The following is a 60,948-nucleotide window of genomic DNA, read 5'->3' on the forward strand; positions in this document are numbered from 1 at the left end:
CCATTGATTTTCAGAATTCTGCTGCTGTTTCCTTCACTTGGGAAGACTCTGCAAATTCTGGAGCAGAGATTTCATAGTGTCTACCTTCTCTAAAGTGTGTACAGTGATTATGCTGGGACAGATCTAGGAATGCAATAATTCCTGATGTTTAATGTACTGAACGCCATATTTTTGGGCTAGTGTTGACTTGTAAACCTCCATTTAGGACCCAAAACGTGAGATAAAGAAAGTGATGAAGTACTTAGGTAAGAATCTACCTGAAGATGTTCTGGAGGACATCAAGCAGCGTACATCCTTCAAAGCCATGAAAGAAAACCAGATGGCCAACTACAGCACCATCCCTTCCAATGTCATGGATCAATCCATCTCACCCTTCATGAGGAAAGGTATGGATAATCACTGCCTAATGAGGACATCATAGTAACATTCAAAGGACATTGTCTGTAGAAGGCAGGTCATAGTCATTAAATCTTGTATTTGCTTTGTTCCAGGGACCTGTGGAGACTGGAAGAGTCATCTCACGGTAGCTCAGAATGAATTGTTTGATGAGTATTATAAGAAGGAGATGTCTGACACTGACCTGACCTTCCGCTTCTAGGACTACGACATAACTTTCACATCCCTATACTCCCATTAGAACTTTATATATCCCAATTTTTGGGGGAATTAATATACCGTGTTGGCCAAAAGTATTGGCACCCCTGCAATTCTGTCAGATAATACTCATTTTCTTCCAGAAAATGATTGCAAGCACAAACTCTTTGGTATTAATATCTTCATTTATTTTGCTTGCAATGAAAAAACAAGAGAGAATGAAAAAATAGTCAAATCATTGATCATTTTACACAAAACTCCAAAAATGGGCCAGACAAAATTATTGGCCCCTTCAGCCTGATACTTGGTAGCACAACCTTTAGACAAAATAACTGCGAACAACCGCTTCCAGTAACCATCAATTAGTTTCTTACAATGCTCTGCTGGAATTTTAGACCATTCTTCTTTGGCAAACTTCTCCAGGTCCCTGAGATGTGAAGGGTGGCCTTCTCCAAACTGCCATCAAGAGATCTCTCCACAGGTGTTCTATGGGATTCAGGTCTGGACTCATTGCTGCCACTTTACAAGTCTCCAGTGCTTTCTCTCAAACCATTTTCTAGTGCTTTTTGAAGTGTGTTTTGGGTCATTGTCCTGCTGGAAGACCCATGACCTCTGAGGGAGACCCAGCTTTATCACACTGGGCCCTATATTATGCTGCAAAATTTGTTGGTAGTCTTCAGACTTCATAATGCCATGCACACGGTCAAGCAGTCCAGTGCCAGAGGCAGCAAAGCAACTCCAAAACATCAGGGAACCTCCGCCATGTTTGACTGTAGGGACCGTGTTCGTTTCTTTGAAAGCCTCTTTTTTTTTTCCTGTAAACTCTATGTTGATGCCTTTTCCCAAAAAGCTCTACTTTTGTCTCATCTGACCAGAGAACATTTTTCCAAAACGTTTATGGCTTTCTCAGGTAAGTTTTGGCAAACTCCAGCCTGGCTTTTTTATGTCTCTGGGTAAGAAGTGGGGTCTTCCTGGGTCTCCTACCATACAGTCCCTTTTCATTCAGACGCCGACGGATAGTACGGGGTGACACTGTTGTACCCTCGGACTGCAGTGCAGCTTGAACTTGTTTGGATGTTTTGAAGAAAACAAGAGAAGACTGCTTTCCCGTCCAGACTTTAAATAAAATTTAACTTTTAATCCATGACTTTAAAATACAGCATCAAACAGGTAAGTCAAGAAAGGTCAGAAAGTTTGTGAAAATATAAAAATCGCTAACGCGTTTCAGGATATAGTCATCCCTTAGTCATAGCCATTTCTAATGTGCTCCATTAGAAATGGCTATGACTAAGGGATGATTATATCCTGAAACACGTTAGCAATTTTTATATTTTCACAAACTTTCTGACCTTTCTTCACTTACCTGTTTGATGCTGTATTTTAAAGTCATGGATTAAAAGTTAAATTTTATTTAAAGTCTGGACGGGAAAGTAGTCTTCTCTTGTTTTCTTCAACACATTGTTGTGGCCTCTTCAAGTCCGGAGGTGTAGGATGTTGCACCCTGAAGACTCAACAAGATTAGGTGAGCTGCATCCAAGTTTTGCTACTTTTTTCTTTGGTTATTGTATGGATGTTAGTCGAGGTTCTTTATCCACCATCCGCACAATTTTGCGTTGAAATCTCTCGTCAATTTTTCTTTTCCGTCCACATCTAGGGAGGTTAGCCACAGTGCCATGGGCTTTAAACTTCTTGATGACACTGCACACGGTAGACACAGGAACATTCAGGTCTTTGGAGATGGACTTGTAGTCTTGAGATTGCTCATGCTTTTCACAATATTGCTTCTTAAGTCCTCAGACAGTTCTTTGGTCTTCTTTCTTTTCTCCATGCTCAATGTGGTCACACAAGGACACAGGACAGAGGTGGAGTCAACTTTAATCCATTTCAACTGGCTGCAAGTGTGATTTAGTTATTGCCACCACCTGTTAGGTGCCTCAGGTAAGTAACAGGTGCTGTCTATTACACAAATTAGAGAAGGATCACATGATTTTTCAAACAGTAATACTTTTGTCCACCCCCTTTTTTATGTTTGCTGTGGAATTATATCCAATTTGGCTTTTTGACAATTCTTTTTGTGGTTTCCCATTGAAGACAAATTAAATGAAGATAATACCAAAGAATTTGTGATTGCAATAATTTTCTGGAAGTAAATGAGTATTATCTGACAGAATTGCAGGGGTGCCAACACTTTTGGCCAACACTGTACAGTATGTATGGACTGTGTGGAAGTCAAAGTGAAAAGATGCCCTTGAATCCTCCTTGTTATATTTTTGTAGGGATATCCAGAGATACAGTCAGATACAACCCTTATTATCTAATCCTAATCATGTCTGTATGTTTTGTAAAGTCATCAAACAATTAAAATGCATATCCTACATAAATAACATCACTGACAATAATAAAAATCCATCAGAATTCATAAATACTGCACGCTTCAAAAAGTTTATCAGACGGCTCATAAGAATTCTTATATTTGTGACATCCCTCTGTTCCAGTTATTACTTATTATAGTTATACCTTCTATTGTGACATCTTTACCTTCCATTTACTGCTTATAAAGTATCCTACAATTGTCACATCACTATATAACAATTGTGAATTATATCTCACACCTGTGACATCACTATCCTTCCATTATAGATTATATTATACCCCTGTGACATCACTATCCTTCCATTATAGATTATATCTCACATCTGTGACATCACTATCCGTCCATTATAGATTATATTTTATGCCTGTGACATCACTGTCCTCCAGATATTTATTCCTTTTGCTTACTTATATCGTGCCATCATATTCCACAGAGCTTCACAGATTTTTGTCAACACTGTTTGTACAGTATCCTACACTTGTGACATCACTGTCTTCCCAATATAAATTTTATCTTACATTTGTGACATTACTCACATTTTAAAGTCTTAGATTTTAATGTCTACTCCTGAAAAATGAAAGCTGCATTGTGATTGGTTGCCATGGGCCCCCACCGACACCAGGGCCCAGTTTGGGCAATTATACCCCATGTATTATATTACTGGATATAACACAATATAATGAGCTTGCACTATAATACAGCAGTGACATGTGACACCATGAGAATCCAGCAACCCTTCTAGTCTCCTCGTCTAATCCCTGACATCTAATACAGAGGGGTCTATTGGGATTAATGTTAACATGCAACACTTAAAGGAGAACTCCCCATGGAGATGATCCCTCTACAATTGGGATCTCCAACCTCTAAGTATCCGATACCTCTGCCTAGTATCAAAGGACTAGGGACATCCATGACAGCTAAGGGCACTGTTTCTTTTTTAAGGTGTCTTTAGGGCCATGCGATGCTCCTCTGGATAGAGGGTTTATGAAAGCTGTGTCTCTAGTTGCTCTTAATGGAAAGCAGCCTTAAAGGGGTATCCACATCTGAGATACTTATAGCATTCCCCCAGCTCCCACCTTCCAGTTGCTGTAAGTGCAGCATACGTTATGTAAATGTAAGGTCCGAAGACTGGGCAGGTGTTAACAATGGACTTAGTAGTAGCCGTGGTTGCAGTGATCCCACTAAAGAAAGAGATGGTGGATGCATTGTGCAATATCATGCATAAAATACAGACCAAACCTGCATGTATTCGCATGGAACTGCACTAACTGTTGCTGATTTTCATACAAGTACATGCAAATTTTGAAGAAGATTTTGGCATGAACATTTTAAAAGGCCATTTTTCCATACCGTGAATTTAAAATCCACAACATAGGTCAATTTCCACACGGAAAAGAATCTGCATCATGTGCATGTGGATGTACACATAATCCTGACTCGTGTGCATGTACCCTTGGACACAAACCCTTCTGCCACGCTCTGTACATGGTTCTTACTCTGAGCTGGGCAGGCTCACCAGCTCTCTACAACTCAGCATAAGTCATGTAGCCCCAGACCCCCTCTCACTGATTTCTACAGAGGAACAGTGAATTACATTAACCTTATGATACAACGGCACCATCTATTGACTAACCCTGGTACTACGCCTAAACAGATGAAAACAGCAACATTAATATAAACCACAGCGTAGCACAGATATATACATTAGCAGTACAGATATATACACAAGACGTTGTGCTACAAACTAGTTACCACTCTGCTGAGTAACATAACCACACAACTAAACATTCACGATACAACGACTTTCTCTTGTCAAACTGTCCCATTAAGAGACATTGTTAGCAATTCACTGCACAGTCCATGAGGCTCACAGAGCCATTAAATGACAAAGGGGCAGTCTATTAAGTTCAACTTAGGGACACCCATTCTCAGGATAGATGCCAGACGTGGAACCCACATCTGTTGAACTTTCAAGACATATCCTGTGGATATATTATAAATGCCCCAGATGGTAAGTCAATGGCCGAGCCTTTAGGAGGCTTTAAAAGGGTTTTTCCACAAAGAAAGTTATTCAGGGGACTGGACTTCAGCTATTTTCACCATTCATATTAAAATGAATGCATCGGTGCACATGGTGCTCGACCACTGCTTCATTTAGAACATCCCCTGTTCTCTTAACCAGTGGGGGTCCGAGTGGTTGGACCCTACCTGATCTGCAGGTTAATCCCTATCCTATTATTCCCCCATGCAAGCACTGATCAATGGCTGGACACAGCAGCCTGACTCCTCACTTATCACCTCTGCAGTTATATCACAGCATTACACATTTTAAATAGAAGTCAGTGGCGTAACTAGGAATGGCGGGGCCCCGTGGCAAACTTTTGACATGGGCTCCCCCCCGGACCGACAATGAAGACCTCGACCCACCCCCTCCTACACATTCCTGCGCACTCTATTATGCACCATAGTGGCCCCTTCACACAGTATTATCCCCCATAGTGGCTCCTGCACACAGTATTATGTCCCACTGTGGACACCCATAAACAATTATTATACTCTGGGGTCTTTTCAGACCCCAGAGTATAATAATCGGAGACCCAGGGGAATAAAAACATATAAAAACTACTGTTGCTTACTTGTCCCCCGGCTCCTACGCTGTCAACCTCCGCTGCCGTCCTTCTTCAATGACGTCGGATGTCACATGACCCGGGACACAGGCCGGGTTCATGTGACGTCACAGACGTCAGACAACTAGGAAGGAGGCCTGGCAGGATTGTGGAGAGGTAACTAACAGTGTTTTTTATGTTTCTTACCTCTCCCGGTCCAGCAATCATTATACTCGGGGGTCCGAAAAGACCCCCCCGAGTATAATGATAGTGGCTGTCACCGGGCCCCTAATGTCCCGGGCCCTGTAGCAGCTGCCTCAGCTGCTATGGCAGCAGTTACGCCACTGACAGAAGTTAATATATTTATACTGAGATTGTAAGCAATATGATTATGAGGTCCAAGGTCAGAAGTTTTATCTTTATTTCAATACTGTAAGTAGGTCAGATGAGATGAGGTGACATGGTGCATTGTCTACGGATATGGAAAGACCTGGGAATCTTGTATATAGTGATATGGACCATGCTGGTGTAACCTGGGTATCTCCTGTATATACATACAGCTGGTATACATTATACATCTTCTTGTATATAGTGATATAGACCATGCTGGTATAACCTGGGTATCTTCTGTATATAATATATATGTACAGCTGGTATAAGTTAGGAATGAATGGACGCAGCTGGCGCTGGCCGCTTAACCCCCTGCGCTTCGGATGCTCCCATTCATTCCTATGGGAGCATGCTATTCGAAACTGCCGTTTAGAATAGTATTCGCTCATCTCTATAAGTTATACATCTTGTATATAGTGATATGGATCATGCTGGTGTAACCTGGGTATCTTCTGTATATAATTATATATATACAGCTGCCCATTCACAGCCAGCCACGATCACCTTTGTTTGCAGTGGTTTCATAAATGAGAGTTCAGGACTGTACAGACTGGAACCGTATCGTCTATAATGAGAAATCCATGTCCTGTTTAGGATACGACAATGGTTAGGTTGGAGTATGGAGGCCTCATGGTGAGCACTTCAGTCCTGCCTTTGCTGTGGAGTAACACACTGCCCCCTGCTGGTGTGATAATGTGTGGAGCCATCACATAGGACAGTCAGTCTTAGTAGTGATACGAGGACACTTAACAGTCTCTCACGGCAGGAAAGACGACTGCCAATTTTCACAAGGGTTCCCCAGGAATGGACCAGATGGGAGGTATCGTCACCAATTTATGACTATACAGGATCTACAGAATCAGCTGTAACATCTGTGGGCAAGTGTGGCACAGGATATCATACAGAACCTCCATGTGCAATCATCTCATCTTTTATCCAGGCTAAAGGTGGCCAACAGGACCCTATTTATTTTTTTATTTTTTACCAATGGGTGTATAAGAGACTGGGTGTATAAGAGACTTTAATCACCGGATGTGACTATAAGGTGTCAGGCTGTAGAGTGTGAAGGCTGTATGTCGACTGGTGTCAAAAGGAACTTCACCCACTGCACAGTCAATAGGCAAAACTAGATTGCACCCGACAGTCTGCAGAATCACCATGCCACCCTCTCTCCAGAAAGTACCAGACCATGGCAGGCACAATAACTCAGCATGAAACATGGTTAACGAGATAGTCTTACATCATACGGTGCACTGAGTCATCAGCACATACACAGCAATAAACAGCAGATTAAACATCATATAAAATACAGAGCACAAGTAAATATACATAAGAGACACACAGGTCAAGCTTAGGTGACAACATGGCCAAGTCACCCACCTAGAGCCATTTTATAGAAGGGGTGGCTTCAATTAACTACAATACTTCAATAATCCTTGCTACACTTTTTGATCAATATTAATGTAATGTAATGCTTTTAGCCCGATGTCGGTGTTATGTGATGTGCCATACTGCTTAATCCTATGACAGAGCAGGGAACTAAAAAGTCCCTGCTCTGCCATAGAGGACCGCCGGTCACGCACAGGATGTTGTAGCGCAGGTGGCATGATGACATCACTGCATCGCGCCACCTGTGCCACTACTACAGGGAGACTCTCCGGCTGCTCCGCTCATCGTGGGAGTGCGGTAAGTACAAGAGTACACACATACACACTCACAACATATATACAGTTAGGGCCAGAAATATTTGGACAGTGACACAAGTTTTGTTATTTTAGCTGTTTACTAAAACATGTTCAGAAATACAATTATATATATAATATGGGCTGAAAGTGCACACTCCCAGATGCAATATGAGAGTTTCCACATCCAAATTGGAGAAAGGGTTTAGGAATCATAGCTCTGTAATGCATAGCCTCCTCTTTTTCAAGGGACCAAAAGTAATTGGACAATGGAATCTAAGGGCTGCAATTAACTCTGAAGGCGTCTCCCTCGTAAACCTGTAATCAATGAAGTAGTTAAAAGGTCTGGGGTTGATTCCAGGTGTGTGGTTTTGCATTTGGAAGCTGCTGCTGTGACCAGACAACATGCGGTCAAAGGAACTCTCAATTGAGGTGAAGCAGAACATCCTGAGGCTGAAAAAACAAGAAAAAATCCATCAGAGAGATAGCAGACATGCTTGGAGTAGCAAAATCAACAGTCGGGTACATTCTAAGAAAAAAGGAATTGACTGGTGAGCTTGGGAACTCAAAAAGGCCTGGGCGTCCACGGATGACAATAGTGGTGGATGATCGCCGCATACTTTCTTTGGTCAAGAAGAACCCGTTCACAACATCAACTGAAGTCCAGAACACTCTCAGTGAAGTAGGTGTATCTGTCTCTAAGTCAACAGTAAAGAGAAGACTCCATGAAAGTAAATACAAAGGGTTCACATCTAGATGCAAACCATTCATCAATTCCAAAAATAGACAGGCCAGAGTTAAATTTGCTGAAAAACACCTCAAGAAGCCAACTCAGTTCTGGAAAAGTTTTCTATGGACAGATGAGACAAAGATCAACCTGTACCAGAATGATGGGAAGAAAAAAGTTTGGAGAAGAAAGGGAACGGCACATGATCCAAGGCACACCACATCCTCTGTAAAACATGGTGGAGGCAACGTGATGGCATGGGCATGCATGGCTTTCAATGGCACTGGGTCACTTGTGTTTATTGATGACATAACAGCAGACAAGAGTAGCCGGATGAATTCTGAAGTGTACCGGGATATACTTTCAGCCCAGATTCAGCCAAATGCTGCCAAGTTGATCGGACGGCGCTTCATAGAACAGATGGACAATGACCCCAAGCATACAGCCAAAGCTATCCAGGAGTTCATGAGTGCAAAAAAGTGGAACATTCTGCAATGGCCAAGTCAATCACCAGATCTTAACCCAATTGAGCATGCATTTCACTTGCTCAAATCCAGACTTAAGGCGGAAAGACCCACAAACAAGCAAGACCTGAAGGCTGCGGCTGTAAAGGCCTGGCAAAGCATTAAGAAGGAGGAAACCCAGCGTTTGGTGATGTCCATGGGTTCCAGACTTAAGGCAGTGATTGCCTCCAAAGGATTCGCAACAAAATATTGAAAATAAAAATATTTTGTTTGGGTTATGTTTATTTGTCCAATTACTTTTGAGCTCCTAAAATATGGAGTGTTTGTAAAGAAATGTGTACAATTCCTACAATTTCTATCAGATATTTTTGTTCAACCCTTCAAATTAAACGTTACAATCTGCACTTGAATTGTTGTAGAGGTTTCATTTCAAAACCAATGTGGTGGCATGCAGAGCCCAACTCGCGAAAATTGTGTCACTGTCCAAATATTTCTGGCCCTAACTGTATGTGGATATTATAATGTGGTCACTTATTTTTAAGATGGCTATTAATAATAAGTGGGACTATTTATATTGGAGAACTACCCTGTTTCCCAGAAAATAAGTCACCTCCTGAAATGAAGACACAGCAGAGGTTTTGTTGAATTGCCTAATATAAGGCACCCTCCTGAAAGTAAGACATCTCCCAATAATAATCTTTCTGTGCAAAGATTGTATGAAGAAAAACATTGCACCCGACTGAACACTGCGTGCGATGTTCTGTGTGCTGCTGATGCCGCTATGATACGTCGTATCCACTGTTCCTGCTGCGGTAGGATGAGCTGGGAGATGCCGCTGTGCGTACACTAAGCATAGTATGCGGCGAGGGGTCCATTCTCCCTGCTTATCCCACAGCAGCAGGAACAATGGATACAACATACGGTATCGCGGCAGCAGCTGGCTTTCCTGTGCACACGGAGCACCACACACAGTGTTCAGCCGGCTGCAAAGTTTTTCTTCATATAGTCTTTGCGCAGCAAGCACATCTGAGCGTAGCGCAGTGGTGGCAGCAGCACACAACAATAAAATCATCAAATGACATCCCCTGAAAATAAGACATAGCATATCTTTAGGACCAAAATTTAATATAAGACACTGTCTTATTTTCGGGGAAACACAGTATTATTTATGATACTATTACTGATATGGGGCATTGTTTATAAGCAGGAAAAATCCACTAGGTGGTACAAAGGTGATTATTTGAATTGTGTGTAGGCATAAGGAAGGGTGGTTGATACTGTTTGGGATGCAAAAAGGAGGCTTCATTAAAAGGGTTACCACTAGAAATATGATGGTGTTGTTGGTATATGAGCATTTGAGGCCCCGCTTTTGATTTTGCCCAGGGCCACAGTTTGTCTTAAACTGGCCCTGAGCAAGTTGACATTTATTTCGACAATGACCCCTGACCTGACCGCCATACATTGTATGCAATACGTAAGTAAATCAGCGCAAGTGAACTTTAACAGAGCTGAGCATGGCTTCTTATTCTGACCTCAGCACGGCAGTCTTTGCTATTGCGTGTACCTTGCGCTGACCTGTGCTGTGAATGGCTGGACACTGCAGAATGTGTTATCGCTCTACACTGTAGCCTGCACTTTGTAAGGGGAGGGGGGAAAGCTCTGCACACAGTCAGCAGGAATACGGCAGATGCCAACAGAGCAAAGTTGAAGCAAGAGAACAACTTGGCGCCGAACGACTTCTGGACTGCTCCATCACAGGTGGTGGTGGTGGGGGGCTCTTTAGGGTGCAGGATGTGAGTCAGTCTGATGAGTACATGCTGGCAAATATAGTTTGCGTTTACCAGAAACACTAAGGCTGGCTTCACACCAGGCTCTCCTTATGGGGATTCTGTTCCCCTCTCTGCTTGAAAAATGCGTAGAGAAAAGCTCTGCATGAAGCGCTTTTCTCTCCATATTTTTCATCTTTTCAGGCGGAAACCACACTCCATTATCGCTATACACTGTAGTCTGTCTGTGGGTAACCACTTTTTTAAGCAGATTAGGTTTCCGTTCAGGGGGTCCCCAAACGGATCCCCCAAACAGAAACTCAAACACAGATGTGAACCTAGCCTTAGATTGACTTGTCTTGTCTGGAAGCTGAAGACAGTCCAGTAAGACTGGGAGAATTATTAGGACATTGCAGGATCTTTAAGGAAACAATCAGGAAGTCTGACTTTGCCGGCTCTCTGACTACTTTATATAGGACACAGGGACTTGGAGCAAAATATTTTGTGAGACTATAGTTAGTTTGAAAAATATGATATGTATAGTTGATGTAAGATATACATCTTCTGTATATAGTGATATGGACCATGCTGGTATGACCTGTATATAATTCTATATGTACAGCTGGTATAAGTTATACATCTTGTATATAGTGATATGGACCATGCTGGTATGACCTGGGTATCTCCTGTATATAATTATATATGTACAGCTGGTATAAGTTGTACATCTTGTATATAGTGATATGGACCATGCTGGTATCACCTGGGTACCTCCTGTATATAATTATATATGTACAGCTGGTATAAGTTATACATCTTGTATATAGTGATATGGACCATGCTGGTATGACCTGGGTATCTCCTGTATATAATTATATATGTACAGCTGGTATAAGTTGTACATCTTGTATATAGTGATATGGACCATGCTGGTATCACCTGGGTACCTCCTGTATATAATTATATATGTACAGCTGGTATAAGTTATACATCTTGTATATAGTGATATGGACCATGCTGGTATGACCTGGGTATCTCCTGTATATAATTATATATGTACAGCTGGTATAAGTTGTACATCTTGTATATAGTGATATGGACCATGCCGGTATGACCTGGGTATCTCCTGTATATAATTCTATATGTACAGCTGGTATAAGTTATACATTTTGTATATAGTGATATGGACCATGCTGGTATGACCTGGGTATCTCCTGTATATAATTATATATGTACTGCTGGTATAAGTTATACATCTTGTATATAGTGATATGGACCATGCTGGTATGACCTGGGTACCTCCTGTATATAATTATATATGTACAGCTGGTATACATTATACATCTTCTGTATATAGTGATATGGACCATGCTGGTATGACCTGTATATAATTCTATATGTACAGCTGGTATAAGTTATACATCTTGTATATAGTGATATGGACCATGCTGGTATGACCTGGGTATCTCCTGTATATAATTATATATGTACAGCTGGTATAAGTTGTACATCTTGTATATAGTGATATGGACCATGCTGGTATCACCTGGGTACCTCCTGTATATAATTATATATGTACAGCTGGTATAAGTTATACATCTTGTATATAGTGATATGGACCATGCTGGTATGACCTGGGTATCTCCTGTATATAATTATATATGTACAGCTGGTATAAGTTGTACATCTTGTATATAGTGATATGGACCATGCCGGTATGACCTGGGTATCTCCTGTATATAATTCTATATGTACAGCTGGTATAAGTTATACATCTTGTATATAGTGATATGGACCATGCTGGTATGACCTGGGTATCTCCTGTATATAATTATATATGTACTGCTGGTATAAGTTATACATCTTGTATATAGTGATATGGACCATGCTGGTATGACCTGGGTACCTCCTGTATATAATTATATATGTACAGCTGGTATACATTATACATCTTCTGTATATAGTGATATGGACCATGCTGGTATGACCTGTATATAATTCTATATGTACAGCTGGTATAAGTTATACATCTTGTATATAGTGATATGGACCATGCTGGTATGACCTGTATATAATTCTATATGTACAGCTGGTATAAGTTATACATCTTGTATATAGTGATATGGACCATGCTGGTATGACCTGGGTACCTCCTGTATATAATTATATATGTACTGCTGGTATAAGTTATACATCTTGTATATAGTGATATGGGCCATGCTGGTATAACCTGGGGATCTCCTGTATATAATTATATATGTACAGCTGGTATACATTATACATCTTCTTGTATATAGTGATATGGACCATGCTGGTATCACCTGGGTATATCCTGTGTATAATTATATATGTACAGCTGGTATACATTATACATCTTCTTGTATATAGTGATATGGACCATGCTGGTATAACATGAGGATCTTGAGTTAATAGGTCTTGGAATTTTCCATGTCTTGTCTGAAGGTAATAGTAATAAGCTTTGTCTAAACCCCGCCTGCCTCTAACACCTGGGCTATCTGATCCTGGCACAGTCACCACAAAGGATCTGAAACCTGAAGTGGCTGAACCAGTGATTCTAGAGTTCCTAATATCTTGTACGAGGTGAGAGACTCTCAGAGATTACATGATGGATTTTGTGAAATGTAAATGTAGTAAACTATTATCAGGATTATTTTCTTATGTTCTCTTTACCTCCCAACCTTTTCTGGCTCGTCTCATCTCTCCTGTTTACAGACTGGGTGATGACTCACTGCTAAGGGGGCACTTTTTTCCCAGGTCTTTCGGTTACATCAGTAATATACATGCCCATTGGCACAGGATTTACCTATCCAGTGATGAAATCTTTTAGCAATATACTGTTTGTAGTCTCGTGCTACAGTGTGTAAGGGTGCGTTCACATGATGTAAAGTGGAGTGTGATCTGGCATGTCTACGCGTGTCAGCAGATTGCGCGCTCAAAAAGATCCCATTGATTTCAATGGGAGTTACGAGCGTATACGCCGCGTTATTTTGCGCCCGCAAAATTATAGAAAACCACATACAGCAGCCATGACTGGTTATGTTAAATCTTTCTGTTTCACTCATTCATATATTGTCTATACCGTACTTTATACGCTGCGCCATGAAAACAGTTAATGGTTTATATTCAGGATGTCACATGGCCAATGTTGGCATGACTTTCATATGTACAAAGGGCACCCTGACTATAAAAGGGATAAGAGACTACAGAGAAGCAAACAATATTCTTGTGTTACAGGGTAGGACTGCAAGACTGGATTGTCCCTCCTTGTACACACAGGCAACAGAGGCAGGACCTGCAAAAGGGACGGAAAATGAAATCAGGGCACATATCCACCTCATTTTAGCCTGTGTGTACGGCCTCTAAGAATGAGAAAGTAACTAACTCATTTAAATGGTGTCCTCCCAAGGAACGAGAAGAGCAACTAACTCTCTTAAAGGGATTCCCCATAAGAACTAGGAGAGTAACTAACTGTCGTAAAGTGTTTCATCCCCTGGAACGAGGACAGTAACTACATCTCATCTAGCGAATCCTGCCCACACATGGCAGAATAATACGCACAGTGGAAACATTGTGATTTCCAAAACCGTTGCGGTTTTGGAAATTGTAACATGTCATTTGGGCCTACAGAACCTTCAGCGCTTTCTCTATAGGTATAATGGAAGCAGAAAGTTTGGTGAAAAGCGCTGCGGGTAAAACCGTGGCGGCAACGCATTGCAGTGCTTTTTTGCTACATGGGGACTTAGCCTTAAAGGGTTTTCCACCAAAGAACAGAAACTAACTCTCCTAAAAAGAGTTTTTCCCCAAAACCTGCTCCTATGAAGACACATCTTCTCCATCCAAAAGGGTTGGGGCTTTGACAACTTGTCTCAGTATTTTTCCCCATTAATAGATTTCAGTAGAGAATATTCTAAATGTCTGAATGTTTCAGGGTCACTAGAAACATTATTTTAATTTTTCTTAGAAATTTCAAATTTTATGAAGAGATCCTTTTTATATGTAACATTACCTTTCATCACTTTCAGGAAACTTCAAACGATTAACTATACAGCTGAACATAGCCACCATGTCCTTCGTTCTGCCTCCAGACTTTAACCGCCCACCATTAAGGCTGGTAGGGGACATGCCCATTATTGGACCCTTTGCTGACAACTGGGACAATGTGGAGCAGTTCCAGGCCAGAGATGATGATCTACTGATTTCTACATATCCGAAATCAGGTGAGGATACTACGTGAATAAATGACGCTGGCATCACGTGCACATGCTTCATTGTTATACGGTGATCTACTTATCCCTCAGGTACAACTTGGGTGAGCAAGGTTGTGGATCTCATTTTGAATAAAGGAGATATGGAGGAAAGCCAAAAAGCAGCCATTTTTGAGCGGGTGCCCTTCCTGGAGTGTTCGGGTCCAGGCGTACCCTCAGGTATCTTTCAGATTTGGTGTAATGGTAACTTCTGCAAACTTATTTCTTATAGAATTGATGATGAGCAACCTGCAATGGCTACAGGAACCTTAAGACGTATTTTCAAAAAGTCAATGAATTTATGTTGAAAACTGATAATATGTTTTGTCCGCCAAATGACTTAAGGCCATTTCCTGACCTTGAACTTTCTATGATTGTCCTTCTTCAGCAACTGATATCCTCAACAAACAAGACTTCCCAAGGGTGATCAAAACCCATCTCTCGGTGGAGGTCCTTCCTCGGAGCTTCTGGAGCAAGAATTGCAAGGTTCCTCTGACATTTGACAAATTTGTCTCTCTTATTTGTGGATTAGGCACTAGATAAAATCTCTACTTTCTGCCAAATTACTACACAGTCCAGTCACATTAATGTTGAGCTTGAAAAAGTGCTACCAGCAGGAAACGGCTGTCGCTCTCCTCTCCCAGGCGTGCCTCCTCCCATATTGTATTTTACATGGATGTTTGAAATATTTTTATACTCTTCTAACGGTGAGTGCCCAGCCTTTTCTATTTTATGGACATTAATGTGACCACCTGTCAATATCCAGAATAACCACCTTTGGCTGAGCGAACCGCTGCGAGACGTGCAGGAAGAGAGGGGATGTTGTGATACTGTTCACTGGGATGTTGAGCCATGCTGACTCCAGTGCCGTTGAGCATCCATGACGCGAACAACCCGATCGAGGTGGTCCCACAGATTCTCGATTGGGTTCAAGTTCGGGGAATTTGTTGTCCAAGGGAGTATGGTAAACTCATCCTGGTGCTCCTCGAACCCAGCACGTACACTGCGAGCTTTATGACATGTTGCATTGTCCTGCTGGTAGATTCCATCATCCTGAGGAACAAAATACAGAGAGAGAGGGGCACCGAGCCGACCAATGTGTAGAAATGATGGGTAAAAAGTAGGTAAGCAAAAAATTTGTCCGCTCACCTGGAAGAGTTGTGTGTGACACAACAACTCTATGACGTATAATATTGGAAGCAATAGGGACACGGGCAGCCGCTGGAAAGAACGCCTGCAAGACGTCAAGGCAATGAAGCGAAAGAGGGACCGTCCTCCTTGTGGAAGATGAAAGGAAAACCGCGCTCGCCCAGGTACAATGAAAAGACTTTATTTACTTTATTTAAATAAAGTCTTTTCATTGTACCTGGGCGAGCGCGGTTTTCCTTTCATCTTCCACAAGGAGGACGGTCCCTCTTTCGCTTCATCATCCTGAGGAAAGGATAGATGCATACTTGTGCTGATCCATCGTGCCTTCCACAATGATGAGTGCACCCGGATGGATGATGACACGTGCCTTCTGCCATTGGTTATTTAATGTTGACGTCAAACGTAATCGCAGGTCACATTAATATGACTGGACTGTGTATATAGTTTTATGTTGAAATACAATTCTAGGGTCAATATCCAAAACTCCAAGACATAACATTGCTAGGACAGTGCTGCCCTCTAAAGTTGTACAAGAGGATGATATAAGCAGAATCTAAATGGTCAATGACCCGTATGTTTCCAATGCTCTAATAATCCCTTAACATGTCTACCTAGATCATCTATGTGGCCAGGAATGCAAAAGATGTAGCTGTGTCGTACTATCACTTCTATAGGATGGCGTATGGGCATCCAGAACCAGGCACATGGGATGAATTTCTCAACAGTTTCATGGATGGGAATGGTATGTGAGTCTTAAAGAAAGCCAAAATCTACGTGAGCCCACAAGTCCATGCTATATGGTATCGTGCCAACTATTGGGCAAGTCTTTCAGAGTCACCAGACATGCTCAGATAACCAGTCTGGAGCTGAAATCCCCATAAAATGAGTTGATTTTTTTGGCTAGTCAGTATAGTTTTTATGTGATTCTGCTCTCCGCCTCTGTGATGGTGCTGTGAATGTTAATAGATAGGAGTTAAACTGTGTCATGACATGGTTGGTATTATCATTGATCACTGCGTATATGTATTCTCCCATGACACATTTTTTTCGGTCTCCACAGTTGCATTCGGTCGCTGGAGCACACATGTGAAAGGCTGGTGGAAGATGAGGCAGCAAAAAGACATCTTGTACCTCTTCTATGAGGACATGCTTGAGGTATGACCTGGCTCATCACCTCATTAGACTGTAGATGTTCTTAATGGGTCTCAATCACCATTTTTCTTGCAGGACCCGAAGCGTGAGATGCAAAAGGTGTTGAAGTTTCTGGGGAAGGAATTACCAGATGAAGTTCAGGAGAAGATTCTCAAGCACACAACTTTTAAGGCCATGAAGGACAACCCCATGACCAATTATAGCAGCTTCCCATTCATGGACCATTCCATCTCCCCATTTATGAGGAAAGGTACAATGTCGTTTTTATCATCACCGTAAAGTGTTTCGTCCTTCCAAAACAATATGAGCAATGTGATACTGATAAGACTTCTCATGTATACTAGAAGCTAAAATCAATAGCACAATAGATAGGTTCAACCAATTTTTAGTAGAGTACAATATGTCGGATGTATTGGCTTTAGTGATTTACATTCTGGGAATGAAGATTTGTGCAGATAAAGAACAAACAGGATCTCCTGAGGATTTCAAGATCTTATTATTATAACAATATATTTTTCTTGTACGTCGGCCCTATGCCACTGCACAGATACTGAACCAGCAGGAGAAAGCACTGAGATGTAATATGTAAGAGCTGATAGGAAAACAGCTGAATATGAATGCAGATCTGGAAAGGACTGGAGTCTTAAGGGTGCATGCACACTACGTAACGCCGGGCGTGTACGAGAGCCGTACACGCCGGCGTTACAGCAGGGCTGCCGAACACTTCCCATTCACTTCAATGGGAGCGCTCGTAAACGCCGCTGTTACGAGCGCTCCCATTGAAGTGAATGGGAAGTGTTCGGCAGCCCTGCTGTAACGCCGGCGTGTACGGCTCTCATACACGCCCGGCGTTATGTAGTGTGCATGCACCCTTAGGCCGTATTCACATCTGCGTTTGGGTTTCTGTTCGGGGAGTCTGCTTGTGGACCCCCGAACGGAAACCTATCTGCGTAAAAAAGCAGTTACCTAAGGAAACCAGCGGACCCATAGACTAAAATGGGGTCAATGTGGTTTCCGCAAGAAACATGTGGAGAGATAAGTCCAGCAAGCAGCACTTTTTTCTCCGTTTAGTACGGAAACTGAGAGGAAACCACAAGCACCACAATATAGTCTATGGGGTCTGCGGGTTTCCTTAGGTAACCGATTATTTATGCAGATAGATTTTCATTCAGGGGGTCTCCAAGTGGACTTCCCAAATGAAAACCCGAATACAGATGTGAATAGGGCCCTGCATATGATGTAAGGCTACGTTCACACCTGCGCCTGATCTCTGCTCAGGAAATATGTTCCCTATTCCGCTTTAAAACCAGTACTTTTCTCTCCGCATTTTTGAATGAAATCCGCCATACCCCATTATAGTCTAAGGGGTACATGAATAACTACTTTTTTTTAAAACGGATTAGGTTTCCTTTGTGGGGTCCCCAAACGCAAGTGTAAACCAAGCGTAACTGATCAGGGATGATTACTCTATGTGAGAATGTTACAGGTACCTTAGCTCTGACTCCCTGGGTGTTCTCATCTCTTCTTAGGAATCTTTGGAGACTGGAAAACTCACTTCACGGTTTCACAGAATGAGAAGTTTGATGAATATTATCGCCAAGAAATGGCGGACACAGATTTAACCTTCCGCATGTAGGAGCCAAAGTTGTGCAAAGCCCTCCCAGGGGCATAGGCCTGAACATAGCTGGATTCTCACACATCTGGATGGACAAAAACAAAATGTGAACAAATGTTCATTCCATGGAATGTTGTCATGGTGCAGATGTTCAACTTTTTGTAACTTGTGATAGCATTTTCTAAATTTTAAATAATAAAGTTTGGTTTTCACTGGTGAATGTCTCACTAGCAAGACAACGCAGAGTGTGGGAGGACAAAGCTATGGGACCTTAGGTTAGCGTCCATGTTATAACCTCCATGTCACTGCTAAGTTGTATCTTGAGCATAAAAATCAATGACTACAGGTAATAAATAGATCTGAGAACTACAAGCCCCGTGATGCCTTGCTCAGGAGGATGGTGAAGCCAGATCAGACCTATTAAAACCTACCATTTCGGGATTATTCCGAAGTATGAACAGGTGATGGTACAGAGGGTTGTGTAACACCCAGGGAACGGTACAAACCCCTGCTTACTGCAGGAAAGTGTATAGAGAATCAGTTGCCAGCAGCAGTACATCATCTACAGGAAGCAGATCAGTGACAATAAATGTATGTATAAAGCTGTGATGATTTGCAGTTGTCACCCAGTACATAACTGAACTAAGGCTGCTGTATATAATGGCTCAGATACATTCTACCTACTAGAGGGGAAAGTGACATCAGGCATCAAAAAAGAAGTAACAAGGAAAACTATAATGTTAGTGTAGGTTTGCTTTAAAGGGGTTGTCCCATGAAAAGCATCCTATATATACTGCTAGTTTATGTGGATTTAAGACTTTTCCTAAATGCATTGCTTTATCAAAACTGCTTTGTTTGGCCGCTATCTTAATTTATTCACTTCATTGTTTACACTGCGTTTCTATGGCCACTGGGCTTATCTGCTCAGTTCCCAAGTGAAGTAGCTGCCTGCTCTCAGGGGGGGGGAGGGGCTGAGTGCTCGGCAGCAGCTCTGAGCTGTTTATGTCTGACAAGTAACAGAGCTCCTCAGATAGGGGAGGGGGGAGGTAAGAGCTCCAGCATTTCTGATTCTGGTTTAATTGAATTTGGCTGATAAGGGCTGAGATAGGGAGTCCGTTACCTCTGTATGTAATGCAAGCTGACTCAAATCCAGCTCTGCTACATCAGCTTCTACATCAGCTTCATACTGTGGTAATGCATTTACAACCAATCCCTCATTACTGACTGCAAAAATAGCAGAGCAAGTGAAACCCTGCCCACCAATGTGCCGAGAAAACCAGGAAGTGAACAGAGCACAGAGCCTGCAGGTTGGTGAACAAGGGTTATGGGAATACCCTTTTAAGCCTCAAACTACTGCCTTGACCAAGCGATTGATTGGTAACACTGGGCTGTCACAATCCACACTGCATACTGCCCCGAGACCACTGCTCTTTACACTTCATATAGCAAAGAACTGTAACAATTTAAATTTTTCAGAATCTGTTTAATCTAGAAATCCACTTCTTAGTTTCCAATCCCATAACGGTGTAAAGAACGCATTCTTCACATACTTGTTCTGCTCTGAGGAATTATTGGGATTGTGTCCAGAGTCTTGGATTTGGTCTCCAAGTCATGATCTCTTGTGGTCACTGTACACACAGGAACTTCTCATCTACTGTCTGCATGTGAAAAACACTTTAGTGATGATAATATACAAAGTGCAGCTCCAGTCACATATTATAGTATATATTCCTGTACATAGCAGTATTATAGTAATATTCTTGTACACAGGGGGCAGTATTAGAGTTGTTATATTCTTGTACATAGGAGCAGTATTATGGTAGTTATAGTCTTGTACATAGGAGCAGTATTATAGTAGTTATATTCTTGTACATAGGAGCAGTATTATAGTAGTTATATTCTTGTATATAGGAGCAGTATTAGAGTTGTTATATTCTTGTACATAGGAGCAGTATTATGGTAGTTATAGTCTTGTACATAGGAGCAGTATTATAGTAGTTATATTCTTGTACATAGGAGCAGTATTATAGTAGTTATATTCTTATACATAGGAGCAGTATTATAGTAGTTATATTCCTGTACATAGGAGCAGTATTATAGTAGTTATATTCTTGTACATAGGAGCAGTATTATAGTAGTTATATTCTTGTACATAGGAGCAGTATTATAGTAGTTATATTCTTGTACATAGGAGCAGTATTATAGTAGTTATATTCTTGTACATAGGAGCAGTATTATAGTAGTTATATTCCTGTACATAGGAGCAGTATTATAGTAGTTATATTCTTGTACATAGGAGCAGTATTATAGTAGTTATATTCTTGTACATAGGAGCAGTATTATAGTAGTTATAGTCTTAAACATAGGAGCAGTATTATAGTAGTTATATTTTTGTACATAGAGGTATCAGGGGCCCACCGAGCCCCGTAGCAGCCACCATGCCTAGTACAGTGGTAGTTATGCCACAGATGTTAATACTGTCCATCTTGCAATTTTTTGTGTTCTTATGAAGGGACAGTCACTACTTTTTGAGACAATTCCCTCTTTTCTCTTTAAATGCCCCTCTTTTTGAAAATTGTAATAAATGTACATTGATAACTTAAAAAAGGTTGTCCAAGAATTACAGGTTTCAGCAAGGAGGCAGGGGAAGGTGAAATAAAGCAAAACTTACCTACCTGTCCCCAATGCTCCAGTGTGCCCCACCATGGTCTGGTCCAGTGGCGCCCTGGAGCTTGTTCTGGTGAAAGTCTTTGCTGCACGTGACCACAGAGGACAATCAACAGCCTAAGGAAAAGAGCCGGAATGTCACACATACATCACCTGTGACATCCCAGTTACTATGATTATGTTTTTCTCATCTTTTTCCAGTCTCTTTGCCGAAACCTAGAATTCCTCTACAACTCCATTAACTATATTGTTCGAGAAACTCTCTATCTATTCCCTAACTCTATATTGGACCCCAACTTACAATATGTCAGAATTTGGTGCATGTTATACCTAAAAATGTGTATATTTAGATATTTTCTGCACTTATATTTTAATAAAAGCCTAGTCAGCCATTTACATTTTAAACTTTCACTCAGTGAACTTATAAGGGTACGTTCACAAAGTTTTTGATGCTTTCAGCTACAGAGGAAAAAGGTGCCATGACCTATCGACAGGTGGATTCCACGGAATACCGAACACATTAAATAGCGGTTAGCCAAGAAACCACACTGATAGATTATAATGGGGCCCGTGTGGTTTCCGCACAAATCACGCCGAGAGAAAAGTACTACAAGCAGCACTTTTCTTTCCGCATGATAGATGCGGACACTGAGCGGAAACCACACAGACCCCATTATAGTCTATGTGGTCCGTGGGGTTTCTTAGCTAACCGCTTTTTAATTTGTTAGGTATTCCGTTCGGGGGGGGGGGGGGGGTCACCAAGCAGACTCCCCGAACGGAATACCGAATGCAGATGTGAACTGGGCCTTAAATAAGTATATTACAAAACTCATTAATGACACAAATACTGCCAGAAAATCACAAGTTGTCTGAAATTTTAGTTGCGCTTTAAAGGAATTGTCCAAGGATTCTGAACTCTTCCCTATTCTCCTGACTGGCAGACTATAGTAAAGCCAGACCCCAGACTATATTAAAGACAGGTAAATGGAGGAGGTGGAGTGACTTGGGAGACCCCTGGTGTTGGAACCAGATAAGAAACTTTAGGAACAGTGTCTAAAGACCTCTGGATAAGGAAAATGTTTGTTCTCGTACCGCGTTAGCCAGTAGATTGGAAATATAAAAAATCAAAAAAAAACTTGATAGTCTTCAGTAGTTGATACCTTTTTAATGGCTAAAGTAAAGTAAATTTACTTGAGAAAGGACCCGAGAGGTTCCGAAACATTGTAATCTGTCACCATTATGAGTTAGCCAATAAAAAGGTATCAACTACTGAAGACTATCAAGTTTTTTTTTTTTTTTATATTAAAAACCTCTGGAGGAAGTCTACAAAGACCCCTGAATCCTCTGGTTACTGGCACAGTAGGAACTTGCTTCTCATAACTGCAATTGAAAACTACATGCAGTTTTTCAGTAAAAAAAAAAAAAAAAAAAAAGCCACAGTGTAAACCAAGCTTTTAGACAAAGTAAGCCTATGTACCACGAGGCTTAAGTTCAGGACGCTTCACCCAGTGACAGAGCCGTGATTCAGCATTTTTTTTTTTTTTTTTTTTTACAGTTCACAACCTGCTATCAGGGTTGTCCAAGCAATATTCTAAAAGATTACAACATAATATACTACACAGAAAGGATGGGGAAATACTAAAACCGCTCCGTTTAGACACACATGACTGCCTTATACACAGAGAATTTCTTCAAGCCGAGTACACACTGATTTCTTACTGAAGTGCTGTGCAGGCTAGGTTAATATACTAGGCTACAAAATCCATCTAAAATCTGTGGATAGAAAAGTCCTCCAATGATAGAAATTATAGTCTATGGGGTCAGTGGGAAACCCCTTTTTAAGCAGACCGACTCTCTGTCTTTCGGATCCCCATGCGGACCTTAACGGCAGAGAACCGAATGCTAGTGTGAACATATCACAAGCAGCATGTTACTATGCCAGTAACCAAAGATGTTAAGTGTAATGACCACTAGCACACAGGTGAAATGCACAGACGAACGTTGAACTCATAGACAGTATTAAAAGCATTTTACATTAAGTTTTTGCTGCACTTCCTCTGCATTTTTTCTTCCTATATTAAATACTAGCATCTGCCCACGCGGGTTGGCGGTTTCGCAGATGTGTCTGTATTATTTGGTCCCTGTTACAGCCACAAATCCTGTCCATACTGCAGGTTTAATTCTAAAAATTTTAAAAAGTGGGCATAGTCTGCCTATGAAGACAATGCATGCAAGATCTAGCAAATGTGGCTTTTTAAAAAGTTGTCACAACTTCACTTCAGTAGTTTGGTAGCTTAGAAAATGGAGTAACAGAAGAAACTGGCTAACCAATTTTATTTTGTCGATGGCCTGTAGGCCAGAAATATTGGGTCGGTGGGGTCCAATACTCAGGACCCCCACGGATCAGCTGTACCGAGACAGCCCATTCAATGTACGAACTGTAGCAGCGGGTGTAAGTACTTTAGCACTGCCCCATAGATTTCAATGGGCCATCGCTGCAGTTCCAAAACCTGCTGCTACAGTTTGTATGGATGAGAGAACAGCATGTAAACAATGGGAGCCATACTGTCCTAATACAGGTGATCTCTATGGGTCCTGAATGTCAGACTGCCGCTAATGTAATATTGAAGGCCTAACCTTAGGAGAGAAGAAACTATATAACCTTGTTAAATCTGCAGGGTCAGCTTTACCAAGAAAAGCAGGTCAGCACTGTCAAACTACAGTATATGGGACAGCGCTACACTTTGTATGGAGACTGAGTACTGTGGCTCCTGGCATGTAAACAGTACCAGGAGACACACTTTCCACATGTCGGTCCCCTGCAAATGCAATATTGACCTACCCCAATAATCAGTAGTAGAAATTGGATAGCCTCTTTAAAGATGCATCAAATTTATCACAAATTGTGCAAGGCTTGATAAATTTGGCAAAAATTACAGAAATGCAGACTCCAACAAAAGTGGCGTTAATCGAAACCCCTTCTGCGTTAATCCACCAGTGAACGTATGATTATCCTGTATAGTGGCACATTTACTGGCAGTGGAATATGGGTAAGATTTCGTCTGTCGCTCGGTGAGCATGCACCCTTACAATTCCTCTCACAATATATCGTCACCAGCACAGCAACATGGGTTTCTGGAACACCAGTACTAAGAACGCTTCTCGATACAAACCAGGTACATATTTGCAGCTTTTTGCACCACCACCAGCATGCCATACGTGTACTACACCTGTTTTTCTATGATTTCACAAAATCTCCACCAGAATCTTGTACACCCAATTCTGATCAGGCTTCCTCCAACCTACAAATGGCGCGTAACCTGTTCATTTACATCCAACCCCATCTCTTCACCTCATGTGTACCAGTGGTGAAACAGTTAAATCCTAGACAACTTTTCACAGTCCGCTCTCATTCACTTAGCAGGATCTTTCATCACGTGACCAAATGCCAAGCAGACCCCTACAGTGAGCCTCTGCTGTAAGACCCCCCTCCCCGAGCCTGCATTACAATACTGACCCAAGAGCATACTTGTAAAGTCTCATATAATACACTAGGCACTCGTGCATTATATCATGTTCTTCTATCTATAATTTCACATCTGTCTCTCCACTATTAATGGGATAACATACACAGCCTAAACGCTTCGATAAGGACATTCCTGGGGACTCTGGAAATCTCTGGACTCTAAAAATGCGAAATTACAGCCAAAGCTACATGTTAAGCTGGACTTGAGACACTCATGTGCAGAGGACTCCTGCAGCTGATAACACGGCCTGATATTGTGAATAGTAAAACTTATCTGCAGGAAGGGGAGGAGGGAAGAGGTAGGAGGCGATTTGTGGAAGAATAAAGAGCTCTCTCATAGGGGAGAATACAAAGTACTGTGAACAGTGTGAGAAAAAGTTTGGAAGTGACCTGCAGACTGGTAAGGGACATCATGCGGGCCGTTAAAACCTACTGGACATGAAAGTGTATAGACCCAGGCTAAAGGGATATAGATCAAAGGATGACAACATCTTGGATACGATTCATTTTTTAAAAAATTTTTTTGTTACCCACTAGATCACATTAGCCAAGATGGACTTTGAATGGCGTCGGAAGGACTGGGTTATGATTCGTGGTGTCCCGATGATCTGCGCTTGTACTCCAAACTGGGAGAGGATTGATAATTTCCAGGCAAGAGAAGACGATATTGTCATCGCCACATATCCTAAATCAGGTCAGTCATGAGCTCTAAGGCCAGAACTACACTGCTACTACTGGAAGGGAACCTGTCAGGTTTGTTTGGGGCACTAAACCACCCACAGGTCCTTATGGACTGGTGGCTTAAGGTCCCAGATAGTTCTATTCTTTTAATATCTGTTGTTACAAAAAAAACGAAATTTTCATACTTACCTAATAGGGTTGGGCGATTATGGCCTAAATCAGAACCCTCGGGGAGTTGGTCAAACATTTAAAAACTGTTACTCACCTCTCCTGGGGTCTGAGATTCAGCCTCAGTGGCCACATGGGTCAAACAGCGTTGTGACGCTTGTGTCTATACGACGCCACGTGACCTGCTGAAGGCTAATCACAGGCTGCAGCAGTCCTTGAAGTCAGTCAGAAGACAGCAAAAAGCTGTGCCAAAACCCAGAACACAGTTTTTGTTTTTTTTATGTTTGATCATCTGCCTGGGCCTCTACTTATTTTACTCTAGAGTCTGAAGAGACCCATGGTATAATAATAGCAGTTCTGATATGTACGTGTTCAGTCTGAATAAAACTGCAGATACAACCTTGAAAATATTGCAATATAGAACGTGAAGAAAATAACAGTGTACATCCTGGTTGATGTTCATTTATAGCTATTTTTCGTCCAGCCATATTACCTAGAGACAAGTCTAATGAGTCTCAGCAGACTCATCTCTGGTGCTTTCGACAACTGCACAGCTGCTGGGGAAAGTACCGTATACCTCGGCTTCACTACACATGCAACCAAAGTCTAGGAACTGGAGTACCAGGAGCCAGATAAAACTGCATCAGTAATACAATGGAAAAAATTCCATGCTTTTGAATTTACAGGTGAAATGTGTAAATTATATGCCTTTCAACTGTAAAATTAGGAAACTGTATCAAAAACAACATCCAGGTGGGAACTGGATATGGCTAGAGCTTCATCCAAGTACCCCATGTGTCACCACTAGAGATGAGAGAGTAGTATTCGTTCGAATATCGAATCCTATTATAGTCTATGGGAAAAAATGGGAATGTTGTTCCGGTTTCCATGGAAACCAAAGTTCGACACCTTGGATCCTCCAAGTTCCGGAAGTAGCAGGACGAGGAGCACGGGGAGGTTTTTGCATTGAATTCAATGGAATTTTCCCGCGCGGTATTCGACTGATATGAGTATTCGATCGAATACTACTCGCTCATCTCTAGTCACCACCATAAGACCTGCAGACAGCTGTGATAGTAAGTGCGCATCTTTGATGAACCGTTGTATTAATATTGTTTTAAAGGTACAACATGGATGAGCGAGATTGTGGATGTCATACTAAATGATGGCGACACAGAGAAGAATCAGAAAGATGCCATCTTCGAAAAGGTTCCTATGCTGGAGTTCTGGGTGCCCGGTGAGGTGTCTCCAGGTACTTAAGAAATTACCTCACATATTTTCAATGATATTCTGACTAATAGTTAAAAGAGTTATCCAGCCTTTAAAAATTTCAAATTCTTGGGGCAACACAGTGGCTCAGTGGTTAGCCTTGAAGCGCTGGAGTCCTGGGTTCGAATCCCACCAGGAGCAACATCTGCAAGTTGTTTGTATGTTCTCCCCTTGTTTGTGTGGATTTCCTCCCATACTACAAAGACGTACTGATAGTAAAAAAAAAAAAAAAGTACATGTGATCCCTATGTGGGGCTCACAATCTACATTAAAAAAAAAATCCACTTCTTATAATAGGCTATCAATATCAGATTGGAGGGGTCTGACCAGAAAACCGTCTGGATAGTTTCCCTATGTACAAGAATATAACTACTATAACACTGCCCACTATGTACAAGAATATAAATACTATAATACTGCCCCTATGTACAAGAATATAACTACTATAATACAGCCCCTATGTACAAGAATATAACTACTATAATACTGCTCCTATGTACAAGAATATAACTACTATAATACTGCTCCTATGTACAAGAATATAACTACTATAATACTGCTCCTATGTACAAGAATATAACTACTATAATACTGCCTCCTATGTACAAGAATATAATTACTATAATACTGCTCCTATGTACAAGAATATAACTACTATAATACTGCTCCTATGTACAAGAATATAACTACTATAATACTGCTCCTATGTAGAATAATATAACTACAATAATACTGCCCTATATGTATATATACGTTAGTTACTTTTCATCTTGCTGCCAAAGGGTTTCCTTATCATGTCGTAAAGTATCTTTCTCTTCCAGGGTCTGAGCTCTTGGATTCTCTTCCTTCTCCCAGAAAGGTTAAAACCCATCTACCAGTCTCCCTGTTACCAAAGTCATTTTGGGAAAAGAACTGTAAGGTAGTACTGTTCAGTATTCTCCCTTATTTGATCATTTGGGTATAGTCTATTTTGAAACATCCATTTTTTCGTGCCTTTACAAGATTATTTACGTGGCGAGGAATCCTAAAGACGTGGCCGTGTCATTTTACCACTTCGATACGATGAACAATCTACATCCAGAGCCGGGACCCTGGGAGAAGTATGTCGATAAGTTTATACAAGGAAACAGTAAGGAGTATTAATTTTTTAAAATTTATTTTTGTTTTATTGATTGGTTATGGACTGGTCATTTTCTTTCTGTCCTAGTGGGTTTTGGGTCATGGATCACTCACGTTAAAGAATTTTGGGACCTAAGAAAAGACCGAAATATCCTTTACATGTTCTATGAAGATATGCTGGAGGTGAGTTTTCTCCATCTATTAATTTTAGAAAGCAGGATGACAACGAAGTAACGTAGAGTCTCTTCTAACACTGTGCATGTCATCCTTGTTAGTGATGGGTTATATCTGTGTCGCCTTCAGCCGTTCTCCATCATAGCAGGCGGTACGCTGGCTCTCTGGAAGAGGGATCTTATAGGCCTTGTGTGACATAGTTAAAGAAATACCTGTCCATCTTTCCTTCATGAACAGGACCCAAAGAGGGAAATCCATAAAGTAATGAAGTTTCTGGGAAAAGATTTCTCAGATGATGTCCTGGAGAAGATTTGCCTACACACCTCCTTCAAGGCCATGAAGGAGAATCCATCAACAAACTACAGTGCCCTCTCCTCAGCCATTATGGACCAGTCAGTCTCTCCATTTATGAGGAAAGGTACAACACTGCCACCTGGCAGCCACAAAAATAATAGCACTTTTATTTACTGTCGTTGTCTCCCATCAGACAACTGTTAAACGCCTTCCTCATTATGAAACAGCAAGACAGAAGCTGTGGGAAAAACTTGGCTGTTAGGAGCCATTTTTAGGGCTATTTTAATGATCTACACTTCTGACCCCCATAGACATTATTTGAAAAAAGACCACAAAAGGCAAATTTTAGCTGCAAATTTGTAGGCACAGTAACTCCTCATATACAGCACATATGGTGCACATATGCCTAAACATAATGTCTACATGACTATATGCAGCAATTCTGATTGCCCATATGAATATAGTCTCTAGTGGTCATATGCGGTACTGCCATTTTTAAAAAATATTTTTCAACTGGACAGTATTTTATTTTTCATTGACCAGGTCATGCCCTGAAAAGCGTGAAAACTGGAGGCAACGCAGTGGCTCAGTGGTTAGCACTGCAGACATGAAGCGCTTGAGTTCTGGGTTTGAATCCTGCCAAGGACAACATCTGCAAGGAGTTTGTATGTTCTCCCTGTGTGTGTGTGTGGATTTCCTCCCATACTCCAAAGACATACTGATAGGGAAAAACATTTTTTTTTAAAGTTTGAAAACTAAAAAAAAAATTGTACAAAATATTCTTACTATGGAGAATGATTAAATGTTTTCTTCTTCTTTTCCCAGGAATCTGTGGAGATTGGAAAAATCATTTCACTGTGTCTCAGAATGAGAAATTTGATAAGTATTATGAAAAGGAAATGTCTAGTACCGATCTCTCTTTCCGCTTTATAGTCTGAACATTGCATACATCCTGGTCATACCCGTGTATGGTATATAGAAACCAGTGGAGAGTCTTCATAAAGAGCAATAAAGACTACGATGGTACGTGCTGTGTTCCTAAAAACCCCTTTGTGCTCTGAGTATAGGAGGTCTTAGACAACAAAACACCAAGATGCAAGATGAGCGTCTCCACGTATCTCTAAGAATAGATTGAGGCAAGACATCTTAAGACAATAACACCCAACATAGCTCCAAAATAATAACTATGACCAATCAACTAGTTTATCAATGTCAGATTATAGTATTTATTAAATTTTTAATCATAACTTGTGAGTTTGTGTTTGAATTCTGGTGATCATGGACACACTCTTCCTACCTTACTCTCATGTGGTGTGATTGCCAAAAAACCCCTGAAAAGTGGAACAATTTTTCACACAACAGATTTGTCACATGGGTTCTCCCATGAGCATAAGCAGATTTACATTTATAGACAACTAGCAGATGAACCTGGCTTCACACGGGTATATTTAATTTTTTGTGAAATGGCCCCATAAGAATAGTTTGGTTCCTATGGAAACCTGGTGTAAAGCCGTGTGTATGTGAAGACTGGGAAACCTGCGAGTTTCCATTGGTTCATATGTGTCATATGATCATGTGTATCTCAGTTTGGATATGAGTGATAAACCTGCAATTGGATTTTATGGAAACCTGGAGTAAAGCTGTGTGTATGTGACCTTATGTAAAAGTGTAATCCACAGCGCTCTGCCCCTTTAAAGCTGACCTACAGCAGTGAAGAAAAATGGCTGGGTTGTTATGGAAACCTGAAGTAAAGCTGTGTGCACGTGGAGACTAAGCGCCTGCGAGCTTCTATTGGTTGATAAGGGATATGTGACCGTGTGTATGGCAGTTGGAACATGAGTGAAAGACTTGCAGGTTTGTATTGGCTCATGCAGGTCATCGTTGTGGTCAAGTTATCTTCTCATACATGTAGTGTCCCTCCCGATAACCACAACACAGCAGGGCTTTATAGGATAGCTCTAATAATGCTAATAGAGCATATACCATCTCACATCAGAAAATAACATACATATATATATATATATATATATATATATTATACACTCAGCACTGATGCACGGAATGTAAAACTCAACATTTATTATAAACCCCTAAAATATCCTAAGCAAGCTGTCTTAGAATCAATTAAAATTTGCAATTTCCACTACCAACAAAAAACATATAATAAATGTCCAATGTACAACAGGTATATAACAATGGATCCCTAGTAATAGGTCCACAGAATGGTGTGTTGGAGCTGGACACGGAGCAGTCCCTAAGCTCACCCTTAGACTCTCTCCCTGTGCCCCCTAAGTTTGCTCCCGTACTGACAAGGGAAGTCCTTCCTGCGCGTGCGACGTCAACAAAGGTGGAGAAGCCATTCCCTGGAAAAGGAAGCTTAGACAGGAAGAAGATGGGTAAGTATGATGGAGTGGATGGGGAAGGGGGGGGATAGTAGTAGCGACAATCCGTTTCCAGAAATTGGGTAACAAATTGTCACCGGATAATCAGAAAATGAGTCTGGGGCGGTCACATGTCCTCTTCAGGGATATGGGTAACTATACATTTTTGATTACCGGTATGTTATTTAGCAAGTAGGAGAGGGGAGGGGGTTTAGATTAGTGTAGAGATTTATAGACAACCCCTTTAACTTTATTTGCTGTGTTTAATCACTTCAATAAAACCCTGTGTTTCTTCTTCTTTCTCCAATGAGAAAGCAACAGGGTAAAAATCGGAGTGATCTTTGGGTCAGTAGTATTTCAGAGCCATACTGTGGACTATATATTCCTGACAATCTAAAGATGTGTTCAGCTCTATTCACACAAGACCTGGTGACTTTATTCACAAACAAAGCTTCACATTTCATACTCTTATTCACAGCAGATACAAGGAGTGGTGCAGAATAGTTGCAGAAAACCGCCATCTCTTCTCAGATGCCTTTTTAACTAGGCCAATGCAAAACACATGGGACGAACAATTGTGGTTAGTAGCAGGTGTCATGTGTGTAATAAGAGCCTGCACCTGCCATACATAAGTCTCTCCATACCCTCCCCCACCAAACATTATGACATACATGTACATCAAATGTCAGAATAACAAAAGATACATTTTTCCACTGACTCTGCTTAGCAAACATGGTCAAAATTATCCGAAACTCTAGTGTAGGGCCACTTCTAGCCCCACATCTTATACAGTTAAATATTGTGGGCCAGATTTATTAAAGCCCCCGACAGGCAAAGGGCATGGCTATGAAGAGGGTCCGGCCCCTTTATAAATGGCCAGAATAGAGATCTGCGCCAGATGTCCAGGATAACTCACACCTTCTGCTAAGAGCCTGGATAAAGTGTGGGCAATGACAGAGGGGTGTAATGACAGCGCCCCCTGTGTCTGGATGGTAGACAAGGCAACTGTGGGAGGTGTTTCTGCTCAGCAGGGGTTCAAACAATTCTCGGTACTTTTCGGTTATTGGGCCAGCATCGCAGCTGAGCACCAGCATCGGGACAGCAGTTCAGCATCGGGACAGCAGTTCAGCATCGGGACAGCAGTTCAGCATCGGGACAGCAGTTCAGCATCGGGACAGCAGTTCAGCATCGGGACAGCAGTTCAGCATCGGGACAGCAGTTCAGCATCGGGACAGCAGTTGGCGCTATTCTGGCAATTGGCGAACGAAAAGTAGTGAAAGAAATGAACGCGTAAATTCTGGTAACCTAACAGTTGTCCACTGTCTTCATTTCAGATAGTCTCAGTAGGTTTAGTCCCAGTAATTTTAGTCCCAGTAGTATCGGAGCCCGATGCTGAACTGCTGGCCCGATAACGAACTGCTGGCCCGATAACAGAGCCCGATGCTGAACTGCGATGCTGACCCAATAATGAAAAAGTACCCAATTCTCCCTACTGGTGATCTGCCTGGGCCGTGCTGTTTGCCACGTGTGCGCCCTTATGTAACCAATGCCAACACCTCCAAATACCTAGGTGACGCTAGGTTCACACTAGCGTTCAGGTCTCCGTTCCAAGGTTTCTGCATGCAGAAGACGGAAACCTGTCAGAGCGGGTCCGGCCATGAGCGTTTTATGCGTTCCGCCGCGAAATCGTTTTTATAAAACCGGACACAGACTACTGCATGTCCGACTCTGTATCCGATTTAAAAAAAAAAACGGTTTTGCGGCGGAGAGCATAAAACGCTCACCGCCAGACATCTTTCAAACCCATTCAAATGAATAGGTATGAAAGAGTCCTGCAGGTTTCTGTCTCCTGCCTCTGTTTAGTGCAGGAAACGGAAACCTGCAGAACGGAGACCGGGCGCAGATGTGAACGAGCCCTGAGAATGGGCAATTCATGGACATAACCCTCCTGCTGCTCTTAGTCCAGTGATGCCCCGTCTCAAAGTGTGTCAAATGGAAAAAAGACACGTCTAGCTCTCACCAAGAGGTACACTACCCAAAAGTAGCTTCTTATAATACAAATGGGAAAGCCCTTTTACGCCCTCTTGTGGCAAGCCCCAGTGTCTGATCAGACCACACCTGTAATCACTCACATATCTTCAGGACCGGTTGTACTGGGTGGGGTATTCTGTGACATTTCTATTCTGTTCAGTCAGTATATAGGAGAGCTATGGCCGACTATATATTTGCTGTATCTCACCTGTGACTTGATGGTTTGACAGTAAAGTACACCCTCATCCTATCCTGCTATAACCACGATATACGAACCTGACCTGAATGTGAGTTTTCCCGCCATAACTTGTGTTTCAGGGAGGATGTCACCCATGGCTCCAGCTATTACCACATAACCTGTGTTTCAGGGGAGGATGTCACACATGGCTCCAGCTATTACCACATAACCTGTGGCCGCGGCCATTGCATGCCGTATCTCTGTATTACACGCACAGCCCCTCCTCACATTTTTACCTCAGACCTTCCTTCTCGTCAGCGCCAGTCTGCCGCTAACACATCCCGCCCACTGTCAACAGGCTGACACCATGGAAATAGCGGGCGTAGCCGTCTGCTGTGCGCCTGCGCAGTATGTCACCCAGAGTACCGGCTGCTGTGAATCACCTGTTTCGGGCCGGCTGTGCTGTGTTTGGGTTCCGCGGTCAGGGCCAGTGCGTGTCAGCCAATCAGAGAGCTCCTGGCACTGCGGCCAGGTAAGTGGGTGCAGGGCACGGGCCGCGGAGCGCTCCGCCAATAGATCCGCGCTATGATGGATTGGCATTAGTATAGACCAATCACCCCAGAGCACTGCGGTAATCTATTTCCTATAACTTTTATATCACCCCCTGTAGTATATATGTATATCCTATACTAGATATCCCATAGCCTGTATATCACATCTTATACTATATATCCTATAGCCTGTATATCACCTCGTATACTATATATCCTATAGCCTGTATATCACCTCATATACTATATATCCTATAGCCTGTATATCACATTTTATACTGTATATCCTATAGCCTGTATATCACATCTTATACTATATATCCTATAGCCTGTATATCACCTCATATACTATATATCCTATAGCCTGTATATCACATCTTATACTATATATCCTACAGCCTGTATATCACATCCTATACTAGATTTCCTATAGCCTGTATATCACCTCGTCTATATATCCTATAGCCTGTATATCACATCTTATACTAGATATCCTATAGCCTGTATATCACATCCTATACTATATATCCTATAGCCTGTATATCACATCTTATACTATATATCCTATAGCCTGTATATCACATCTTATACTATATATCCTATAGCCTGTATATCACCTCGTATACTATATATCCTATAGCCTGTATATCACCTCCTATACTATATATCCTATAGCCTGTATATCACATCTTATACTATATATCCTATAGCCTGTATATCACATCTTATACTAGATATTCTATAGCCTGTATATCACATCCTATACTATATATCCTATAGCCTGTATATCACCTCATATACTATATATCCTATAGCCTGTATATCACATTTTATACTGTATATCCTATAGCCTGTATATCACATCTTATACTATATATCCTATAGCCTGTATATCACCTCATATACTATATATCCTATAGCCTGTATATCACATCTTATACTATATATCCTACAGCCTGTATATCACATCCTATACTAGATTTCCTATAGCCTGTATATCACCTCGTCTATATATCCTATAGCCTGTATATCACATCTTATACTAGATATCCTATAGCCTGTATATCACATCCTATACTATATATCCTATAGCCTGTATATCACATCTTATACTATATATCCTATAGCCTGTATATCACCTCGTATACTATATATCCCATAGCCTGTATATCACATCTTATACTATATATCCCATAGCCTGTATATCACATCTTATACTATATATCCTATAGCCTGTATATCACCTCGTATACTGTATATCCCATAGCCTGTATATCACATCTTATACTATATATCCTATACCCTGTATATCACATCTTATACTATATATCCCATAGCCTGTATATCACATCTTATACTATATATCCTATAGCCTGTATATCACCTTGTATACTATATATCCCATAGCCTGTATATCACATCTTATACTATATATCCTATAGCCTGTATATCACATCTTATACTATATATCCTACAGCCTGTATATCACATCCTATACTATATATCCTACAGCCTGTATATCACATCCTATACTATATATCCTATAGCCTGTATATCACATCTTATACTATATATCCTATAGCCTGTATATCACATCTTATACTATATATCCTATAGCCTGTATATCACATCCTATACTATATATCCTATAGCCTGTATATCACCTCATATACTATATATCCCATAGCCTGTATATCACATCTTATACTATATATCCCATAGCCTGTATATCATATCTTATACTATATATCCTACAGCCTGTATATCACATCCTATACTAGATTTCCTATAGCCTGTATATCACCTCGTCTATATATCCTATAGCCTGTATATCACATCTTATACTATATATCCTATAGCCTGTATATCACATCTTATACTAGATATCCTATAGCCTGTATATCACATCCTATAATATATATCCTATAGCCTGTATATCACCTCGTATACTATATATCCCATAGCCTGTATATCACATCTTATACTATATATCCTATAGCCTGTATATCACATCTTATACTATATATCCTATAGCCTGTATATCACATCTTATACTATATATCCTATAGCCTGTATATCACATCTTATACTAGATATTCTATAGCCTGTATATCACATCCTATACTATATATCCTATAGCCTGTATATCACCTCATATACTATATATCCTATAGCCTGTATATCACATCTTATACTAGATATCCTATAGCCTGTATATCACATCCTATACTATATATCCTATAGCCTGTATATCACATCTTATACTATATATCCTATAGCCTGTATATCACCTCGTATACTATATATCCCATAGCCTCTATATCACATCTTATACTATATATCCCATAGCCTGTATATCATATCTTATACTATATATCCTATAGCCTGTATATCACCTCGTATACTATATATCCCATAGCCTGTATATCACATCTTATACTATATATCCTATAGCCTGTATATCACCTCTTATACTATATATCCCATAGCCTGTATATCACATCTTATACTATATATCCTATAGCCTGTATATCACATCTTATACTATATACCCTGTAGCCTGTATATCACATCTTATACTATATACCCTATAGCCTGTATATCACCTCGTATACTATATATCCTATAGCCTGTATATCACCTCGTATACTATATATCTTATAGCCTGTATATCACATCTTATACTATATATCCTATAGCCTGTATATCACATCTTATACTATATATCCCATAGCCTGTATATCACATCTTATACTATATACCCTGTAGCCTGTATATCACATCTTATACTATATACCCTATAGCCTGTATATCACCTCGTATACTATATATCCTATAGCCTGTATATCACCTCGTATACTGTATATCTTATAGCCTGTATATCACATCTTATACTATATATCCTATAGCCTGTATATCACATCTTATACTATATATCCCATAGCCTGTATATCACATCTTATACTATATATCCCATAGCCTGTATATCACATCTTATACTATATATCCTATAGCCTGTATATCACCTCTTATACTATATATCCTATAGCCTGTATATCACATCTTATACTATATATCCTATAGCCTGTATATCACCTCGTATACTATATATCCTATAGCCATATCACCTCGTATACTATATATCCTATAGCCTGTATATCACATCTTATACTATATACCCTGTAGCCTGTATATCACATCTTATACTATATACCCTATAGCCTGTATATCACCTCGTATACTATATATCCTATAGCCTGTATATCACCTCGTATACTATATATCTTATAGCCTGTATATCACATCTTATACTATATATCCTATAGCCTGTATATCACATCTTATACTATATATCCCATAGCCTGTATATCACATCTTATACTATATACCCTGTAGCCTGTATATCACATCTTATACTATATACCCTATAGCCTGTATATCACCTCGTATACTATATATCCTATAGCCTGTATATCACCTCGTATACTATATATCTTATAGCCTGTATATCACATCTTATACTATATATCCTATAGCCTGTATATCACATCTTATACTATATATCCCATAGCCTGTATATCACATCTTATACTATATATCCCATAGCCTGTATATCACATCTTATACTATATACCCTATAGCCTGTATATCACCTCGTATACTATATATCCTATAGCCTGTATATCACATCTTATACTAGATATCCTATAGCCTGTATATCACATCCTATACTATATATCCTATAGCCTGTATATCACATCTTATACTATATATCCTATAGCCTGTATATCACATCTTATACTATATATCCTATGTCTATGCTCGTATATCACCCTTTATTCTATATACCCTATATCTGTTCCCATATATCTCCTCTCTTCTATAAACCATACGTTTGTGTCAGTGATCAGACATCTGGCTCGGTGACAACTTGTCCCCTGCTGATTGGTTACGTGAGCTGAGTTGCCTCTAGGCCTCTGTGACGTTGGATCCTATGGCTACAACGAAGTCACTGAGGACTAGTGAATAGACAACCAATCTTATAAATGGTCACAGCCTTTCAAAAAACTTTTTATAAATCACTACAAGCAAATCTAAAAAAACTTTACCATATCCCATATGTTATCAGAGAACGATGCTATAGTGTTATCAGCCACTTTCTCCTATTTTTTTTAAAGGGGTTGTCACATTATGGACACTCACCCACTATCGATAGGACAGGGGATAAGTCTCCAACCATTGGGGGGCCAATAGCTGGATCCCCCAGTGCTGAGGAGAAGGGGAGGGGGCAAAAGTTCTTCTAAGGCTTGTTTGGTGCTCCATTCACAAACAGGCCTCACGGGGACTTTTGATCCTCTGTCCTCCTAAACACTGGAAACCTGGTGATCGTGCCCCCGATGATCGGTCACTTATACCCTATTATGAGGTTAATCTAGTGGATAAGTGACCATAACTGGACACCCCTTTAACTGTTCACTCTGATAAATCTGTCAAGACTGACTCTCAGTTTAGAAAGGGATCAGATTACAGTAACCCATAAAAAGTCTATGGGCAAGGGCGGAGTGAGAGAGAAGCAAAGACACACACAGGCAAAGTGCTGCTTCTAGTAAGTGTTGTATTTCACATCAGTACAGGTCAGTACTTGTTTATTATATCCTATACGCTACTGTGGCTAGCAATAAGTGTTGTATCTCACATCAGTAAAGGTCAGTCTTATCTATAACGTCCTTTATGCTGCTGCAAAGTAGTATATGTCGTGTTTCACATCAATACAGGTTAGTCTTCTCTATTACATCCTATATGTTGATGCTAGTAGTAAGTATTTTATCTCACATCAGCTAAGTTCGCATTAGCGTTCGGGTTATCGTTCTTTGGGTCCGCATGGGGATCTGAAAAACGAAAACCCTATCCGCTTAAAAAGTGGTTACTCACAGCCCTATAGACTATAAATTGGTGAAAAGAAAGGTCCTGGAAAACACAGCGTTCCCGAACGCTAGTGTAAACTGACCCTTAGTCTTCTCTATAACATGCTTTATGTTGCTGCAGGTGGTAAGTATTTTATCTCACTTCAGCATAGGTCAGTCTTCTCAATAACATCTTTTGTGCTGCTGCTAGTAGTGAGTATTTTATCTCACAACAGCACAGGTCAGTCTTCTCAATAACATCTTTTGTGCTGCTGCTAGTAGTGAGTATTTTATCTCACATCAGCACAGGTCAGTCTTCTCAATAACATCATTTGTGCTGCTGCTGCTAGTAGTGAGTGTTTTATCTCACATCAGTACCGGTCTTTTCTTCTCTATCATATCCTGTTGACAAAGTTTGTTGCAGAGGTTTTAATTTTCTTCTGTCCCTCATCGCTCATTCCCAAAATCTCCATGTGCCCTGGGACTGAACCTTGTAACTGTACGTACAACAAGAGGCACATTGACAGTACAGCTGGGGGAATGTCGTGGCACAGAGCCCGGCTCAAGCATTTGCTGATGAAGCCATTTTATTAAAAAAGCTAATGCCACATACCTCAGAAATGAACTCCGCAGCAAGTGCTGTTATCTGGAGGTGCACTGCAGCAGCACAGAGTATTTCAGGAGGGCAGTATGTGTGTAACACCATGTTTTTGGATTATATACTGATTCTGTCACATCTTCCCTTTAAAGTCTCCACACTGAAGTGTCTGACCAGACGTGCGGATGGTGGGTAGTACCCTGACTCGAGCTATTACCACGGCCACCATCACTGCTGCGGTAGCTGCTCTCGGAAGGTGTGCACATTACCATAGATATGTCTGCCATCTATGTTATATGCATGCGACATGGTTAGAAACTGGGTTAATATGGGAACAACAGAAGCCACCATTAGCATCCACAATAGGTTGTATTCTCCGTGCTCATTTACCTAGAGCTCTGCCTGTGCCAGTCTTAACTTTATTTTGGTATTCTATTTATGAACCAGGAAGCTCAGGATGAGAAGCAACACGTACTGTTCATATAGAAGTATTTCTTGCAGGTGTTTTGCTGTTCTATGCCCGATTTTCTCACGGTTCGCCTTTCTTGTGGATTCGGATTATGACTCAGTTGTGAATTATTTGCACAGTCAACATGTGACAAGTGTTTCTTTTTCCACAGTATCTTGTTGTCTTATTGGTACCGTAACCGTAGCCGCCCGTCCGGAATGGCGACTCACGTCAAAGCGCTGACCTCTCCTTACCCCGGCTCCAAAGTGGAGAGATGGCCGGTTCCTCAAGAAAAGATCAACTGGTCTGTAGATTGGCCGGAGTATGAGCCCGTAGAGTACACCGCTCCTTCTGTTCTTGCCCAACCTCCCTGGGCGGACCCTCCAAAGAGGTGAGAGGTACACTTAAACCCCCAGACCTGTTTATCTAGTTCAGTCTACCATTGTCTAAACCTCTAAGGGTGTAGTTTCTTAGTGTTATGTGTTCTCTTGTTACACTACTATCCAAAAATTGCCTGAAAGCGTATTGCAGGATGACCTGTTCTTAGGCGAGGTCATCAGTATGAGATTGATTGGGGTCTGACACCCACAACCTCCACCGATCAACTGGTTAAAGATTTGGCAATATTCAGGTGAGTGCTGCAGCCTTTTCACTCAATACACAGCACCTTGCATATCATAATGGCTGTGCTTGGCATTGCTGCTCAGCCCCGTTAATTTGAATGGGACTGAACTGCTGCTCTACCATGTGACTGATGAGCGTGAGATCGTCAGCACAGGGAAGAGGCCATAGCCTCTTTAAACAACTGATCAGCAGGGTTCCCAGATGTCAGACTCCACAATGATCACATAATAATCCATAAGTCCTGGAAAACCCCCTTAAATCTAAAGAAGAGCCCCACAAAATTAACTCTACCAAATTACTGTTCTTGTCCTAATTTTGTATCGAATCATGTCTTACACTCCAGTCACATCCAGAGCTGCAATTATAATTCTAATGAATGCCTTCACTGAGCACAAATGGCATAGCTGGACTTGTATAACCCACTACACTGCCTCCTACAGGACCATCTCCAACAGAGCATTCTCTGTGCCGATCCAGCAGGGGGCCTTCTTGTAGCATGAGAATTCATAGAAAACTAGTAAAAATGTGAATGCAGCTTTAGATATGACTGGAGTATACTGAATAACGTGACTGAATATATATCAGTACGGGGTAAAGCAAAGCATCTCTATGTCATTTTCAGCAAAGAAGGCTTCTGCCCACAGTACAACACTCTCGACGGACAAGTACAGAGAACCAGTTTTGAGGGGACATATGAAGTGCTGAATGGGTCACCAAGGTGGGTGCGGATGACATGGAGCAGGTCTTATAGGGGTCTTCTATCACCTCTAGATGTGACTCCTATCACTGCATTCACGTTTTAGAAACCCCTCAGGGCGGACAGGAATAATAGGAAGAGGATTATTAGGACGATGGGGGCCTAACCACGCCGCAGACCCTATTATAACCAGGTAAGACTACTACTACTCTCATGTAGCAGCAGGTGTTGTGCAAGACTTTGTTTTATATCATCTTCCTCTTACAGGTGGAAACGAGATTCTTCAGGGAAGAGGGTGATGCACCCCGAATCTGGGAAACCCTTATTACAATTTGTTGCCATACAGAGAAAGGACTGTGGGCAGTGGGCCATCCCGGGGGTGAGTGAAACATATTCCTTCAAGTATAGAGTGACATTGTATAGTAGGTACTAAAAGAAGAGAGGCCCCTTTAAGGGAGACCACCATGTGTGACTGATGGAAACTTGTAAAAATGTCAAATCTTATTTCATATGTTCCCTTTGAATACAAATCAGGCACCGAGGTCACTGCTGTGTAATATCTGAGCAGGGTTACACAATGTATCACCAGTGTCATATGGGGGCACAGCCGGGTACTCATTATTAGCACGTCCAAGCACACCAAGTAGTATGACAATAAGTGATCAGCCCAAATATTGTGTAACGTAATTATAAGAATAATTTTATGTCAACTTGTTACTTCTCAGACAAGATAGAACCTGCGAATCGGGGCGTTCTGACTACAGTGTAATGATCAGAAGGAAGAACTGGAAATGTCTGACTACTGAAACTGATTATAGGGTTATAGAGCTGAGTAAAAGTCCTGAGATGGTGGTTTATACCATAACTACTAAAATACTGCTCCTATGTACAAGAATATAACTACTATAATACTGCTATGTGCAACAATATAACTACTATAATACTGGCCCTATGTACAAGACTATAACTACTATAATGCTACTCCTATGTACAAGAATATAACTACAAACAAAATGAATTGATAGAAGGATCCGCTCTACCAGGAATATTTCTTTAAAAAATAACTTTTAATCCATGATGATTAAAAAACACTCCATAGACAAGAACAATAGTGCAAAAGTAGGAAAAAGTTATTAAAACCGCATAGGTTTCATTCTAGCCACAATGAAACCTATGCGGTTTTAATCACTTTTTCCTACTTTTGCACTATTGTTCTTGTCTATGGAGTGTTTTTTAATCATCATGGATTAAAAGTTATTTTTTAAAGAAATATTCCTGGTAGAGCGGATCCTTCTATCAATTCATTTTGTTTGTACCTATACACAAGCCTTAGTCGGAGGTTTGGATCATGCACCCAGGTTACTTGAAATCGACAAGCCAAAGCAAGGTGGTGAGCTTTAAGCTTTCTTTTTTCTTCTATAAGAATATAACTACTATAATACTACCTTATATGTACAAGAATATAACTACTATAATACTGCCCCCTATGTACAAGAATATAACTACTATAATACTGCCCCCTATGTACAAGAATATAACTACTATTATACTACCCCTATGTACAAGAATATAACTACTATAATACTACTCCTATGTACAAGAATATAACTACTATAATACTGCTCCTATGTACAAGAATATAATTACTATAATACTACTCCTATGTACAAGAATATAACTACTATAATACTGCTCCTATGTACAAGAATATAACTACTATAATACTGCTCCTATGTACAAGAATATAACTACTATAATACTGCCCCTATGTACAAGAATATAACTACTATAATACTGCCCCCTATGTACAAGAATATAACTACTATAATACTACCCCCTATGTACAAGAATATAACTACTATTATACTGCCTTTATAAAACTGTTTTCTCGTTGCAGGGTATGGTGGATCCTGGGGAGCTGGTGACCGCTACGCTGCGCAGGGAGTTCTGTGAGGAGGCGCTCAACTCTCTGGAGAGTACAGGACAAGAGCAGGAGACAGAGCAGAGGATCCAGAGCCTCTTCTCACAGGAGCACTTACCGGTAATGGTCCTAGTGGTGCTCGTTTTGGTTGTGCCTGGGTCTTTCTATTGGGGTATTGTAAATTTTGTATCAGGGTGGGTGCCCACTAAATGTTGGGTTATTGTCCCAGTTAGGGGAGAACTTACCAATGTAATATTTCGGAGGGTGGTAGGTGCAATTATGTGGGTGTACTTATTTATAATTGCTCACATTACAGTTATACAGTGGATACGTGGACGACCCCCGTAACACCGATAATGCCTGGATGGAGACCCAAGCTGTCAATTACCACGATGAGTCAGGTGGGTATAGTGCTGGTAGTAGTACTACAACCTGCCCCTTTCTTCTCACCTATGATGCTACTCTCTGCCATCTCCTATCAGGGCACATCCTGGACAAGTTGGCCTTACAAGCTGGTGACGACGCGGGCAAGGTGCAGTGGGTGGACATCAGTAGTAGCTGCAGCCTGTACGCCAACCATGCCCAGTTCATTCAGATTGTGGCAGAGAAGAGGGCTGCCCACTGGTAGTCTCCGACACAGCTGATGTGCCATTCATTCCTGTCTGAAGTCATTTCCTTCCTGTGTGCCAGCGGTCACTGTGTGAACTGTGTGCTATTAGTACAGACTGCTCCACAATCCTGCCTTCAATGGCTTTACCATCTGTTCCGGGATTAAGGTGGAGACTTCGGTCATTTCCAACCTTTGGAATGTAATAAAATAAAAATTTCCTTCTTGAGAATTTCTGGTGAAAAAAAGATTGTGCAATGATTCTCCACCCAAAATACAACGCCGCCTCCTGGAGAGTATACTGGAGTCACATGACTTTCCATTTTGTCACTTGTCACAGGTGAAAGCAAATAAGAGGTTGTCACAGCCCCGCCATTAGGGGGCAGTACACTCACAAAAATAATTGTGGAAGTATATCTAATCCAGAGAAGCCTTTGGTCTCCGTCACATAACAGAATTGGGAGGTCACTGGAAGGTCCCAGCTATTGGGCCCTCAGCAATCACACACTTATCTATGCTGAGGAGGGGGCAGCTGCTATCCGTGTCAGTCTTTACTGTAGCTTTCAGATTTTATCCCTGAGGCAAAGGCCCACCCAGAGAAAGTAGTTGTGGGAGGTCAGATGTTCAGAGGAGCCAATCAGCTCTCTCTGTTACAACTGGACAGACCATTTATGATAACCTAAAGCAGCCTATCAGATCACTAGTTTAACTTCCTAAAGCCAGATTGTAGTTGCTATGGCCAACGTGGCCTTATATTAGGATCATTGGCATTGGTGGTTGATTATTCATGTCTGAAGCCTTTGGTTGTAGGTAGTATAGGTGTTGTCCTATACCTAATACAAGATTATATTACTCCTGCTGACAAGCCCTACGCCAGTGTTCAAACAGTGCAGATGCATTACAGCCGAGATGCATCCACTGGAGATTGACATAGTTACATATATACAGTGTATATAGATAGATAGATAGATAGATAGATAGATAGATAGATAGATAGATAGATACAGACATATATTGTAGGGAAGTTAGCTCGGTAGAAGCAGTGGTGCGGACCCAAACAGTCAGGACAGGGCCTCAAAATATGCAGCAAACTGGTTTATTTAGAAAAAAAAGTGGGAAATAACTAAACCTCGACTTCAGGCACAAAATGAGCAAAATAAAATACAGCCTTAACTTCAGGCATAAACAAAATAAATACCTGCTCATCTGAGCAACTATCTAAACAGAACGGATAACCTAACTATACGTGTGGCTTACTTCCAGCCGCACGAACAAAATAAGCATAACTTTGTCTCAACGGACTCAGGGTTACAGGACAGAACCACACACCTCCTTTAACCTCATGGAACTGCACTGCAACGCAGGAGCTGCAGCCTTTTCTGGCCCAGTAATGAGACAAGGATCTACACCTGGGCTGAGGCTACTCCAGATCCGCCCTGGACCACACACATATGTCAGAAACCTGGGGCTGAGATATCTGGACTACAGTACTCTGCCTATCACCTTCTTACTATATAGTGGACAGTATTACACTTCATTGGATTATATACACAATTCTGCATAGAGTATCACACATGATAGGATTAGATACTCAGCTCAGCAGACTGTATCGCACAGGATAGGATTAGATACTGTCTGCTGAGCTGTGTATCTAATCCTATCCTGTGTGATACTGTCTGCTGAGCTGTGTATCACACATGATAGGATTAGATACACAGCTCAGCAGACAGTATCACACATGATGGGATTAGATACACAGCTCAGCAGTCAGTATCATACATGATGGGATTAGATACAGAGGGTTAGCAGACTATCACACAAGATAGGGTTAGATAAAGCATCTTAGCAGAGTGTATCATACATAATAGGATTAGATACACAGTTCAGCATGCATTATAACACATGACTGGAGTAGATACAGTATCATACATGATTAGCTAAGATACAGCAGACAGTATCACACATGCCTTAATTAGATACAGTAGTATCACATCAGACAGTATCACACGTGAAATGATTAAATACAGTATCAGCAGACAGTATCACACATGCTAGGATTAGATACAGTAGTATCTGAGCAGACAGTATCACCCATGAAAGGATTAAACACAGTATCAGTAGAGTGTCACACATGAGAAGCTTAGATACTGCGGTTAGTGTTACTTGGCCATGTTGGCCTGGGATCTCGTGGTTCCAGGATGTTATAAGGTTGGGCATGGGAAGTCCAAGCTCCTTGTCCCTAGGTCACTGCCCAAACTGGTTCTGGTCATGTGTTCAGCGCTGCAGGTATGTACCTGCCTGGAATGCATGTAGGTGTGTCAGATAGGGAATTAACCTCATCACTGCCAGAAGACTCCAGTGCTGTCAGGAAATATAGGGCCTTCAAGAAAGGAGCAGAAGAGACCTCTCAGAATGGACATGTGACAGAGCAGTCATGGCAGGGGCACCACATGCACCCACCTGTGTGAACAGCGGCCAGGCAGGCTTTATCAGAATCTGCTGATTGTCACTTCTCTATCTGCTGATTACAACATTCTCTTCCAGTCCAGAGAGCAGGTAGAAAGAGGGCGCAGCTGTGGGGCCCGGTGCCAACTGCAGAAAGGCACCAGGGCAGAAGAGGACTCGGTACCCACACAGACTAACTACTCTGTGCCAGGAGACAAGCAAAGATCAGTTTGTGGCGAGATACAGGTGTACAGATTGTGTGCCAAGCCAAAGAGGCAAAGATCGTGCCAGAACAGGAGCAGCAGCGGTGTGCCAGGTGAGGAGCAAATATCTGTGGTAGGAGGGGGCAATACTTTGTGCCAAGGATCAGTGCACAAGACTCAGCTGGAAGTATGACAGATACATTGTGCCAGGAGACGGGTACAAATGTCCTGTAACTGAGACGGACCGAGTACGCTGTAGTGCCAGGATGGGCGCAGCCTGTACCACAGAGCAGTAGGTAATAAGGTAGGTGCTCTTTGCCATTACACATGTACTATAGGAAGACCAGACATTGTGTACCAAGGAATAGGTGCTGTTCAGGGCAGGGGTATGTGCTGTGTCTGAAGATATCATATGCCAGTATCAGGTGCCAACATCAGGTGCCAGCTACCAGTCGACCAATAGTAATGGAATGCCAGGATAAAAGTGTCAAAATATGAACAATATGGAACTGAGAGTACCCAGAGGGAAGATTGTTAACTGTTTATGAGTAAAAGATGCCCTGTGGCACAGAAGGTGATAGAAGGTATCACAAAAGTAGTATGCCATGTGGCAGTAGTATGACACAGAAGAGGATAGCATGAATCACAAGAGTAGTAGATGCCCTGTAGTGTTATTAGATACCCAGTGGTATTAAAAGATATCCTGTGGTATTATAGGATGCCCTGTAGTATTACTTGATACCTTGTGATAGTAGAGAATGCTCTGCGGTATTTGAGGATATCCTGTATTTTAGTGGATACTTTGTAGTAGTGGAGAATGACCTGTGGTGTTATAGGATGTCCTGTAGTATTAGAAGATATTGTGTGTTATTAGAAGCTGCCCTGTAGTATTAGTGGATACCTCGTAGTAGTAGAGAATGCCCTGTGGTATTATAGGATATCGTGTGGTATTATAGGTTGCCCTGTAGTATTAGTGGATACCTTGTAGTAGTAGAGAATGCCCTGTGGTATTATAGGATATCCTGTGGTATTATAGGATGCCATGTAGTATGAGTGGATACCTTGTAGTAGTAGAGAATGCCCCGTGGTAATATAGGATATCGTGTGGTATTATAGGATGCCATGTAGTATGAGTGGATACCTTGTAGTAGTAGAGAATGCCCTGTGGTAATATAGGATATGGTGTGGTATTATAGGATGCCCTGTAGTATTAGTGGATAACTTGTGCCACCATGTTTCCCTGTACAGCACACACATTACACTGCGTACATTAATCCTGTGTCTGGGCACTGAGCAGAGATTATTTCCGGGCAGTGGCCATGGCAGACACAGTGAGGAGGCGGCTGCTGCTGCTGTAATGTGAACAGGGGCATCACTCCTCCCAGCCGCTGTGTCCTTCACATCCTTCAATGTCTCTGGCTGTAGATGGATGAATAACACTCAGGTCTCTCCTCCTCATCTGCAGGTTCTGCTGGGCCCCCTCCTCACATCATGATGCCGCCATTATATTACCTGGTTCCAGTCCTGGGGGGCTATGCTGCCACCTCCTATTACTTGCTGAAAAATCCTCATATCCTGCAGAAGAGGAAAAGACTGGCTTTCCACTGCCGTCACATCTCCCACCGAGGGGGTAAGTCACTACACCTGCCCCCAATAATTAACCCATTTTTCTCTGTAGGAACGGGGTGCGCCATCCTATAATTAGAGTAATATTATTGGGAGTGAATATCATTTATCAGTCACTATTAAAACTTCTATTCAGTTCTTAGCCTTATCTATTTCTGGGAAAGCTGGGTGGCAAACATTGGCAATGTAATTACGCCTCCACTCAGCTTTTTCAAAAGTCTGAATAGCACATCTTTATACTGTATAATATGCTATGATATGTTATGCTGCAATATGGGAGCAGACAATAGATGTGCGCTATTAGAGTACTGGCATGGAGGGGGTTTAGAAAGCTGAGTAATGGCAGCCATTTTGGATGCCACTCAACTTTCCAAGCTTGCTGTATTCTCTTTATTATGCAGCTATACATTACAGCGGGAATGTGTCGCTACATAACAAGGTCAGTCAATGCTCAGGAGTTTGAGAAAGCTGGCTAATGTGCACAGTGACCTAACCAGGACATTTCTCTGTTTTTTAGGAGCAGGCGAGAGAATCGAGAACACCATGGAGGCATTTGATAAGTAAGTGTGTGGGGATGGCTGTTCTTTGTGAGGCAACATTATTCTGTGAGGGAAGTATTGTTATGTGAGGGGCAATATTGGGCTACTGTGGGGGGCAGCTATTGTTATGAGGTGTCTCTGCAGGGGAGATATATCAAAAGCATTTGCCCATTGCAACCAATCAGGTGTCAGCTTTCATGCATACCTCCCAACCGTCCCGATTTCCGCGGGACAGTCCCGATTTGGGTGACATGTCCCGCGGTCCCGGTTGGAGGGAGGTATGTCCCGATTTCAACTCAGATCTGCGTCCAGAGGACGCAGATCTGAGTTGAACACACATGCGGCTGAAGGAAGGAGCTGACACAGGTCAGCTCCTCGCTTCGCCGCTGCCCGCCTCTCTCCCTGACACACGCGGCTGAAGCTGCTCGCGTGCTCGCTTCGCCGCTGCGTCTCTCTCTCGCTGACACATGCAGCTGAAGCAAGGAGCTGACCTGTGTCAGCTCCTCGCTTCACCGCTGCTGCCGGCTCCTGGCTTGTACATCGCGTCTACAAGCCAGGAGCCGGCGGCAGCAGCGAAGCGAGGAGCTGACACAGGTCAGCTCCTCGCTTCAGCCGCATGTGTCAGCGAGAGAGAGAGACGCAGCGGCGAAGCGAGCACGCGAGCAGCTTCAGCCGTGTGTGTCAGGGAGAGAGGCGGGCAGCGGCGAAGGGAGGAGCTGACCTGTGTCAGCTCCTTCCTTCAGCCGCATGTGTCAGCGAGAGAGGCGGCGAGGGAGCGGAGGAGAAGGTAAGTTTAATGTGGAGGTGGAACGTGAATCTGGGGGCAGATGAAGGAGAGGACGGCATGACATTGGGGCAGAGATGGGGGACATGAATCTGGGGGCAGAGATGGAGAGGACATGAATCTGAGGGCAGAGATGGGGGACATGAATCTGGGGGCAGAGATGGGGGACATGAATCTGGGGGCAGAGATGGAGAGGACATGAATTTGGGGGCAGAGATGGAGGGACATGAATCTGGGGGCAGAGATGAGGGACATGAATCTGGGGGCAGAGATGTGGGACATGAATCTGGGGGCAGAGATGTGGGACATGAATCTGGGGGCAGAGATGTGGGACATGAATCTGGGGGCAGAGATGTGGGACATGAATCTGGGGGCAGAGATGTGGGGACATGAATCTGGGGGCAGAGATGTGGGGACATGAATCTGGGGGAAGAGATGGAGAGGACATGAATCTGGGGGCAGAGATGGAGGGACATGAATCTGGGGGCAGAGATGGAGGGACAGGAATCTGGGGGCAGAGATGTGGGACATGAATCTGGGGGCAGAGATGGAGAGGACATGAATCTGAGGGCAGAGATGGAGGGACATGAATCTGGGGGCAGAGATGGAGGGACATGAATCTGGGGGCAGAGATGGAGGGACATGAATCTGGGGGCAGAGATGTGGGACATGAATCTGGGGGCAGAGATGGGGGGACATGAATCTGGGGGCAGAGATGTGGGACATGAATCTGGGGGCAGAGATGTGGGACATGAATCTGGGGGCAGAGATGTGGGACATGAATCTGGGGGCAGAGATGTGGGACATGAATCTGGGGGCAGAGATGTGGGACATGAATCTGGGGGCAGAGATGGAGAGGACATGAATCTGGGGGCAGAGATGGAGGGACATGAATCTGGGGGCAGAGATGGAGGGACATGAATCTGGGGGCAGAGATGTGGGACATGAATCTGGGGGCAGAGATGTGGGACATGAATCTGGGGGCAGAGATGGAGGGGACATGAATCTGGGGGCAGAGATGTGGGACATGAATCTGGGGGCAGAGATGGAGGAGACATGAATCTGGGGGCAGAGATGGAGGGACATGAATCTGGGGGCAGAGATGGAAGAGGGACATGAAACTGGGGGCAGATGAAGGGTGTATTTGAAACTGGGGGAGAGATAGAGGGGGGACATATAATTTACGGGTGACTGTAGGAGGATTTTACTGTGTGCGGGCACATGAAAAATTAACGAGTGGGCGGAGTCAACACAAAAGTGGGTGGGGCTAAATTTGCCGCGCACATTTTGTCCCTCTTTCGGTTCTTCAAAAGTTGGGAGGTATGTTTCATGCTCCAAACAGCCTCTGGAAAATAAGAGCTGGAATCTGATTGGTTGCAAAACAAAACTCCTTGCTCTCCTGTTTGCACTATTGTTTAATACATGAAGTCTATAGTGTAGACACTTCAAGGGGTTCTCCAGTTTAGACAGTACCCGAGACAGAGCTTAATGTGGGGGTCCTGCTGCCGTGACCCCTGCACTCACCTGGTCTTCTTAACCAGACAACCCCTTTAAGCATCAAAATATTATGTGCCTCAGAGACACTTATCCATAGGGCTTAGGACATGGTTACATATTCCTCTCATTGCAGCGCCGTCACCCATCACACCGACCTCCTGGAGTTAGACTGTCACATTACCAAAGATGGACAAGTTGTGGTGTCCCATGATGGCAACTTGTTGAGGCAGACTGGACACGACGTGAACATACGTGACGTAACGTATGAGGTAAAGACCACAGCTGCTGTTTAATACGGGCAATTCTTCATATTATGTCACATCTCTGCTTGCTGTCAGTGACTAGACCCCGGAAATCCCTTCCTGACTGAATACGTCTCACAGCTGAGAGTTTGCTACTATCTCTTCTATGTAAACACATTAACAGCAGAGATCTCTTTCCTGCGTCTATAGCGTATTACTATGTATAGGTAACATGGATAATCTGGATTGTAAAGGGCTGCCGTGGATATTATTGTTTTTTTCATTCCTAGGACTTGCCGCAGTATAAGCAGTCTCTGGAGGTCACCTTCTTCCCAGGTAGGTTGTGGATGACCAGTGACTCTAGCAACCTTCAGCTTGTTCTAGAACTACAAGTCCCAGCACACATGCTGTATTTTATACATTCAGCTAAGATATTTTATGTCCTCTGTTGCAGGTCACGTGTCAACAGGCACGGACCACCGAATTCCCCTGCTGGAGGAGGTCTTTAAGAAATACCCTGATAAACCCATCAATGTGGAGATTAAGGAGGACAATGATGAGCTGATTAAGAAGGTAACAGCGGGGTGTGGTGGTGAGTGGGGGCAGTGTCACCCTTGTTGTGGTGGTAAACGGTGGGCAGTGACCCCTTGTGGTGACGATGAATGTTGGACAGTGACCCCTTGTGGTAGTGGTGAATGGTGGGCAGTGATCCCTGTGTAGTGTTGGTGAGTGATGGGCTGTGACCCCCATGTGGTGGTGGTGAGTAATCCTGTCCTTGTGTGGTAGGTGTCAGAGCTTGTGAAGAGGTACCAGCGCACGGAGAGAACCATCTGGGCCACCACCAGCGACAAGGTCATGAAGAAATGTCGAAAGGAGGTAACACGAACCTGGAGTAAAACTGTAATGTATGACTACTTCTCACCTCTTTGTATTCTACTACTGCTTCTTCATCCTTCTCCTCTGTGCTACCTCCCTCTCACATCCTGCTCCTCTTCTATATAACTACTACTTCATCATCTTTCTCCTTACTACCACTCCGTCACCTTCCTCACATTCTCCTCCATTATTCTCTACTACTACTCCATCATTCTCTACTACTCCTCTATCTTACTTTACTGTACTATCACTCCTTCATATACTCCTCATCATTTTCTACTACTAATCCACCATTTTCCTTCGTACATCCACTCCCTCACATCCTCCTCCGTCATTTTCCACTTCTACTCCATCATCCTCCTCCGCCATTTCCTACTACTACTCCATCATCCTTTTCTGCACTACCACTCCATCTCCCTAACATCCTGCTCCAACATTCTCATCATCCTCCATGTATATCTTTTCAGAACCCGCAGATGCCATTCATGTTCACTCCACGCCGGGGCGCCATCCTCCTCCTCCTCTACTACACAGGGCTACTGCCATTTGTGGACGTGCCGGAGTCGGTGGTGGAGACATACATGCCATCCCTTATAAACAGGTTAGTATGTGAGATATATATATGTAGGGTGGGGTCTCTGCTTTATACGGGGCTCTGACCTCCAGTCTCACTATAGGACGTATTTTCCGGGGCACTCCCTGATGAGGAATCGCTTCCTGGTCTACCTGCAGGACAAGTAAGTGCAGAGCAGTGACTTACCTGCTTACAGGTTCTTAAAGAGCTACTCCAAAATGCTCAACATGTCCCAGGTCACACCTCCATATATCCCTGAGACATGATATATATATACTACACTGTACCAATCCTGAGTTTAATCATAGTCTACTCCAGTCACATCCAAAGTAAATGACAGTCATGTGAGCTAACAGAACTTAAGCTGCTATGACGCTCCGCTGTCTGGCCAACCGGTGGAATATTACTATGATATACAGTACTATTATACTATATTACACCCCAGTTATATCCCGCTATACACAGCCTCTTATACCTTATATATGGTGCATTATAATGAGACGATTCGTTTATCTCACAGACTGATAATGAGGAAGACTTTGTTCCAGCATCTCCAGGCCCGAGGCATCCAGGTAACAGAATCATACATGTGGTCTACACCCCAAACCTGTCATATTACATATGTAATACATACGTGACTGGTCATAGAAGGTATGTGGTATATACAGGAGTTGTCATTCTCTGATATAAGGGTTAGATATTATTTTCAGGGTAGGTCTTATTTTTCAGGCACTAGAATGATTCAAAATCTTTTTTAATTCACTCCAGACAAAGTTTTTAAAATGGGGGGGGGGGAACACGGTGGCTCAGTGGTTAGCACTGCGCAGGAGCCCCTGGTTCAAATCCCGCCAGGAACAACATCTGCAAGGAGATTGTATGTTCTCCCCATGTTTGTGTGGATTTCCTTCCATACTCCAAAGACATACTGATAGGGAAAAATATACATTGTGAGCTCTATATAAGCTAGGGCTTATTTTTGGAGTAGTGCTTATTTATGGAGAAACAGAGTATATGATGTCTCTATAACTTTCCTTATGTCTTGCATCCCCTACAGGTTTATCTTTGGGTATTGAACCAAGACTCAGATTTCTGCAGAGCATTGAATTGTGGAGTCACTGGTATCATGACCGATTACCCCTCCAAGCTTCACACCTACCTGCAGGAGTGTGAGGGGGAGCAGCGGGTACGAGGACAAGAGGTCCAGGGCACCTCCTCAGGGGATGACCAGCAGAGGACGCACATGTGAGGATTGGACCCCTGTATATAAATCTCTAGGAATCTGACAGTGTAAATAAATGTTTATTTTACAGTAAAAATACAGTTTGTGAATTTGCGGCACCGCTATCATAATGCAGAGCAACATGTCAGACACCAGGACCTTGCAGAGGTCATAAGTGGGAAGATGTGCTCCTCAGCCATGTCTGTAAGACATCATCCAGCAGTCCATTTTGATATAGGACATCTGTATCTGCAGTACTCAGTTCTGCTGCAACATGCCCTGTCTCTGCAGTACTCAACTCTGCTGCATTATGCTCTGTCTCTGCAGTACTCAGGTTTGCCGCAACATACCCTGTCTCTGCAGTACTCAACTCTGCTGCAGCGCATTCTGTCTCAACAGTACTCACCTCTGCTGCAGGGTCTTGTCTCTGCAGTACTCAGCTCTACTGCAGCGTGTTCAGTCTCAGCAGTACAAAGCTTTGCTGCAGAATGTTCTGTCTTTGCAGTACTCAGCTCTGCTGCAGCATGCTCTGTTTCTGCAGTACTCAGCTCTGCTGCAGGGTGTTCTGTCTCTGCTGTACTCAGCTCTGCTGCAGCGTGTTCTGTCTCTGCAGTATTCAGCTCAGATACCACGTAGTCCTTAATAACATTGTGCCAGACACCCATCATCTGGACACTTGCTCTTGGCATCAGAGGCCCCTGGAGGCAGTATGAGGGGGCAGGTACCATGGTGGTGTATATATCTGCTGCCAGAATGGTGGGTGCAGTGCAGAAAGTGGGTAATTCAGTCTGACTGGCGGAGAAGCCCAGGAGCCAATATAATAGGGGGCTGCAGGGGGCAAATTAGAGATTGGACATGAAAATGGAGCCAACGCCGAAGGAGAAGGATGAGTGAATCTATAAAGGAAGAGAAATGGTAAAAGAGAGAGGCCGAGCAAGGCTGAACAAATCAAGCACAGAACAACAGTCAGGACCTTACCTGTGAGCTACAGGGCAAGTGGGGGCAGTATAGGTTGTTACTGGCAGCGGCGAGATGGCAGATGGTGATGCCCACACTGGTCTCTGTGTTATGAGGTCCCACTGCACCAAACTATCTGTCCGGTGAGATCTCTCTTCTCTACCGTCCATACAATCCCTATGTGTCTCATCTCTTCCCTGTACATTGTGTGTGGCCGCCGCCATATGCCTGATGTCATCAGCTCCAGCACTCACTTCTTCAGGCGTCTGTCTATTTTTTCTTTCCTCTCTCTTTTCTGTGACCTCCTGGCTCTTCTCTTCTTCCATTGTAGTCTCTTCTGACACCAACAGTCTCTCATCTTTCTCTTCAGAGATTTTGTCTATGACAAGCGGTCTCTCCGTTCTGCTGTCTCTCTGAGGAGTTATCAGTTCAGCTGCACTCTCTTTAAGTATTTTTAACTCTGAAACAACAAATCATTATTGTCATATACTATCTGTAGCAGTGTATGCCCTGCCTGCTCAGTGTCTGCAGAGAGCATTCGCTGCATAGTGACTGCACCAGCAGAATAGTGAGTCCAGCTCCGGATGTAACTCAGGATCCGTACAGGCATACCTCTCAAACGTCATGGGTGCTGGGCCCTGTCCCAGTTGGTGGGAGGTATGTCTCGGTTTCAACTCATCTGCATCCAGAGGACGCAGATGAGTTCAATACTATGGTGAAGCAGGAGCCATCTGCGGACAGTACAGGATAATGTAATGTATGTACACAGTGACTACACCAGCAGAATAGTGAGTGCAGCTCTGGAGTATAATACAGGATGTAACTCAGGATCAGTACAGGATAAGTAATGTAATGTATGTACACAGTGACTGTAGCAGCAGAATAGTGAGCGCACCTCTGGAGTATAATACAGGATGTAACTCAGGATCAGTACAGGATAAGTAATGTAATGTATGTACACAGTGACTGCACCAGCAGAATAGTGAGCGCAGCTCTGGAGTATAATACAGGGTGTAACTCTGGATCAGTACAGGATAAGTAATGTATGTACACAGTGACTGCACCAGCAGAATAGTGAGCGCAGCTCTGGAGTATAATACAGGGTGTAACTCTGGATCAGTACAGGATAAGTAATGTAATTTATGTACACAGTGACTGCACCAGCAGAATAGTGAGCGCAGCTCTGGAGTATAATACAAGATGTAACTCAGGATCAGTACAGGATAAGTAATGTAATGTATGTACACAGTGACTGCACCAGCAGAATAGTGAGCGCAGCTCTGGAGTATAATACAGGGTGTAACTCTGGATCAGTACAGGATAAGTAATGTAATTTATGTACACAGTGACTGCACCAGCAGAATAGTGAGCGCAGCTCTGGAGTATAATACAAGATGTAACTCAGGATCAGTACAGGATAAGTAATGTAATGTATGTACACAGTGACTGCACCAGCAGAATAGTGAGCGCAGCTCTGGAGTATAATACAGGGTGTAACTCTGGATCAGTACAGGATAAGTAATGTAATGTATGTACACAGTGACTGTAGCAGCAGAATAGTGAGCACAGCTCTGGAGTATAATACAGGATATAACTCAGGATCAGTACAGGATAAGTAATGTAATGTATGTACACAGTGACTGTACCAGCAGAATAGTGAGCGCAGCTCTGGAGTATAATACAGGGTGTAACTCAGGATCAGTATTGTTATCTCATATGGCCCTACACTAGACATAACACAGTGTATCTTGTTTCCATGGCATATTTCTAGGTTGATATGAGTGGAGTGTTGGAAGCATCTTTTAATGTATACCATGATGATATCACATGGCTCGGACTGACCTGGAGATCCATCTTCTTCCATTTCCTCCTTGTTATGCCTCTTTCTTGGGGTGTTGCTGAAATAGAGAATTTTTTGTTTTCAGTATTATATAAGATCCCTTATCTAAATACTTCAGTGGTGGTCACATTAAAGGGGCACCATACCCTTTAAATCAGATATTGTATGTACAGTGGTCTTCTGCTGGTCAGTGGTACAGGCCGACATTTACTCTATTGCATCAACAGGGAAGAATATGTCATACTTACTGTTCCTGCTGACTCTTGAAATATTTGATTCCTTTGGCAAATGGATTTTCTTCAATTTTCAACAATGAAAGCTACAAGGGAATGTAAATATGGTTAAAAGGCGGTGCTTATATAAGAGGGAGGAGCTAAGAGCCATAATATAGTTGTCACCCACAATCTATAGAAAATGTCAACTCATTATTCCTTTCCATAACCAATATTTCATTGATGTTTCTTCTCCAGTTATACCTAAAGCTGCATTCAGAATTCTGGTGTTTTCCTGTTACCAGAGAGCACTGTTGTCTGTTTCCAAGGACAAGTAGCAGAATTTGGAGGACAGATTTGGTTGTGAATGGAGAAATAAGAAATAACTCAAAATTGGTGCAAAAAGCATAAACGTATTAACCTCCTACAAGGGACACATTTGTTGTTGTATTGGGTCTGGGGGTGTCGGTATACTGACCCTAGGGTTCTGGTAGCTGGTGACTGCTATGAAGGACGTCTCGGGGAAAGAGGTGGAGGAGGCAGGGCGTGGATGGGATCTGTTGGTAGACGCGGAGATGATGTATAAACGCAGGTAGTAGCGGTGCATGGACTGCAGGATGATCTGAGGAGACAAAGGAAAACATGAAGAAAGTACAAAGTCCTGTACGGGAACAGGGGACCCCCAACCTACCATTATGTGGGCACATGGGTGGTTGGATGTGATGGAGATAAAAAAAATCTTTTTATACTAATAATAATTCTCTGTTTTTTTATGATGACACGACCCTAGGGGGCGCCATTCTACTATGACCTAATGACAAAGCTCTGTACCTGTCCTCCCTGGCTCAGGGTGTTGTTGGTCAGTCGGATCTTGCTGAAGCAGATGGGTCTCTCCATCCATCGGTGACCGGGGGCTGGGGATTCAGGGTGGAGGTAGAGGCGAGTGGGGGGTCCCGCCTCTGCTCGGCCACTCTTACTCCAAGCGCCGTCACGCCATTTATAACGGTTCTCACCATCTGGGACAGCCTGGACACAGAGAGAGTATAGACCGTGCGGGTCCAGGCCCGACAGGGAGACGGAAAATTCCGGGAACATACGCCTGTCAGGAGAAGAAGAGAGTCAGATGCCTCCCATTACCTGGGTCATTACTAGGTCTGTCTGGTATGGAGTGACAACCGCTACTGGCTACCATTGCAGGGTCTACAAGCGTTGTCAGCTTATCTGAGTGTCACTCAACACTGTAGTTCTGGTATTCTATTCATGAACCTTTTACTTACCGCCCATTTTTGGTGAGTATCATCTCAGTCCCCACAGCGTTAAACTTCTCCCATAATTCCCTGTTGTCCAATTGGGCGGAGACTTGTGGGGCAGGCTCAGCTGGCGATCCCGGGGGAGAACAATATGGTGAAGGCAGGTAACATCCAGCAGGATGAGGAAACTTTACATCTGAATCAAGAAGAAGAGACAACATTACCCGCCTGTCCCTTATACAGGGCCTGCCAAAACACCCGGGTCAATATTGACACAAGGACAGATGGGCAGCATCAGGGTGACCCCGAGGTCCAGAGGTTGCCCACAATTCACACACAGTTGCGATGTTTGTTCATGAACCTACTAGAGAGAATGCAAAGAACACAGATCTGCTGGGCAAATGGGAACTACAACTCCCAGAAGAACCTGCCAGAGAGTTGTTATCATGACAGCCAGATAGGATAGACGTAAAAACCTGGGTGGTAAAGCATATGGCCGCCATTATAGCTTCCGCAGGGTTCTTCATTCATCTCAGCTCCTGAATTGCAAACAATCTTTATCATATCCATAGATAAAACTTCAGCCCCCAAAGATCTGCAGTCAATGACTGATCAAACTATTATTCCCTATTGATTTGGTGGGGACAGGTGGGTATGGATTTTTTTTTTACTTTTTACTCCTTTCTCAGCCTAGTATATAAAAAAAAGTGTATCCTGGACATGCAAGATGGTGCAGCGGTATCTGTGTGCCAGCACTCCATGGCTGGGGAGAAGCAAGTGACTAGGTCACAAGCCTAGTATAATCCCTACTAAGATTGGGTCCAAGTGAGACCAAGGGCCTTCTGGGTCCAGCATCAGGGGCCAGAGTGAGAAAGCCCCGGGCCAACTGGACAACCCCTTTAAGGCCTTCCAACAAGCTAAAGGGCCGCCACTAATATCCACTGCTCTATCTGCATACGGAACAGTGTACTGCACTCAACCTGTATGTAACAGCTCCATCTATTGACCAACACTGGTACTGTGCCTTAACAGATCTATACAGCAACATCAATATAAACCACAGCGAGCGCTTGTTATACTGCCCCGACCTGTAAGAGATGCAATCAGCATATACGGTATATTATATACGTATATGTAACATGGCCACCAATTACCAAGTGCTATCTATAATACTGGTGTCTTCTTATATTGCAGAGAGGCCTTGGGCCACTTAAGGACTCAGGGCCCAGTAGTTATCCCTACTTCTACAACGCTTATAGCTACACCCCTGCAAAAATGTAACCAATCTCAGAGTTAACATTGTGTGATATCTGTGGTGTTACATAGGACTGCAGGTGACATCTACTACATTACCTGTACTCAGAGAGTTATCACTGTGTTATCTGTGGTGTTACATAGGACTGCAGGTGACATCTACTACATTATCTGTACTCAGAGAGTTATCACTGTGTTATCTCTGGTGTTACATAGGACTGCAGGTGACATCTACTACATTATCTGTACTCAGAGAGTTATTACTGTGTTATCTGTAGTGTTACATAGGACTGCAGGTGACATCTACTACATTATCTGTATATAGAGAGATATCACTGTGTTATCTGTGGTGTTACATAGGACTGCAGGTGACATCTACTACATTATTTGTACTCAGAGAGTTATCACTGTGTTATCTGTGGTGTTACATAGGACTGCAGGTGACATCTACTACATTATCTGTACTCAGAGAGTTATCACTGTGTTATCTGTGGTGTTACATAGGACTGCCGGTGACATCTACTACATTATCTGTATATAGAGAGTTATCGCTGTGTTATCTGTAGTGTTACATAGGACTGCAGGTGACATCTACTACATTATCTGTACTCAGGGAGTTATCACTGTGTTACCTGTGACGTTACATAGGACTGCCGGTGACATCTACTACATTACCTGTACTCAGGGAGTTATCACTGTGTTATCTGTGGTGTTACATAGGACTGCAGGTGACATCTACTACATTATCTGTACTCAGAGAGTTATCACTGTGTTATCTGTAGTGTTACATAGGACTGCAGGTGACATCTACTACATTATCTGTATATAGAGAGTTATCACTGTGTTATCTGTGGTGTTACATAGGACTGCAGGTGACATCTACTACATTATCTGTACTCAGAGAGTTATCACTGTGTTATCTGTAGTGTTACATAGGACTGCAGGTGACATCTACTACATTATCTGTACTCAGAGAGTTATCACTGTGTTATCTGTGGTGTTACATAGGACTGCAGGTGACATCTACTACATTATCTGTACTCAGAGAGTTATCACTGTGTTACCTGTGGTGTTACATAGGACTGCAGGTGACATCTACTACATTATCTGTATACAGAGAGTTATCACTGTGTTATCTGTGGTGTTACATAGGACTGCAGGTGACATCTACTACATTATCTGTATATAGAGAGTTATCACTGTGTTACCTGTGGTGTTACATAGGACTGCAGGTGACATCTACTACATTATCTGTATATAGAGAGTTATCACTGTGTTACCTGTGGTGTTACATAGGACTGCAGGTGACATCTACTACATTATCTGTATATAGAGAGTTATCACTGTGTTATCTGTGGTGTTACATAGGACTGCCGGTGACATCTACTACATTATCTGTATATAGAGAGTTATCGCTGTGTTATCTGTAGTGTTACATAGGACTGCAGGTGACATCTACTACATTATCTGTACTCAGGGAGTTATCACTGTGTTACCTGTGACGTTACATAGGACTGCCGGTGACATCTACTACATTACCTGTACTCAGGGAGTTATCACTGTGTTATCTGTGGTGTTACATAGGACTGCAGGTGACATCTACTACATTATTTGTACTCAGAGAGTTATCACTGTGTTATCTGTAGTGTTACATAGGACTGCAGGTGACATCTACTACATTATCTGTACTCAGAGAGTTATCACTGTGTTATCTGTAGTGTTACATAGGACTGCAGGTGACATCTACTACATTATCTGTACTCAGAGAGTTATCACTGTGTTACCTGTGGTGTTACATAGGACTGCAG

The 60,948-nt window shown here is 42.4% G+C and overlaps 6 protein-coding genes across 11 annotated transcripts in view; 5 read left to right on the plus strand and 1 right to left on the minus strand.

Moving 5' to 3' along the window:
* LOC142217475 (sulfotransferase 1 family member D1-like) overlaps positions 1-691 on the plus strand; it is a 12,921-nt gene extending 12,230 nt beyond the window's left edge. For 2 of the 4 annotated variants that reach the window (XM_075285730.1, XM_075285728.1), the window contains 2 exons: positions 206-386; positions 492-690. In XM_075285730.1, coding sequence (XP_075141831.1) covers positions 206-386; positions 492-598 — 288 coding nt within the window. In that variant the 3' untranslated portion in view covers positions 599-690. Of the gene's footprint in view, positions 1-205; positions 387-491 lie in introns of all 4 variants that reach the window. The other 2 variants (XM_075285729.1, XM_075285731.1) reach the window with 1 other exon arrangement.
* A 12,425-nt stretch (positions 692-13,116) lies between these two features.
* On the plus strand, positions 13,117-18,971 carry LOC142216850 (sulfotransferase 1A1-like). Its single transcript, XM_075284892.1, has 8 exons — positions 13,117-13,204; positions 14,647-14,841; positions 14,923-15,048; positions 15,257-15,354; positions 16,633-16,759; positions 17,078-17,172; positions 17,245-17,419; positions 18,699-18,971. The coding sequence occupies exons 2-8, from the start codon at positions 14,688-14,690 to the stop codon at positions 18,803-18,805; spliced, it is 882 nt and encodes a 293-aa protein (XP_075140993.1). The 5' UTR covers positions 13,117-13,204; positions 14,647-14,687; the 3' UTR covers positions 18,806-18,971.
* A 6,298-nt stretch (positions 18,972-25,269) lies between these two features.
* LOC142216849 (sulfotransferase 1B1-like) lies at positions 25,270-29,918 on the plus strand. The gene is made up of 8 exons (XM_075284891.1): positions 25,270-25,377; positions 25,515-25,671; positions 26,950-27,078; positions 27,917-28,014; positions 28,098-28,224; positions 28,303-28,397; positions 28,626-28,806; positions 29,508-29,918. The coding sequence occupies exons 2-8, from the start codon at positions 25,530-25,532 to the stop codon at positions 29,618-29,620; spliced, it is 885 nt and encodes a 294-aa protein (XP_075140992.1). The 5' UTR covers positions 25,270-25,377; positions 25,515-25,529; the 3' UTR covers positions 29,621-29,918.
* A 3,722-nt stretch (positions 29,919-33,640) lies between these two features.
* Positions 33,641-43,854, plus strand: NUDT9 (nudix hydrolase 9). 2 transcript variants are annotated; one of them, XM_075284038.1, is made up of 9 exons: positions 33,700-33,804; positions 39,478-39,581; positions 39,946-40,164; positions 41,020-41,115; positions 41,201-41,287; positions 41,362-41,473; positions 42,992-43,135; positions 43,332-43,416; positions 43,498-43,854. In XM_075284038.1, the coding sequence occupies exons 2-9, from the start codon at positions 39,511-39,513 to the stop codon at positions 43,641-43,643; spliced, it is 960 nt and encodes a 319-aa protein (XP_075140139.1). In that variant the 5' UTR covers positions 33,700-33,804; positions 39,478-39,510; the 3' UTR covers positions 43,644-43,854. The 2 variants fall into 2 exon arrangements, with proteins under 2 accessions (XP_075140138.1, XP_075140139.1); XM_075284037.1 differs by lacking the exon at positions 39,478-39,581 and having other exon boundaries at positions 33,641-33,804.
* A 2,099-nt stretch (positions 43,855-45,953) lies between these two features.
* Positions 45,954-53,737, plus strand: GDPD3 (glycerophosphodiester phosphodiesterase domain containing 3). 2 transcript variants are annotated; one of them, XM_075285266.1, is made up of 11 exons: positions 45,954-46,574; positions 47,736-47,900; positions 48,414-48,456; positions 50,850-50,985; positions 51,249-51,294; positions 51,413-51,531; positions 51,745-51,834; positions 52,302-52,435; positions 52,512-52,571; positions 52,929-52,980; positions 53,463-53,737. In XM_075285266.1, the coding sequence occupies exons 2-11, from the start codon at positions 47,762-47,764 to the stop codon at positions 53,652-53,654; spliced, it is 1,011 nt and encodes a 336-aa protein (XP_075141367.1). In that variant the 5' UTR covers positions 45,954-46,574; positions 47,736-47,761; the 3' UTR covers positions 53,655-53,737. The 2 variants fall into 2 exon arrangements, with proteins under 2 accessions (XP_075141367.1, XP_075141366.1); XM_075285265.1 differs by having other exon boundaries at positions 45,954-46,383.
* Positions 53,738-54,469: 732 nt separating this feature from the next.
* Positions 54,470-58,065, minus strand: LOC142217165 (T-box transcription factor TBX6-like). Its single transcript, XM_075285356.1, has 7 exons — positions 57,914-58,065; positions 57,468-57,735; positions 57,115-57,258; positions 56,673-56,743; positions 56,427-56,482; positions 54,839-55,044; positions 54,470-54,523 (listed from the first exon to the last, which is right to left on the minus strand). The coding sequence occupies exons 1-7, from the start codon at positions 57,934-57,936 to the stop codon at positions 54,470-54,472; spliced, it is 822 nt and encodes a 273-aa protein (XP_075141457.1). The 5' UTR covers positions 57,937-58,065.
* Positions 58,066-60,948: the final 2,883 nt, after the last annotated feature.

This window comes from Leptodactylus fuscus, chromosome 8 (assembly GCF_031893055.1).
Source record: "Leptodactylus fuscus isolate aLepFus1 chromosome 8, aLepFus1.hap2, whole genome shotgun sequence".
Classification (NCBI taxonomy): Eukaryota; Metazoa; Chordata; class Amphibia; order Anura; family Leptodactylidae; genus Leptodactylus; species Leptodactylus fuscus.

What these genes read in the sequence shown, in the direction of transcription:
- NUDT9 (XM_075284037.1), top strand. Translation starts at nt 33,683, where the DNA reads ATGTCACCCAGAGTACCGGCTGCTGTGAATCACCTGTTTCGGGCCGGC. An exon ending in TGGGCGGACCCTCCAAAGAG is followed by an intron (nt 40,165 to 41,019) that starts GTGAGAGGTACA and finishes TGTCATTTTCAG; the next exon opens with CAAAGAAGGCTTCTGCCCAC. An exon ending in GGCAGTGGGCCATCCCGGGG is followed by an intron (nt 41,474 to 42,991) that starts GTGAGTGAAACA and finishes TTCTCGTTGCAG; the next exon opens with GGTATGGTGGATCCTGGGGA.
- GDPD3 (XM_075285266.1), top strand. Translation starts at nt 47,762, where the DNA reads ATGATGCCGCCATTATATTACCTGGTTCCAGTCCTGGGGGGCTATGCT. An exon ending in TCACATCTCCCACCGAGGGG is followed by an intron (nt 47,901 to 48,413) that starts GTAAGTCACTAC and finishes TCTGTTTTTTAG; the next exon opens with GAGCAGGCGAGAGAATCGAG. An exon ending in TACGTGACGTAACGTATGAG is followed by an intron (nt 50,986 to 51,248) that starts GTAAAGACCACA and finishes TTTCATTCCTAG; the next exon opens with GACTTGCCGCAGTATAAGCA.
- LOC142216849 (XM_075284891.1), top strand. Translation starts at nt 25,530, where the DNA reads ATGGACTTTGAATGGCGTCGGAAGGACTGGGTTATGATTCGTGGTGTC. An exon ending in CGCCACATATCCTAAATCAG is followed by an intron (nt 25,672 to 26,949) that starts GTCAGTCATGAG and finishes ATTGTTTTAAAG; the next exon opens with GTACAACATGGATGAGCGAG. An exon ending in GCCCGGTGAGGTGTCTCCAG is followed by an intron (nt 27,079 to 27,916) that starts GTACTTAAGAAA and finishes TTTCTCTTCCAG; the next exon opens with GGTCTGAGCTCTTGGATTCT.
- LOC142216850 (XM_075284892.1), top strand. Translation starts at nt 14,688, where the DNA reads ATGTCCTTCGTTCTGCCTCCAGACTTTAACCGCCCACCATTAAGGCTG. An exon ending in TCTGGAGCAAGAATTGCAAG is followed by an intron (nt 15,355 to 16,632) that starts GTTCCTCTGACA and finishes ATGTCTACCTAG; the next exon opens with ATCATCTATGTGGCCAGGAA. An exon ending in CAGTTTCATGGATGGGAATG is followed by an intron (nt 16,760 to 17,077) that starts GTATGTGAGTCT and finishes CGGTCTCCACAG; the next exon opens with TTGCATTCGGTCGCTGGAGC.
- LOC142217165 (XM_075285356.1), bottom strand. Translation starts at nt 57,936, where the DNA reads ATGATACTCACCAAAAATGGGCG. An exon ending in CCCTGAGCCAGGGAGGACAG is followed by an intron (nt 57,259 to 57,467) that starts GTACAGAGCTTT and finishes TTGTCTCCTCAG; the next exon opens with ATCATCCTGCAGTCCATGCA. An exon ending in TTCAAGAGTCAGCAGGAACA is followed by an intron (nt 56,483 to 56,672) that starts GTAAGTATGACA and finishes TCTCTATTTCAG; the next exon opens with CAACACCCCAAGAAAGAGGC.